General features: G+C 44.2%; 2 protein-coding genes, 1 long non-coding RNA gene and 2 pseudogenes across 5 annotated transcripts; 1 reads left to right on the top strand and 4 right to left on the bottom strand.

Moving 5' to 3' along the window:
• Window positions 1-3385: 3385 nt before the first annotated feature.
• Window positions 3386-4171, bottom strand: LOC143335041 (uncharacterized). Its single transcript, XR_013078393.1, has 3 exons — window positions 3950-4171; window positions 3593-3768; window positions 3386-3483 (listed from the first exon to the last, which is right to left on the bottom strand). It is a non-coding gene; the product is annotated as an uncharacterized LOC143335041 (long non-coding RNA).
• A 7289-nt stretch (window positions 4172-11460) lies between these two features.
• On the bottom strand, window positions 11461-32179 carry LOC143334995 (cell adhesion molecule CEACAM5). Of its 2 annotated transcripts, none has more exons than XM_076754083.1 (10): window positions 32090-32179; window positions 31409-31738; window positions 28192-28355; window positions 27655-27781; window positions 26325-26603; window positions 24857-25135; window positions 23882-24136; window positions 22390-22507; window positions 15050-15093; window positions 11461-14221 (listed from the first exon to the last, which is right to left on the bottom strand). In XM_076754083.1, exons 1-9 carry the CDS (start codon window positions 32127-32129, stop codon window positions 15075-15077), a joined length of 1611 nt encoding a protein of 536 aa, XP_076610198.1. In that variant the 5' UTR covers window positions 32130-32179; the 3' UTR covers window positions 11461-14221; window positions 15050-15074. The 2 variants fall into 2 exon arrangements, with proteins under 2 accessions (XP_076610198.1, XP_076610199.1); XM_076754084.1 differs by having other exon boundaries at window positions 22390-22504.
• A 3699-nt stretch (window positions 32180-35878) lies between these two features.
• LOC143335009 (uncharacterized) lies at window positions 35879-39371 on the bottom strand. Its single transcript, XM_076754103.1, has 2 exons — window positions 38893-39371; window positions 35879-38022 (listed from the first exon to the last, which is right to left on the bottom strand). Exons 1-2 carry the CDS (start codon window positions 39062-39064, stop codon window positions 37019-37021), a joined length of 1176 nt encoding a protein of 391 aa, XP_076610218.1. The 5' UTR covers window positions 39065-39371; the 3' UTR covers window positions 35879-37018.
• A 985-nt stretch (window positions 39372-40356) lies between these two features.
• LOC143335300 (uncharacterized) lies at window positions 40357-48984 on the top strand (annotated as a pseudogene).
• A 1116-nt stretch (window positions 48985-50100) lies between these two features.
• On the bottom strand, window positions 50101-52258 carry LOC143335013 (uncharacterized; annotated as a pseudogene). The gene is made up of 2 exons (XR_013078382.1): window positions 51778-52258; window positions 50101-51109 (listed from the first exon to the last, which is right to left on the bottom strand). The product of XR_013078382.1 is annotated as an uncharacterized LOC143335013 (transcript).
• Window positions 52259-71800: the final 19542 nt, after the last annotated feature.

The following is a 71800-nucleotide window of genomic DNA, read 5'->3' as shown; positions in this document are numbered from 1 at the left end:
ATTTATTTATTGAATCTGTTTGTTTGTGTTTGTTGTTTTGACCTGGTGAACTTGAAATCATGTGAGAGCATCAGTGATGAAGACATGAGGAGGCTCATCTTCCTCGGGGGTCAGAGGATGTAACGGCGGCGTTCATCCAGCAGAGGGCGCTGCAGGCCCGCAGAGCAGAGCCGGTCCGGTTCACCTGAGGAGCTGCTTCTATTTCCAGCTGACACGTCGGTAATAAACACATCAACATCAGTGTTTGTGGCTCAGATTTAAAATCACTTCAGCTCCTTTTATGATTTCTTCTTCTTCAATCGGCGTTTGAACATCACCTTTTATATGTCGACAAAGACGCAGAATAAAACTCATTAAAACAAATTTATCTCCTCAAGGACGGCGAGAAAACGAACCGTCGGCAGAGAAAATGATGTTTTCACGTCAATGTGTCGTTCAGCTGAAAAGTCTGAAAATGGGTAAACTTAAAAAAGAATGAGTTGACAGCTGATTTCTGTCTTTGAGATAAAATAATCATAAACACATAAATGATAATCAGGTGATTCAGATCAACTCATGAAGTGACGTGTGGAACGAAATGTTCAGAAGAAGAAGAGGAGGAGGAGATAAATGTGACGCAGACACTGGTTTATCTCATCCTGACTGAAGGCTGAACCACAGAGACACGAGGAGTTCAGGACAAGTGACGTTAAACTGTCCAAACAGGTGCTCACAGTTCAGGTAAACCGGCTCATCAAAACGAGCAGAATGACGAGTTTTACCATGAGAGAAAACAGCAGAAGAAGAAAAATAAAACTGAATTCACATGAATTCAACAATGACATGAAGGAGTGTGTGTGCGGGAACACGCCAACATGTCATCACACACACACACACACACACACACACACACACACTCCCTGTGATGAGCTCACATCTTTAAACCCTGATTCCAGTTTCACAGATAAATATGACGCAACGATCGTAAATGTGAACTTCCTGTTTAAAGGGAGCGTCGATGTGACTCATGTGTATGGAAGCCTTTTCCTGCCAAAAAACAACGTTGATCATGAAAACAATAAAATGCTCAATGTGACTCATAGTTTGATCCTACTCAGTCAAATTTATTTATAAGTCAAACTTTTGACTGAAGTAAAAATTATAAGTAGAAAATTTTTTTTTTATTTTTATCACTTTTTAAATTCTGGTTCATCAAAGTGTTCAATGACATGAACTTTAGTAACTTTAAGGTTCTCTGAAGGTTTCTGTCCAGCCGAGTTTCCATTGAGGTGATTTTATGCACATTTTGAAATACTCGAAAAGTTTGATGGAAATTCAAAGAAACTTTTGCAAAAACGTTTTATTCTCACTTGAGTTGGTTTTTGAGTGTTAATGCGTTAAATGGGAGAAAAACTGAACTCACATGACTGATCAGCTGTTTCTGCTACAAAACCCAAAGAAGAAGCTGTTTCCGCTGTTGTCGTCTTCCTGGAACGCTCTTCATCTTCATCATCTTCCTCTCCAGACAGCAGGAAACATGGCTGATACGAGCTGACACGAAGGAACAATCACAGCTTTCCCAAACAGACACGTTCCTGCAGACTAAGTTTTCTCTCTGGGGTTCAAGACAACTCATGTTTTCAGTTTTCAGCGTTCTTCTTCTTCTACTCTGTTTATTATAGTCATGCATAACGTAGCTTAAACCACCACCCTCAGAGTAGAAGAAGAAATGCAGCTGAAGTTACTTTAGTTAACTCTTTGTTTTTTATCAAAGCTGGTTCTGATACTAAAAACAAAGCTTTTCGATCATCTTCAAACAATGTCAACACGATTTTTGACTCTAATCCTGAAACTGTATGAAGGTTTCTAACGGTCGTCCTCAGTGTTTGTCTTCTGGAGCCGGCAGATCCGGACAGTCCTGTCCTTCAGCCTGAGACTCTTCATTTGGATATAAATAACAGACTGATGCAAATTCTGCTCCGGCTGCTTCCCGACTGAAGCTACAATAAAGACACACAAACCGCCTGAACGACCAGGCGATAAACCGTTCACAGGTGGCGAGGAGCGACCGCGGAGGCGTCGGTATCCCAGAGTTCCTGGTAACACTGAGCCTGAGAGGGAAATATCAAGATACTGTCTGAGTACCAGCTGGCTCATACACTCTTAGAACAGATGTGTTAAAAACAGCACATAATGTGTTAAAATTTAACACATGTGCTGCATCAGCTCAGGGACAACACATGTTGTGTCAAATTTGACAAAACTAATGTGTCCATTCTTTTAACACATCTATTGTGTTAAATGGGTCTACACAAATTGTGTTATTTTGACACAAAAAATGTGTTTAAATGGATTAATGATGTGTAAAAAAAAATTTAAAAAATCTACTTTGGTCACCAGCTAGTCACATTTCTCATCTGTTGCTTGTTATTGGACAGGCAATGGTTAATCAGATTTTTGATGAAAACAGAGTTCTTGATTTTTATCTTCTTGTCAGTCTTATTTTATTTATTACATAGACATTTGTGACAGACATTAAATTCATTTACTTTCAAAAAACAACAATGAAATAAAGGAGCCAAAACAGTGCCGGCATCAACATTCAGCAAATTGTGTGGTTGCATCCACAAACATATTTACAGACATCCCAGCTATACAAATCTGTACCTTGGGTTCAAATATAGCTCTCTGTTGCCATAGCTTGTCATAATATCTAATGGCCGAAAATCAGAGGTTTCAGCCAATGTAATCAGTTCATACTCTTTTGTTTTCTCTACTGCATAGGCATAAAAATGGTCATCAAAGTACTTGACTTTAAGGATCTTCACAAACATGAAAATTGACTCATTTACTGCCTGTGGCAAGATATGGATGACTTCACCAAACAAAGGCTCTTCTCTATGGTCTGCTTTCAGTGGCAGTATTGAACCAGTTCTATAAGTCTGGCCATACACATCAACACTGTGAGACACAAATACAGTTGTAGTCAAAGAAAGGTCAGTTTCAAGGGTTAACCTCAAGTTGGCCAACAAGACATCTGCTTTCTTAAGGGACCCAATAGTAACGAGACAGGCATTGGACACATCAGTTTTCTTAGACATACTGTCAATATGCTTATAGTGATACATTTGTTGAACCTGATGCTTAAAAGCTAATGTCTTTGACACATTTTTGAAGTTACAAACTGCATGTGCTAGTCTTTTAAGTGGATTGTGCTTAGCTTCAAATCGCATGCACCAGAGCTTTGACAGAGGACCAAACAAAACCATCATCCTCGGATAATGTATATATATATCTGTGTTTTACTTGTCCGAGTCATGACATGATTTTACAAGTAATGCCATAGTCAATATTTTTCACATGTCAGAGTGTCTGTCAATGAGCTGTCAATTGGTGAGTTCACTTACAAATCCTTCCCCTGTTCCTGCGACTTTGACACTCAAGGATGGGAAGGTGGTGATTATGTGTTTTGCCAAAGCAAGCTTCTCTGCACCAATAGGGTAACTGAAAAAATAACAAAAACGCAGCCACTTTCTCATTGCTTCAGTGCACTTAAAAAAATAGGTTATATATTTAATATATTTCAATTTTAAAGTGTGATAAGGTTACTTACAAACCACACCTCTCCACCAGATCTCCGACACAGGTCTTCACTAGGAGCTTCCTTGAAGGCACAGATAGGACACCCGTCTTTTCGTACTCACTAAGAATTTGTGGGGCCTTCTTCTGAAGCAGTGACAGTAGTTTGTCAGTGTTGGTTGGATCATGCTCTTCCGTGAAAGTGTTAGGCTGTGCAGAGGACAAATAGACACTTCATCTCACCAGTTCATCCAGACAGGGACAAGTCCAATTCAAGGACTCTCAAGTACTATTCAAACACTCATTTCTATTTTCATGGATGGAATTATTTTCTATATAACTATCTGCTGAAAGAGAATCGTGCTGGAAACTAAAGCAATACACACTATACCTGAATTTGATTTGTCTCCTCATGACCCTGGGACCCTCTGGCTGATTCCAGGAAGACCTGGAATCTATCAAAGTCCTTTATGTTCACACTGGTGTCGACATCAATATATTCCATGAAATCTGTGTTATATGTCAAAAATCGATCAAGCACACAGCCAGTTTGCTGCGCTAGGCTTTGATCTATTAGATCTCTGGCACTCTTAACATTGAGAATTTTTTTGCAAATCTCTTTGTTATCTTTAAAAGTAACCACAAAGACTTTGGTTGTCAGGTCTTCCTGTGTGTGCTGAAAAGAAAAAGAGGAATACATAGGTTAATAAGACGGTTAATAATGTCTGGTAAAAAACGGTCTTTGACTTGAAAATCTACCTAAGTCCTATATTTTGAAACCTCACTGGTCAAAAGGTCCGGTGGAAATAATTCCCTTTAACCCTTTGCAATGTTTCCCATACATAGACCGATGGGTGGCGCAGCGCCACAGAATCAACTCCTAGCACCACAAATTAATTCCGCTTTTTTTTCCCGACGTGATTTTGAATTACGTTGCGTTCAAATATTTACATGGCATTTTTTCCCGTCATTCACGCATCAAGCGTGAGACACAAGCATTTGACTGTCGTCACACGCCACACCGCCGATTTCTCACGTTGAAAACAGTTTATCCGCTGCTGCTGTGAGGCTCTCTAAAAGCGCCTTGATTATGGCAGGAATAAAAAACAGCAGTTGAACTATATGAAGGCTTGTCGACCGACAAACGCCCCCGCACCCGCACCCCCACTCCCCCTCCCAACTCCGCAGTGAAACCGGCGGTGTTGGGCGGCATTGACTTCAAACTTAGTTCGCTGTTTAAGTAAACTAGATGTGGGTTTCCACGGACTTTATGGAAACGGGTGAATGTTTTGCTTTACTGTCCTAAACTGCGTGGAACATGGTCTAATTTTGGTAACAAGCACGGTAGAACTTGAGCTAATGTTGGCAGCTAAGCTAGCTTACTGCTCGGCAGCCCTGCTCAACAAAACAGGAGGCCTATCTGGATATGGTTTAGCTGGTGGTTTATACACATGCCGAATTTAACAGAATAATAAACTGTTCGCTGAGACATATTAAAATAAACTGGTAATGGATAACTTACCGAACACTCCGACAGCAGCCCAGGCGAAGCAGCCTCCATCTTCCTCTCCTTTCTCTGTCCCAGAGGCGGGAGCGACCCCTTGCCGCCTCTTAAGGTAACACACCCATTGTGTTAAATTGATTGCCGCCACTCAAAGTAACACACACATGTGTCAAACTGTCCAACACATTAAATGTGTTAAGCTTTCTGTGCATTTTTATACACATCTTGTTTTGAAATCCACACAAAATGTGTTACACATGTAACAACACATTTTTTGTGTCATTTTTTAACACATCTCTTCTAAGAGTGTATACACCTGCAGACACACACAGGTGTTTTCAGGTCTTTTTTCATTAGACTAGTAGAGCTGTGACATCACAGGATTCATGAACCAATTAAAATGGTGGAGATGTTAAGACCTTAACAGGTGCCATATATCTGATGGAAGGTTGAGAGAGACGTCAGTCACATTTAGGTTTAAAAAAATTCTGCCCAATTTTCAAACAGCATGCCAGACCAGGAGGTGGCGACGCCAACGTCAGATACCAAAGAAGAAGAGAAGAGCGTGTGCGGCGGTCTCATTCTTCTTTGGTGGTCTTAAAGTTGAACGTTTGCACCTTGCTGTGCAGAATGATGTTTCACATCCATCTCCATCGCAGAAATCCTCGACCGTCGGAGACATGTTTAAGAGACGAGTCGATTCACGTTTACTTCCTGAGAGGTGTTTCTATTATTTTGTCCAACACATGTCTCAACAGCAGCACAAAGCTTGAATTCCACATTCATTCACGTCCATTCGTCTTGTGCACAAGGGCTGAATGAAAACTTGATTTGATGAAGAGATTAAGGACACTTTAAATGGATAAAGTGTGTTTTTACTGTCCCGCTGCATTAAACTCACCCTCCTCTCAATATTCTGCTCTCATCTGTGTGCCGGCGTGCCCTTCGACACAGAAACTGACATTTGAATCACTGAATGAATCATCACGCAAACATCTCCAGCAATTAGACTGATCCTGGCAGAGGTGCCTTCCTTCCGATCCCGCTATCAGCTCCTCGAGGAGGAGCCCGGCTCCTCGTCAGTCTGGGTTTGCGGACGTGCCGCTGGTTGGATCCCCACTTCCGTGAAATGGAGGTGAACCGTTCCCTCGTGCAGATCAGCCTCCAGTGATTAGCCTGTTGTCGTTGCTGTTCGGCTCCCGTCAGCTGCGGGTCGTCGTGTCAGGACACATCGCTCGCTCTCACTGTCACAGCTCAGATTTTCACACCCTGCAGATTAAATACATTCCTGGAATTTTTGATTTCTGAACTTTATTTTCTTATTTGCATGTTGAGCAGCGGCGTTCTGTTGAAACCTGCTCAGGTTTGGTTTGAGCTCTTCTGGACTTCCCAGACATTCCAGGAGTGTCATGGCTGACCTTTGGACAAACGTGATGATGATCCAGTCCTGGAACGTGGCCTTTTCTCAGCAGCATGTCATGTGCTTCGCTTCATGTGTCCAGGTGAGGACGGTAGTTTTTGGGAAGTGCAGTCAACAACACTTCAGGGGATTGTTGAACATTTTGAGAAACACACTTCTTCTCTTTCCTGCTGGAAGTTAGTATTCACTGTGTCCACTGAAGATGAAGCTGATGAAGATGAAGCTACAGCTACTCTGAAGTCACCTCTCATCATTTTCAGGCTTCATTTTTCATCTGAACCAAACGACCAGGATTTGTTGTGTTGATCGTTGAGCTTTAGAGCTGCTGGTCGGTGGATTTTGTCGCCTTTGGACAGAGCCAGGCTAACCGTTTATGCTAAGTGTTACGGTGGAAGGTGGGCAGTAAGCTCCACCCCTTCAATGATGTGCACCTATTGAGGGCACCTGCACTCATTAGCGCAGCTGGAACCAATCAGCCGGCTGCCCTATTAAAGGAGGCTTGTGGCTCTGCTTTGTTGGCTGTGTGACACCGGAGGGTCAACACCTTCAGTTGGCTCTCCTGGTGTGTGTGTGGCTGAGTGTGTGAATGTTCTTAAACTGTAGGGTTTTTTCTTTTCCAGAACTTCACTCCCTCCTTTTTACTGACTCCCATTTTTTTGTTTTTGGGCTCATTTCTTTTGCTCTTCTATCATTTTGAGAGTGGGTGGGTGTTTGTGTGTGAGTGTTTCCCATCACCTTTTAGACCCCAAGAGACCCATTTTGTGTTGAGTGCAGTTTGTTTTTTGTTAGTTTCCCCTACCAGCGACCGCCATTAAGTTTTGTTTTTGAGGGGAAACGTAACACTAAGCTAGGCTAACTGGCAGCCAGGTGTAGCTTTATATTTACCATCCAGACATGAGTCTTCAGGTTCATGCTGCTCTGCCTCGCTGTGCTGCAGCAGGTGTGCTTCGTGTGTTTGTCCTCAGCGGGCTTCCATACCTGTGAAACAGGGAGAAAAGACTCTCCGTGTTTGAGCTGTGAGTTATTCTTCCATCCCACCCAACAAGGCCGTCATTACACTACCCTGTAATCACACACACACACACACACACACACACACACACACACACACACACACACAGGTAGAGTATAACCTGCTGCTACAGGCCCACAGGCTGCAGTCACACACACACCTCATGCAGTGTAAAAGGATCACATACTCATTAGTTTACACTGACTGTGTGTTTACATCAAGTCTGCAGCAAACACAGCGGCTTCACCACAAGGGGGCGTCACAGACGACTGACGATCACAGCACAGGTTCCTGCATTATGTCATCAAAACAGTCCAAAGTTCCAGACGGTGAAATGAGTCTTTAAAGTGTGTCGTCAGTGAAAGTGGCTTTAATGTGAACGTGAAAATCCAAATGTCTTCACCTGCTGAGAGACTCAAAACAGCTTTTAGTCAAATTACTGCTTGTTGTTAAATATCAGAGTCTGCAGCAGCTTCAAGCTAAATGCTAACATTAGCTTGCTAACATGCTAATGCTTAGCAGGTACAGTGTTCACCATCACAGTTTAGCATGTTAGCACACTCATAAAAGTTGGTTAAAAGTCAGAGTGCAGCTGAGGCTGATGGGAGTTGGCTCTGCAGGTATTTGCTCATAAAGTATTCAACAGGTGAAATGTTGCCCAGATGATGGCGCTGCACGAAAAGGAGTTACTGCAGTTCATCCTGAGGGGAACATGAATGTCTGAACCATCTCATCCACACATCCCTCACTCACAGCCACAGGTGTGAGCGTGGTCGTCGGGAGGAACTGAAAATGGCGGGTGGTGTTGAGGGGGGAGCGTTTTCTGGTTACGTTTCCCGTTTAGACCCGCCCCCTCCCTTCCTGCATGATTCAGTGTTGACTCAAAGAGAGTCAACACACATTCCTGCCTAAATGCTGCAGGCGTGTTCAGTCCTGTTGGCGCTACCTGATTCAACACATGCACCTACACACTCCGACACAGCGTGTGTGTGAGCAGCTCGTCCATTTCTCTGCTCATTTCCAGGTTTATCTGAGGTTTCACGGGGAGGTCTGGAACCAAAGTGGCCTCTGTGAGTCCAGGACGGTCTCACCCTAAGTTTCTTCGACAGGTGTTCGTCCGGTCGATGAATGTGACGTTAAAGTCAACTGAAACACAGACTCAGGAGCTCGTTGAATGATAAGTTTCCATAAGTTTGGGCAACAGATTTTGTCTCGCAGTAAAATTTCACTGTTTATTTTCTCCTGAATCGTCGGGTTACGAGCAGTCAAGGCCGGACGCAGAGCTGAGGACACACCTTAAAGCCTCCGGGCCAAAGAGCTGCTTAAAGAAGCCGAAATTCACCTTGATGGGAAACAAAAACATCCAATATAGAAACACGCCCGCTACTTTCATTACGTAATCAACTTTTCAGAGTCACACAAGGGCATTTCTGAGCCTCTGCGTGTGTGTGCAGGTGTACACAAACCATCCCGCTAAGTCTGCAGCTCTCATTTTTCAAAGAAATGACAGATGTCAGGAGAATGGAGCTGACAGACTCACTTAATCCACAGATTAACGGCTATCAGGTGGGTTTACCTGGCGGAAAGACTCCAAATCATGCTGAAGTCACTGACACCTGGCTGCAGGTCAGAGGTCACGCTTGCATGTGTGGACGTTTGGGTTCAGTCCACTGATAGGATGTGTGTCATCTGAGCAAAAAGAAGGGCTTGATGGATTCAACTACGCAGCCATAAAATGTGTAAAAACATGAATGAGGTTTGGTTCAAAGTGGAGTGATAATGAAAGAAGTCTGAAATTCCAAAGAGATGCTTTTCTGTGTGTGTGTGTGTGTGTGTGTGTGTGTGTGTGTGTGTGTGTGTGTGCATTAACCAGTATTTACCCTCTGCTGGTGTAAACAGTGGCTGTCTTTGTTTGTGTGTGTGTTCATTCACTCACATACAAACTTTCACAGGACGATTGTTCCGCTGAGGCAAACCTCAAACATGAAACTGACATTTCACACTGATCCAGTCACGACACGCCGCTGCATGTCCCTCACACACACACACACACACACACACACAATATACACACACACACACACACAATATACACAACGCACACACACACAATATACACAACGCACACACGCAACACTTCAGCTGCTCCAATGAGTGAACAACGTTTATTTAATTTACATTCTCGTCAAGTTTTTCATATTACTTGAAATGTAAATTTAGCCTTTTGCTAATTCCTGTCACGTCTGTGCTTGTTGTCCTCAGGAAACGTCTGTTTTGTGCAAACATTCGTTCAAAGTTACATTTCTGATTTGTTGGTTTCACGAGTTTCTCCTGAAGCTTTGAATCAGAGCTCGTCAGGTTTGATGAGTTTCTTCTTCTTCTTTCTTTGAGGGGATTTATTTGCAAGTTTGCTTCTGAATATCTCTGATTACAGAAATGTGAAGGAACGTTTCCTTGACGTGTGTGTGTGTGTGTGTGTGTGTGTGTGTGTGTGTGTGCGTCTGTGTGTGTGTGTGTGCTCTTGCCTTATCTCTTGTGTGTTTTGAAGGAAAAGGATTAGCAGCAGGTTGACCTGACCTGCAGGAATAGAACGTTCCAACCAGATAACAGCTGATTCTGAGGACAGTTTGTCTGATCGTCGCCTTCGTTTTACAGATTCATGGTTTGCTTTTATTTTTCTTAATTAGCTTCTTAAATAAAGAGAAAATACTCAAAGCTCTCACGATCGAGGCGACTTGCTTCCACGTGTTTCCTGTCAGAGCAGGCAGCCATGGAGGTCACAGGTATCGTTGCTACAGTAGCCAATAGCGTTGAACATCCGTTAGCCTCCCACCCGCCGAGCAGCTAGCGGTCCTACTGGCTGACCCTGATTGGACTGGAAGCTCCCAGTCAGCACAGCCAGACCAGGACCAAACACGGCCTCAGAGACCAGGACAGGACAGGAAATACGGTACCGAGGCGGTTTTCTGAGTCAACTCGGACCACTAGCTGCACAGTTAACGGAGCTAACTAGCTAACAGCAGCTACAGCAGCAGCAGCTAGTGGCTACGATAAGTCAAGCCACCTGTCAATCAGGAAGATCTCGGAGAGCTGAGGCAGAGCCGCCAGAAAATCAGAATAAAATGTGAAGTGAATTAGAGCGAAGTCAGACAGAGACGCTGAAGACGTCATCGATAACACTGAAACACTGAAACACTGATTCTGACTGCAGGCGGATTTTACAGTGGCGACAATTCATTTATTCATGAAATTATTCTGTAAAGTGCTCCACTGCAAATATTTGAACTCCTAAGTACTTCATGACAAATGAATAACTGAAATGCTTCAGTTTGCTTAAAAAAAAACTGAGTTTTTCATCCTTTTTGGCCTCTCCAAGCACCACTACTGTTCCCTCCTCCCAGAGGACGCAGCACTCATTTCTCAACACAATAATAAACTTACTCAAACTTGTTTTCTTGTCATATTTATAAACAATTTGTGAAGAAAACATGTTTTGACACCATCAAAAAAACTAGATAATATCCTGAATTTAATTATTCTTCTAAAAAAAAAGATTTGTAAATATTTGAGTCTGAAACTGAGAAGAAATGACTTGTTGAGACGGATGTGTGTGTGTGTGTGTGTGTGTGTGTGTGTGTGTGAGTGATCTACAGCCAAAGGATTTTTCTGTCTTTCATCACCTGCCACGCCCTCGTCTCCTTGACTGTGCAGAAAACGCAGAAAACACACACACGCACACACACACACACACACACACACACACACACACACGCACACACACACACACACACACACAGGTAGGCGTACACACACTCGGCCAACAATTTCAAACTTCACTTCCTTCTGTGATTGGATGGTTTGAAGATACACAGACTCTGATTGGTGGATTTAAACACTGAAGCAGGAAATAAATAAATAAATAAAAACACAACAACGGGACAAAATTAGGAAAATATTTCCACGACTTTTATGGCTTTACACGGATGTTAAATTGTACATGAATTTCAGTGAGGGGACATTTATTTCACTTTTCAGATCTTTACAGGAATTTCGTAGAAGTGAGACAGTTTCTGTAAACATCAACAAAACAAACACACCTTTCTTAACAAATGACTCATGATAAGAAACAAAAACCCCACAGACCCTCACAGAAAGCTGTTTACAGTGTTTCTACCTCTACTATTTACAACGAGGGCAGTTTGTCGTGAAGGCTGCTGGCGTCGCCGTCAACATGTACGAGTGTCTCGATCAGGACAGCAGCAGCATCCACGCGTCCAGCTGTTCCTACATCTGTGCTGCGTTTCCCGAAGCGGAGCCACAAATATATGTTGAAGATGACGCGTGTTTAAATTCAGCCGGAGCATCTCGAGCAGAGTTCAGGGTGAAAATGCACAGATGGAGAAAACACACAAAAAGCGGATGAGATTTTGAAGGTGTGTTCTGCAGACCAGCGATGATCTTCAGCTCCAGTTATCAAGGCTTTTTTTTATCTAAACAAAATAAATACTTTTCTCACTGGAGATCAGTGCACGTGGACGTCTGAGATGACACACAAACAAAAAGAACCAACCAGCTCAAAGCGCAGGATAAATTATCTGAGGTTTGATGACGAAATACCAAAGAAAAGGCGTGTGATCGGCCCGAAGCTCCAAACTTCAAACAATACAAAAAGCGTTTGTTTTCTGAAAGCTGTCAGATGAACGGCAGGTGTATCACTAACCTGCAAGAAGTCCAATCAGCTCAACGACTTCTACCTGATTGTGGTTAAAAAAAAAAAAAAAAAAGGTTTTAAAGCTCTAAAAACCGCCCTGAAGCTTTCCCTCCAAAACCCGGAGAACGCCGCCGCCCGCGAGCACCTTCCCGCACTTTTTTCTTTCGTTTTCTTTCTTCTTCACCTTCACCTCGCCGTCGGCTGCGTGTTCAATCATGTCCGTGCCGCCTTAAACTTTTACCTCCTCCTCCTCCTCCTCTCTTCCACAGAAGACGAATTAAAGAAGAGTCGAAGAAGACAGAAAGAAAGACAGCAGGAAGGAGTCCAGAATCTCTGGTCTCTGGTTCTGGTTCTGGTCTCTGGTTCTGGTTCTGGTCTCTGGGGGACAAACTGCTGAAAACACTCCTCTGAGTCTCTGGAGGGGCGTCGACCTCTGTGATTGACAGCTGTGCACTTTTCCCTGAATGTTTGTTTGGTGGCTCGTCGGACAAGCTGCGACACGACGTGTGTTCACGCCTGTTAGAATAAGATGTGTCGCTGCTGCTGATTGGCTCAGCGCGACGTCTGCTCTGCCTATCACAGAAGGCCGACGTCACTGCTTTACGTACGATTTGATTGGCTGTATTGAAATAAGGTCTATCAGTAACCCACGAATCTATCTTCTATAAATAATAACTGTTCGGCTGTTCCTGATTCATTTAATTATCACTCATCTCACTACTTTCAAGAAATCTCTTAAAATCACCTTTTGTTTGATTTTATGTGCTTGTCTATTAATTCCTATTTTTTAATCTAATTTATCACAGAAAACGTCTTTGAATATGTAGAAAAATATAAATAAAACGCTTTATTTCTTATTTTTAATACTAATTGTTTTCATTTATTTTATACTTTTAGTTAAGTTCTCTTCATGAAGCGCTTTGTAACTTTTGGCCTGTTTAAATAAAGTTTTTACAGTTGATGCTGTTACATTGGAACATCCTCTGGCGCTGTGTCGAAGTAACGGATCAGAAATGACCTTTCATTAGTCGTTGAGATGTTTGAAGCTGGGCGGAGTCGATCGTTTGAATATTGTTAAATGACAACAGAAACATGGAGGAAAGCAGCAGGACAGGACGGCAGAGAAACCAGAGAGGAACGCTCGTAAAGTAAAAGAAAAATCTCATCTGACGACATGTTTCTGCGACAGGCGAGAAGAGCGCCGCAGAAACTGAGGTAACTGGATCAAACCGTCTCCCATCACACTGTCGAGCGCAGAGAAGCATCGAAAAGTTCCCTTTCAGACCTTCCTGCACTTAAAGCGTCCTCCAGCAGATAAACTCCACCCGCCTGGCACAGACAGAGAGATAAATCAAACCACAGAAACTTTATCAGATTTTGTTTTTACGCAGAGTCCTGAACGTCGACGTGTGTGGCCTCCAGTGTGTGTGTGTGTGTGTGTGTGTGTGTGTGTGTGTGTGCGTGCGTGTGCGTGTGTGCGTGTGCGTGTGTGTGTGTGTGTGTGTGTGTGTGTGTGCGTGCGTGTGCGTGTGCGTGTGCGTGTGCGCGTGTGCGTGTGTGTGTGTGTGTGTGCGCCTCCTCCTCAGGTTTCCTGCAGGATAAAGTCAGTCACTCATCGTATCCGTCAGTCCGTCAGTTCAGTCCAGGAAACGTCTCTGATCGCAGTTTCTTGGTGTTTTTGGAGGCAGCGAAGCAGACAAGAGGTGAAGGAGGACGTCCGTCAACAGCAGGTGGAGGAAAAGAGGAGAGAGGAGGCGACGTCAGCGATGGCCGACGGGTTTACGGTGAAGGTGACGATGAAAAAAGCTAAAAAATAAAGTAAAAAATCTGAAGAACGTTGAAGATTCCAGCTACTGATCATCCAAACTGATAGAATCCATCAATCAAAAAAAAAAAGGGGGGGGGGGGTTGGACGAGGGCTTCACAGGAAACCAGCTGGATCCAACAGGACACTCCTCCCAGCTGCACAGATGCATCATGGGAAACAAAATGGTCGGATGTTTGGGCCGGCGTCTCCTAAAGAGAGAATCATTGGTTAACAGGATGCCTCCTCAGTGCTCCTCCCTGCTCCTTCTTCTCCACACACACACACACACACACACACACACGTTCCACTGAGAAACTGACTTTGCTCTATTTGTTCTTACCTTACCTTACCTTATCTTATCTTATCTCATGTCTCCTCTCCAAACACACACACCACACGGTGACTTCCTGCACTGCTCTGATACGTCACCTGTCAGGTTTTTATTTTTCAGGTGTAATATGTCTTCTTATCTTAGCATGTTCTCCGCTCAGGTTCATGTTACGTTCAACACGTTAGTGGCTTCTGTTGTCTCGCCGGTCGTCTGTCATCATGTGACAGGAGATCAAAGAAAAACACACGTTTCCCTGAAAACACCTGAAGAGCTGCAGGTAGAAGCGTAACGAGGCCGCAGGGCTCAGACACACGGACACACTGAGAGTCCGACAGCCTCACACACACACATGCACGCACACACACGCACACACACACACACACACACACAAATAAGCCATAAAGATGCTTAAACACACACACACACACACACACACACACACCTGCAAGGCTTGGTTTACTGGGCCAAGTGGAGGCAGCCTTGTTAATTACTGTTTCAACACACACTCCCAAAACACACACAAACAAACACACACACACACACACACACAGGTTTTTTCGCCTGTTGCTGATCAGACATTAATTCATCCTCATTCATGTCATCACAGAAACAGGTGTGAGGTCGTCGGATCACTGACACTAATAGATGTGTATTTTACAGCAGTGTGTCTTTGATTGTGTGTGTGTGTCGTGTGTCTCAGACTTACTCAGCAGCAGCGTGAAGGACCTTCGTTAGTACGGCGACTCGACCCTGAAAACACAGAACAGACGTGTTGTAGTTAAAGGACGAAGGACAGAGCTTCGACTTCATCAGCAGAACTGATTCTGATCAACTTCACGTTTTCTTCTTCACGTTTATGACTTTGTTTGTTAATTCACTGACTCGTCAGAATGATGTAATCTCACCACACACACACACACACACACACACGCAGACTTGCACGGACTTGTGTCCATGCAGAGGCAGAAGGTGAAGGCGGAGCTAAAAGCTGAACCTTTAAAACGTCCAAAGAAGAAGCAGCTGCTGCGTCTTTGACTCTTGAACTGAGACGTCGCCCATCAGACTCGTTTTGTTTCCATTGTCTCATCTGTTCAGACTGTGTGAGGGCACGTCAGGCCGTGACCAGATCAATGATATTGATTTGAAATAATAAAACGATGGCTGTCGTTAGAACTGAGAGAAGGTCCAGATCAGTTCCTCGCTGATACTTAACGAACTGAATCGTGACTGATTGAGCGAATGTTTGACCTGCTCGGCCATGTTTGTGTTTCCTTCGTGAAACCTTCGCCGAGCTTTCAGCGAGCGACCGCAAAGTAAACGTCAGCCAGCGACTGTAAAAATACCTTTTTGTTGAGTCACTGAATCTTATCGCAGAGACTGGGAGACATTTCTGGGCTGCTAAGAGGCAGACAAACAGTCAGGGTTCAAACACTCGCAGCGACAGCGGAGGCTGCAGCAGGATGAACTTTGACCTCGCAAACCGCCCTTCAGCTGCCCATCGACTTCAGGACGGGAGAGTTTGCACAGCGGCCGAGAAACAAACACCTCAGAGGTGACCGAGTCTCCGCCGCCGCCGCTCGAGGAGGACTCAGCTGGAGCTGCCATGTTTGGACTCTTCACTGTCATTAAGATCAAGAGAAAAGCAGAAAATTCCCAGAGAACCAGCGAACGGCGACATCTTTTCTTACCATGAATCAACAACAATCTTGAGAGTCATTTCAAATGAGCAAAACTGGCAAAAACAGAGTATTTTAAAGTAGCGTGTCGGCGGGATGAAGATCATTAGGGTTGAACAAACAACACGAACAGTAACACACAAGTTTGTCTTCATCAGCCTCCATAAACTACAAGTGCAGATGCAAAACTGCTGAGTGTGTGAAACTGAACGAAGGTGTGTTTTATTACTGATGACATCAACTCTTCATCCGTGAAGAGCGAATGAATTCATAGTCTTCCTCTTCTCATTGGCGGACGAGATTTTTTTAGCCTTTGGCCTTTTATCACAGCATGAAGAGTGAAGATGAGTGACAGGAAGAGCTGAGCTAACGGAGGACAGAGGAAGTCCTGTGGCTTGATTTTGTGGAAAACAAGAGAGAAATGAAGAGCGGAGCAGCGACACCAACGCAGGCCGAGGAAGACGAGTGCAGACATGACAGTGACATTCCTGCCATTCTCGGTATCACAGGCCTCGCCTACGTTACGCAAACAAAGACCTCCGCGAGGAAACAAAGGTCGGTTCATTCTCGGGAACGCGGCCGAGGCCAAAGGTCACCGCAGACACATTCAGCAGAAAGAAAAATATCCGGACTGTTTTTTCTTCTGTCTGAAACTGAGCAGGTGAATCCAGGTGAAAGGCTTCACCTGTAAGGGAACACTAAACTGTACAGTCACTTCATCGTCTGCTGCGTCTGCTGAAGCCGCTCCAAGCTAACGTGAAGCTAACGGGTCAAACGGCTGGGCTGCCATCACGCTTTTCTACATCACAAAGCCTCAAAATTAATGATGCAAAGAGTAACAATGAACCTTTTATGTTTCAGGTGTCAACAGTTTTACAGCGGTCTGTTATAATGGAGGTCTATGGGGAAACGGCTTTGGTTGCTGTTCCTGCATGTTTAAACGTCTAAAATATTTTCATTTCTGAAACTCAAAGATGTAATAAGCAGATGAGCCTGCGCTGCTGTGGAGGAACGCGCCTGCTGATGCGTCTCTGGAGCAGAAGCTGCTGGTGGATGTGGAGCCTGCTGAAAAATTCCTAAATCTCCAACATGTAATTATGAGCGAGGGGTGTGACGTGAACGGGTTTTCCCAGTCGGCAGCCTGTTTTTCTAAGCAGCATCAAGAGGAGGAGACAGAGGGAGGACTGTGAATCACAGCAGTTTGAACTGACTGGTCGGAGCACCCAAAGCCTTTCCCAGTTCATTTAACTGGTTTTAAAAGACTGAAACAATATGAGAAACAGGAAACTCCAGGTTCAGGTGGTTACACCAACAATAGAGACGTATCCAGCAGCCATGACACATTCAGCAGCTTCCTGTGGGATGCACCAGTGTCAGGTGTCAGGTCTGATACCGTGCCCATGAGCTCGTGATCGTACTCATAAAACGTCTCAGATTCAACCACTTCATGGCAGCACTGTGTTCACCTCTGGTCAGCTGAGCAGGGAGGAGGAGGAGGAGGGGGAGGAGGAGGATGAGGAGGAGGAGTAGGAGGAGGAGGATCAGTGTCAGCAGCTCGGAGATATTTTAGGATCAGTGATGCAGAACTAAAAGCTAATGCTAAACAAACCGAAGCAGTTCCTGGAGACCAGCCGCGGTCAGCTGTTCATAACACGGGATTTCGTCATTTGCTGTGAGCTTCAGAGAACCAAAGACACAGACGACGACCGTCAAAGCATCGAAACTACGAGGGAACCTGCAGCCGCCAAGAGAAGCTTCACTGCTCGCCTGCACCACACCTGCACTCAGTCCCAAGTGTGTGTGTGTGTGTGTGTGTGTGTGTGTGTGTGTGTGTGTGTGTGTGTGTTGGCAAGTACTCGTATCACTACTTGGTATCTGCAAGTACCCAAATGTAAGTACTTGTACTTGGTCTGAAAAAAGTGCATCCCGAGTCCTCTGTAACTATTCAAAATAAAGCTTTTATCTCCAGTGGCTTTATCAGATTACAAAGAAAGCACAGCAGGAATACATGGAGCGAACTACAGGGTGAAGTCAGGACCGTTTGTCCTCTGGGTAACATGATCCACGAGAGGAGCAGCCTGATTCCCCTCCAGCTACAAACAAGCAAATGTCTCTAACAGTCAAAGTGTCTGCTGGGCCACAGGCTGCCTTACACCTTTCACATAAACAAAGGCTGAGAAACCATTGGCTTAGCAAGTTATGCTAATGATCGGACACAGCAAATGGAAAGAAATGTGTTTTTTAATGTGGTAACACTACACGAAGTCGGGCTTCGTCTCCTGGACTTCATGTTTGCCGTTTCACTGAAGGAGCACTTTTCCTTTTTCTGCCTTACAATCAAAGTGTTCCTGACGCTGAACACCATCCAATCATCAGGCAGGACAGCCTGACAGGTGAAACCCAGGGCAAAGCCAGTCCACCAGTCAAAACGAACAACTGGAGCAGGCTCACATTAACACTTCTATCAGCTTTGAGTTCACTCAGAGGACGCAGCTTTCAACGCAGAGTCAGAGGATGACCAGAGGAAGGCCAGAGACCACCACAGAGACAATCACCGTCTCCACCTGTACACCCACCTGTTACCTGGCAGGTAACACCTGAGCTGCATTACTGAATGAAGACTGAGAAAAGTAAACAGGCAAATACGAAACGCGGATAGCTACACACACTTCCTGCTCTGGAAACACCCTCCGTCCAATCACTGAGCAGGAGGCGGGGCCTGCCAGTGACTGACAGCAGGTGTGATGGAATGCGGTCTGACTGTGTTCTCAAAATACCGAAACTCACACAGGCAGACTTAATCCTGAGCGACAAGGCCAGGTTCAATGGGGGGTTGGGGGGTTGGGGGGTTGGGGGGGGGGGCTGAAGACGTGAGGATGTCGCCTGCCTCCTCTTCGAGCTTCTCCCACACAGAAACGCGCTGCTTGATCAATCTGTGTGTTTCTTCACTGCTCGCCGTCATTTTGCCGTCTTCTTGAAACCAGTTAAGTCCTGGGAGGGATTGCACAAGGCGGGCGTGTTTGGAGCAGGTGGTTTTAAGGTGGTTTTACAACACCAGGCTTTCTGTCTGCACCTGCAGCAGCTGCTGAATCTGCTAATTCCTGTTTTTCACTGAAAGTTCATACGGGATCCTGCCTGATTATCAGACGACGGGATCTTTCTGAGTCCGTCGGTGCCCCCCTCTCATGCCCCCATACAGCAGGTGTGTGTTATTGTATCCTGCAGAGAACCGGTTCCAGTCTGAGACCTTCAGGACAAGGACATTGTTTCGCAGTGAGGTCATTTTTCTTTAAAAGACGTGTTTTTTAAGAAAAGGCTTTCAGACGAGCTTCTCCTTCATGTTACACCTTTAATGTCTGATGAGCGCAGCGCAGACGCATTCACACACACACCCTAAACATTGAACAGACAAGATAAATTAAGGTGGCTACAATGTAAAGAGCATAATCTGCTTTGATCTACACAGTTACGAAAAATAATCCACTCAGCCATTCTTTGATGGCTGGCGGTTCAAATCCCGGCTCCTCCTGTCCACGTGTTGCAGCGTCCTTGAGCAAGACGCTAAACCCCAAATCGCTGCTGGCGGGTGTGTAGCTCGGTTCAGACAGAGGAATCAACAGGACGTGGTGCAACGTAAACCACCTCAGAGCACAGTGTTATCTCTCAAGACCTGCACGGCTCACGGCGGCTAATGGACGCTGAGCCTTTCAGAAACTCGCCCTGTGTCTTTAACGCCGCTGTCAGCGCCTTCACTGGCTCTCCTTCACACTTCTCCACCGTGCTGTGTTACTGTTAAGGTGGATGTTACTGTTAAGGTGGACTCCATGATCATCTCTGCATCCAATTTGCTGTAAATATCTAAAATGAATCCCAAACTGTCGCCTAGACCTCCACCAACACCAACATGGATGCCCGCTGTCATCAGTGCCAGCACCTTCTAAAGTTAAAACGACTGAGGGACGGACGCGTCAATCATCCTGAGGCCCCGGGGCCCCGGAAAGGTGCTCTACAGCCGAACAGCGCTTCCACCTGACACCTGATCACCCCGTGGCATCAGGTGATCATCCGGCGCTTTGCCTGACTGACGGCAGAGTTTGTTAGAGAAGGAGTGGTGGGGGTGGGGGTGGGGGTGGGGGTGGTTAAAGACTCAAAGCTCAGAGACAAACCGAGTTCATCTGCTTTTAAAAAGCAGGAATGTTTTGAACGAGGCAGTGAAAAAGTCTCAGTCATTCAGTTCAGTTCACAAACTGAGTGTGTCAGAGCTGCAAACTCTTGGTTTCAAATTCGGGGTCGTCTCGGCCCATCGGAAGCGCGTCTGTCACCGACTCATCTGCTTGTTCTTTGTTTCAGGATGGAAGCTTCCTGTCGCTCCACGGGCTGCTGAAATCTGACAGGATGTGACACAGGATTGCATCACTGCCGTCGCTCAGGTGTGAAAGACGTTTCGTGCTGCAGCTCGTCGCCGGTTCACGTAACTGCGGCTGCTGCGTGTGGGGTGTATGATCGTTAAAGATGAACACAGACAGAGAAGTGCATAAAAATATCAGAAAACTCGTCTCTGAGGAAATAATCTGCTCAGAGTTCATCTAAACTCCACTTCCTGCCGCTCGTGTTCGCTGCACAATGAACGTGCTGCTCTGTTCTGTTACTGTCACACATTGAATATAATCTATAATATCCACACGATACGAGAAGGGACTCAAAGCTCACGAGCATCTGCTGATGAAGATCACAGACGACGACTGAATGGAGCACGTGAGACACGTCTGTCCGTCCTGCCGACGAGGTCTTTGTCTTATTTTGAAGGCGCACCTTAAAGTGAAAAGCTCTGCCGTGCAGGGATGAAACGTGAGCTCAGCCTGTTCCCAAAGCGAAGCCGAGTCAAGGGTTTGTCTTAGATATTGTATCTGAGGCAGAATAACGAACTTCAGCCGCCTCTGAAGTCAAAGCGTTTCTGCACGTGAGACTCTGTTTGGAGACGCTTCAACACAACGAGAAGCACTTCTGAAGGTGGACGTGCTGAAAACGCTGGTGCCAAGAGAGGAGTTACTGTTGCAGCAGAGCTGAAGGGTGTGGCCGCCCTACACACTGTGTATTTGTATGTGTGTGTGTGTGTGTATAACCGTGTGTGTGTGTGTGTGTGTGTGTGTGTGTGTGTGTGTGTGTGTGCATACATTAGTCCAACATGTTGCAAGACGTCAAGGCGTGAGAGGAATGAAAAGAATTTCCTACAAGGTCATGAAGTGGCAGACATGGCTGAGATACATACAGACACACAACATGGCAGATATGCTACAGACACACACACACGCGCGCACACACACTCACACACACACTGAACAAAGAGGGTCAGATAACACACACATATCCGTATCTGCACAGATAGACATTTGAACGCTGAAGCATGAAGTCATGAGAAAACAGCAGTGAAGAAACGCAGAAATGTTTTGTTTCAGGGACAAAATGCAAAGTGAGACAGACACAAAGAAAGAAAAGACTTGGACAAAAGTATGTGGACACTCCAGGGTCCTTTTTTCTGGTCTGGGCTAAGTTTCATGGTTCTGATGGAGGGAAACCTGACACTGAGCGTCCACATGCTTTTGGCCATGTAGTGTACTCAGTTTGAGGAAGAATGAAAACAGGAAAACAACTTAAATCAATAGCAAAAAAATAAATAAATTAAAAAAAATATATATATATATATATATTATTTTTATTTTATTTTTTTTAAAACGTCCTGAGAGACAACGCAGCAGCTTCTTGAACCAACATTTCCAATGAGAGAATCGACTAATTCTCACAAATTGTTTACTTTCTGAAAGAATCTGACAAACATTTCACAAAGGAAATCACCTCACTTCCTCTTGCATTGACTCCTGCTGTCATTATTTACCTTAAATATGCACCAATTACGCGTCTACAACCTGGAGCAATGTTGACTTTTGCTTTCAGCAATGAGTGCTGCTCCTGTACATCAGCTAATCATGACATAGATACATCAACACGACGCAAAACCGGTGAAATCGCATGACAAATCTTTCATGAATGTCTTCCAGGAGAGTCTGTTGTTGGTGTGAAACATTCAGAAACAGAGAGAAACTCTTCAGACGTGGTCAGACGAGACTTCCCACGAGCTCTTTTGTTTTGAACACACTGACTCTAATCTACATTTTATTGGGTTTTCTCAGGACCTGCGTCTTTCAGCCAAGACCCCACATGGAAACCAGCCCACAGCCCAAACTGGCTTCCCTGCACGCCAAAACCTGAGTTCTCATTGTTGTGTTCTGCGATCCACCAGATCAACGCCCGTCACCGGTCACAGCCCGGACCGCAAGCCCAGATCAAGACTTTAGAAGAACTGAGTACTTACGGTACTTTCTGTCTGCAGTACACGATTAAGCCGATGGCAGCACCGAGAGCAACCAGGACAGCGATAACGATTCCAGCGATGGCTCCGTCTGAGAGGTCTGGATCCAAAGCCCCTTCTTCTAGAAAACAAAAACAACATTTATGATGCTGATCTCTCTCTGAGAATTCATCTTTAATTTAATGTCATGATCATCTGGGAAACGTTGCGACAAAATATTCAGGCAAATGTCTGTAAATCAACAGTTTCTGAAAGTTACTGCCAACACATTTACTGTTTACACTGTGGGTAGCTGCAGCATGATTAACGGACACGTGGTGCCTCAGCTGAAACCACAGAGAGGAAATTAATATGTGACTCAAACTGATTGCAGGTGGCAGTTTGATGAGTGACTGAAGTGGAAGTGATCACTAATTCTGATCCTGCACATACCCGCGTGACTGACTCGATATCATCTTAAAGACTTTCCAAGCAGGACGCCTACGCTGCCGCTTCGACTCGCCAAAGAACAAAACCAAATCACAGAAACTGAAAATTATCCTCAATTCTTTTGTTCAAAAAGCAGAAATAGCTCATTTATTCATACACTGTAAAATGTCCTACTAGTACATGTTTTACTCATAATTTACTGATCAAATCAGAGATTTCCTTATCAAAAATGCTGGACAAGCGGAAGTCTGCTAGCTAAAAATGCGTCACTGCCTGAACTCAAAACGTTTTATCTTTTCATCTTATTCTCAGCATGTTAGGCTCAGCTCTGCTTTGACCCAATGTTAGCATGACAACATGTTAACATTTAAGTCAACAGCTGTTGGATGTTAACATACATGTAGCAGTCAGCATTTTAGCATGCTAGCATTAGCAATAATCTCAAGTGTAGCTGAGCCAAATTATGCCATTTATATATGGAGGTTTCCTGTCGTGAATTTGTGCCTGTTAGCTCAGTCAAAAGGGTTTATCTTTTGTATTTTAGACTCTACAAGGTCAAAACTTGACTCAAGTTTTCACCTGTCAGGACTTTGTCAGACTCGGCTGGACTTTAAGTTGACTGCTATCATCAGCAGGTTAAAATGCCTGCAGTTATTTTCCTAACACACAACCAACAGCTAGCATGCTAACATTTGGTTTTTAGCATGCTAACATAATCTAAACTAAAACTGAGCCTGACGGGAATTCACGTTTTAAAGTCTCGCTGAGAGGTGAGATTACAGAACAACTCATCTGTGCTTTGTCCTGATTGGTAACATGCTAACAGGCCTTCAGGTATGTTACCGTAAAAATAACTGTAATGTTGTCAGTGTGACTCCAGTCCCCCACTTCCTGTCTTGACCTCACGGTCCAAAGGCAAAAATATGCCCCAAAAATATCGTAAACAGAAAAACATTGAACCTATTCCTGCAGTAACTGGCCAACTGGTGTCTGTTGACACCGGTGGCGGCTGCTTTGTTCCTTCATAAATCAAACTCAGGTTCCGGTCTACAGACGTGGATCTTACCTTTGACGGAGAGGGTGTGGGTTTGCGTGGTGTTTTTTCCAGTAACGGCGTTGTACGCCTCGCACGTGTACATTCCACTGTTTTTGTAAACGGCCTTCGGGATGGTATACGTGGCCGTTTTGACATCGGTCACTGTTTGGTTAAACTTCCAGGTGAAGTTGGCGGGAGGGACGGAGTCAGCGGAGCATGTGAGTTTCACTTCGTCGTTGACCTCTACGGCGTTGGCGCCTGACACCGTCACTGGTTCAGGACCGTCTGAGGACAAAACGGAGAGAAAAGATGGTTTATTATTTGGGTTTGACAAAGTAAAATAAATAAAGTTTTTCAGAGTAAGGCACTCTGAGACTACTGCACTCCTGACTATATACAACACATACTGAATTAGCTATTAGCAGTTCCTGTGCAAAGTACACATGGATATTCATACAGCTGTTACTTGATTACTTTGGTTTGTTTTTTGTTTTTTTTCCCACTGATTTCTAAGCAGATTTATGGACATTTATTCATCGTGGGCAGTTGGAGGTAATGTTCCTCGGTCGCTGTGTAAAACAGAATGTGATAACGTGCTAATCCTTTCTGACAGAAACTCAACTAAATATCTGCTTATTGAGAATCTGATGCAGCAACACGTTTCACAGACTGAAAGATGTGGAACGCTCCAAAAACACCTGTTTGAACATTCCACAGGTAAACAGGCTGATTGGTCACAGGTGAGAGGATCATGATTGGGTATGAAAGGGGCATCCTGGAAAGGCTCAGTCGATCACAGAGGATGGAGCGAGTTCACCACTTTGTGAACACATGAAGGATGAAGGAGATGAACACATGAACTCTTCACTTCAGAAAACTGATGTCAGTAAACACAGTGTGTTTAGAAATGACTGTCAGACTTTTTGGAATCGAGGTTGTAAAACCATAAAACCTGACATCACTGCTGCATCATCACCACATGTTCTTAGCCAAACAAGCACGTACAGTTGACCACCATCTTGTAGGAGGCTTGCTCTTGGTTGACAGGGTTGCTGAGCTGACAGGTGTACTCTCCGTTGTCCTCCTTCTGCACCGGGTTGATACTCAGGGAGCTCTTGTCATTGGCGAACACCAGGCGGGTGTTGGCGGTCAGAGCCTTGCCGTCTTTCAGCCAGGTCACGGTGTTCACGATGCCGGACGTGGCCTGGCAGCTGATGTTGGCTGAGCTGTTGCCGGCGAGGAGGACTGCGGTCGGACCGGTGATTGTAACACCTGAGACGGCGTCTGTAAACATTGATTAAGGGAGAGATTTTATTTAGATTCCATTATATATATACTTCAATACGAAGGTAAAAGCACAAAACTGAGTCCGAGATGTTCTGACTTTCAGTCCCTACTGCAGGTCAGAAACACTGGATCCTACATTTCCCATCATGCAAATGGGTAGTGTTGTTAAGTAGAGCCTCCTTGTCTGTAAACACCAATGTTGTTCCACACCTCCAGTTTATAACACAGACTGTGTTATAATCTTGTAGTCTCCAAGATGAGGTAACCCTGATGACGTCACTATGACATCATCAGGGTTATGATGACAAAGCTTGTCCTCCAGAGCCACAGAAGACATTACACACCACAGGCTGAGGAGGACTAACCAAGACCAGGAAGCTGACCTCCAACAACAAAACGTAGCAGGCTTGAACCTGGCTCAACACAAAGCGATGTGATGTCACCCAGAAAGGTGCGGCTCTGGCCAATCAAATGTGTGGAAACGCACATTCCTGGTAGATCACTTTTCTGTCACCACAATAACTTTCCAGAGTTGTAAAACCCTGTGTCATCGTATGACAAACCTCTGCAGTGTTTCCTGGATGTTATTTCATCTGCCCCCCCCCCCCCCCCCATCTCATACTTTAAGCTTCACTCTGCTGTTTCATTCTGACTCAGTCACCAAAATAAAACGTTCATGTCATTTCATGCAGAGTGAAAACACAGAAACTCTTCAGGGCATAGACCATCCTCCGACCCAGCAGGTTTCACATTCACACACTCTGACACACACACTCACACAGCTTTAAAACAGCCTCCTCCGAAAACAAGGCAAAAATGTCTTGGCAGTAATTACAGACTGTACAGGTTCGTGGGCCGTTCCCTGCGTGTTTCACAACGTTTCAACAGCTCACAGGTAAAAGCCGCCATGCAGCTGCTGCTGTACGTTTAACCACCAAGAGAAGAAAAGGTTTCAGCCTGCCTGATTTCAGCCGTCTGTGGAGGAGTTCCAGCGAACGTCTGCCTCATTCTGAATGCTAGGTGTCACGTTTACCATGTTCACCATCTTAGTTTAGCATGTTAGCATGCCAACATTTGCTTATTAGCAGGAAACACAAAGTACAGCTGAGGGTGGGGGGAACTTGAGTTTTTAACTTCAAATGAGGAGTCGTGCAACTAAAAAACTGGAGTCAGAATTTTAACTCACCCATCACAGAGAAGGAAACAGCAGGAGATGAGACGGTGCGCAGGGTTTTCTCGTTTTTGGCCCTGCATGTGTACTGTTCCTCGGTCTTTCCTAATCCATGCTTTTCAATGATTTCCAGGGTCAGGACGGGACCGGCGATCTCCATCATCTGCTGCCCGTGGTACCAGGTGAAGATGGCGGCCGGGCTGGAGCTGACTGAACAGGACAGGTTGAAGTTGGACTTGGCTCTGACGACCTTGGGAGGGTTCAGAGGAGCGATGGTGACTTCATCTGGTCCATCTGTGGAGCAACACATGGAAAGGGAAGTGAGTGGTGGTGATGATTGTCAGATACCCTCATCAGCTACATCAGTCGTCATAGATGAACGTTTGCTGGTTTCTGCTTTAACTACACTACAGTGTCTCAGAGAATCAGTTTGTGTGAGTCCAATTCACAAACGTATATTTACCTGAACATTGGGTTCCTAATTAATTTCATGTACTTTTGTTCTGATTAACAAATAAACTCTTTTTTTAAAGTCTGTAAAATCCTTCTGAAGGATCAAAATGTTGTAAAAATGCATTTCATTGGGATTTGATATATATCTTCATGTTGCAGCTGCTCACTGTCTTCAAATATGAGTCAAGTTTTCCCAACTTCACATAAAGCCAGACCACACGAGGCCTTCCCCAGCCGCAGCAGAAAGGTTTTGATTAATTAATAACAGGCTTAACCAGCGGTCGGTGCGGTTTCACTGCCTTTCAGGCTAGTCGAGGGGAAGGAGTGGAAGTGTGGGCTGCTGTGTACACAGTGTGGTTTTAGCACCGGCTCAGAGGGAGAGTCCTGCAATCACACAGCACAGTCTGAACTACAGGAGTCGCACAGCTACAAGGCTGCAAACCTGGAATCTGAGCAGGTTCACCGTGTTAACAGCAGCAGCTCAGGCATCGGCGTGAGTTAGAGTCAGATGATCACCAAACCTGTTTCTGACAAATGACCGGCTGTGGTGTGAAGGAGTGACAGTAACTGACTCATGTCCGACCTTTGGTGTCCAACAGGTGTGGAGCTCATTCAATGAAACACAGAGACTCAAACAATGCAAGACTGTAGAGTAAACAAATGAATGGGAGAACGGGTAAGTGTCTAACTGCCGTGGGGGCGGTGAGGGCGTAATGACCGACGGCACTCTGGCACCGCCCAGGGCAAAGAGTTACGAGTCATTAAATGAAGAAATAACTACGTTATTGACTAAATGTTCTGCTGAAGCAGGTTGAGCTACCCCCGCTTAGCTAACCAGCTAGCTCTAGCCCGGACACGTCACTTCCTGCATGGGCGGAGGTGCAGTACTCACAGTAGACAGTGAGGTTGAAGGGGGCGCTCTTCTCCGTCTCCATTTTGTTAGTAGCTGTGCAGTAGATGGGACCAACCAGTTCTGACCTGAGAACACCTGTGATGGTCAGCGTGCTGGACAGTTCCTCCTGTGAAAGGTGCCCGCAGAGGTTCCTTATTAACAAGCAAACATTGAGTTTTTCTCAGCAGAGCACTGGGCTCGTCTCACACCAGGAGCAGCAGAGCTATCGCACATTGGACAGTCGTGAGTCAAACTAAACGACTGAAAGTGTCTTTTTTTTAATGAAAATCTGCATTTCTATTAAATAAGGAAGAAAACGTGGGATTTAAACCTTAATGCAAAATCTAACTGATTATTAATAAATTCATAGACTTGAATGCTTGAGATGTGCAATGAATGAATGAAAATTTGCATTATGAATCAGAAAATTTGACCTTGATTAGATGAATTTCGATGCATAAATTCAGTTTTAAACATGAGCAAAGGAGCGACAGATGAATGAATGTCGCCGTCGTTTAAAAACGAGTGTAAACTGACCTCTTTCACCGTGAGCCGTTTGCCGTCGTCCACGATGGGCGCGGTGCCGTTGAGCCAGGCGAACTTGAGGAAGGAGCCTTTAGCAGAGCAGGTGAGGACCACGGTGCTGTTGTGCTCGATGGCCTCGGGCAGGTCGGACGTGATGACCACGCTGGACACCGGCTCTGCAGGGAGAAACCAGGTCGTTTTGCATGAGGAACAAAGGAAAAACTGTTGTCTGAAGTGATTTGAATGTGATCAGAGGAAAAGGGAGGCTGTGACTCATCCACAGACATGCTGACATCTCATCAGAAAAAAAACACATGAAGACGTTTGAGACGGCCGTGAATTCACGACACTAAACCTTTATTTAGCTGCAGGTTAGCGACGCTTTGGTACCTGTTTTTAAAAGTACATCCCATCATATCTTAGTTATCTGCTCTGCTCCTGTTTGTCAATGAAAACCAGTCACCATTAAGCAGCTGTCAGTGAAACACTTCCTGCACACATGTTTCATAAGAAAAGCAGCGGTGTGAGATATTGGCAGGAAGCTTTGTTGCCAGGAGATTCACACAGATCCAAACAATGGTGACAGTAGAAGAATTACTGTGTCAGTGTTTGTGCTGGTGGACTTTATGCTGAATTTATCACGGGGACCATCAGAGCGCCGCTTCCAGTTTTTAACCAGCTTTTATTAGGAACCAGCCTTTATTGCTTCATGCCAGAAGCAGTCTCTTATTTACTGTAAATGAGTAAATGAGGGGTGACAGTTTATCGTTTATTTCCTCTCAGCCTCTACTATAACAAGAGACTAGGAGAAGCAGCATCACCATCAAATACTTGACATTTTTGTTATAAAAAATTACTTAAAAGATAAATCAGCTTTCAAAGTACTTGCCTATTTATCTTATTTCAATCTGCTAATCGCTTAATTGACTAATCGTTGCAGCTCTAACGATGTGGAAACACATACATATACTACTTATATATATTTGTATATAAGTATGTGTGTATGCAGAGAGCATGAAGTGTGAACACTCTTTGACGCTAACAAACAGCGCTGTCACGCATCTGTACTCTCCCACTTCTTCAGGGCGGATTTTCCATTGAGCTTAAACTGATCAATAGTTTTGTTAATGAAATCCTACAACAAATAAGCTGTTAATGTCAGCGTGACTAAACATGGAGCTGAAGAATTCAACAAGCTGCTGGCCTGAGGCCACTCTCTCCTCACACAATCGTAATTGTGCTCTAAAATCAACATCTGAGTGGAGCGAATGAAGATCTCAAAGAAATGGCAGCGACCAGACCTGCTGGACTCGTTCTCAGTGATCCCGGAGCTCCTTTTCTGAATGTGCCTGCTGTTTATTGATGACTGGGAAACGGTGGGAGTGGTAACCAGTTCTGACAGCAGAGTAACACACGGCGAGTTCATCCTGTAGTTCACACAACGCTCGTTTTCCTCGGCTCTACTTTAGTTTGCAGTCTGTAAACCGAACTGCACTTTACCAAGATTCATTTTTCTCTGCTTTCACTGGTTGACGTGCAGAAATGAGAGTAACTGTATGTGAGCCAAAAGGAATGCTGGGAAAAACGCATGCACGCTCCACGGCCAGACATCCTTTCATAAATAAAGATTCAAACTGACGTCACGTCGCTGACACAAGCCTGACTGGCCACGCTTACATGATGAAAGCTGGACTGGACTGACTGCGGAGAGCCGAGGAGAGCTGCAGCCGCCAGCCGTCGGTCCATCAGTCGAGCTGCAACAAACTAACCAGCAACCAATCTGATAACCGATTGGTCGGTTTCTTCATTTTTCAGGAAACAGCTGCTGGTTCCAGCTGCTCAGATGTCACCTGATGCTTCTGAACTGCTGACTGGACTTAAGGCTGTGGGAAGCTGTGAACTGTTTTATTGATCGGTCAAACAGCTCAACACATTGATCACGCAGCACAACAATGGTTACACAGCATGTCAAAGGGGTTTCTCTTCAAGACAAAATGACACACATGCTCACACTGAAATCAACCTCAGACAACAACAACTGCAGCCCAGAGGGCGTCTGCAGCCCAGAGGGGGTCTGCAGCCCAGAGGGCGTCTGCAGCCCAGAGGGGGTCTGCAGCCCAGAGGGAGTCTGCAGCCCAGAGGGGGTCTGCAGCCCAGAGGGAGTCTGCAGCCCAGAGGGGGTCTGCAGCCCAGAGAGGGTCTGCAGCCCAGAGGGCGTCTGCAGCCCAGAGGGGGTCTGCAGCCCAGAGGGCGTCTGCAGCCGTCTGCCAGCTGCAGCAGGTGAGCAGAGGGTCTGTCAGAACTGTCTGGAAACTACTGCTGAGAACACTGAGACTGCACGAGACATGAAAGCTGAAAACTCTGTTACACACACACACACACACACACACACACACACACACACACACACAGAGTGTCTCTCTCTCTCTCTCTCCACCAGCTGAGCCACACCCATAGGCAGTAGGCTGTGAAGCGGCTGATTTTCTGCCTCTTTCTGTTGTATTTCTGCCAAATCAGGATGTAAAGTCACAACTCCTGGAACAGGAAAAAGCTGTTGATTAAAAGCCAGAGCTGCTGAGTTCATGGACTCAGCTGTTCAGTGATTTCACTCTAACAGCTGAGGGCTGTTACCAGGCACCGCGTCAAAAGAAGCGCTGTGATGTAGAAAAGAGCTCACATGTTCAACAAGAGCTTAAACTGGAGACAAAACTATGGGAAATGTACTACCTCTTTTCCTCCGCCAAGGAATATAGTCCTCACCGGTGGCTACACCGTGTGGTTGCTGAGCGACGCATAGTGCTCATGTAAGACTGTGGCAGCGCAGGGATACCTGCACTCCATGGCTCCACAGGTGTGACTTCCACCTTCGAGCTGCACCAAACCGCGTCAGAAATCAGGAGTGGAAGCAGCTGATTCTGGATCTGATCTGATCTGATCTGATTAACTGGGCACAGATTTGATCCAAGAAGCAGTTCACAATGACAGAGAGTGAAAAACGGCCTGTCCGTGTCTGGAAGGACCGCGGACCGAATAAACGCTTTAAAACCCGGTCATTCAAAGCGCCATTGGTTCTCAGAGACTCTGCAAGCATCAAAATGTTTCATGAAAACTATTTTCTGACTTGTTATGGCACAATGTTCAGTTCGGCTTGGTGTAATCTAAAGCTCTCCTTCAGCTTGGCGGGGAACGTCGTGGCATCACAGGTGTTGTGCAGGTAAAGGTGACTCACCCAGAACCCGGAGCTCGATCATCCCGGTACTGGTACTTCCATCTGATGATATTATGTTGATGCCGTACTCTCCGCTGTCACTCGCCTTCAGGGGTCCCAGGCTCAGGTAGCCGTTGGTCGGATTAATGGACACCCTTCCTTTGTAAGGGTCGTTCACTTTCAGCACTTCTGCGCTCACGGTCGCAATATGGACCTCTTCTTTGCCGTCGTTGAAAACCCAGACTATAAAGGCGTAATCTGGTTTGTCAACCAGGGTCTTAATAGTCACATTTTTCCCCAAAATTTCATCCACCGGACCCTCCGGCAGGATGACATCGCCCGCACAGGATCCTGAAGGCAGAAATAAGAGGCACAAGTCAGGAGATGTACCTGGAGGCAGGTGTGCAGCTCCACAGGGCAGCAAGTAGCACAGGGAAGGAAACGCAGCTGAGGCGATACTGTGGGAATATTACAGATCTGCTGGGATCATAAAGACATGAAGTAAAATTCAACCATCTTTGTTGAGGCAGAACTTTGTGTTCGACCTGCTCTGGAGAATATTTTTATCAATCAGCTTGAATTGATACACGACAGCCGAGCGCGAGCAAAGCAGCAAGAGCAGCAACAATAAAGAGGTGATCTGAAGTAACCGCAGATCAACCTTCCAGCTTCCTCACTCAGACAGGATTTCCTCCATCTTACCGACAAAAGAGAGCAGAAACAGAAGCGACAGCAGATCCATCCCGGACGGTTCAAGTCTTTCCAGCAGAGACGGAGACGAAAATGCGACAGTACCTGCTGCTTTTAGAGGGACACACCCAGACAAGGTGCGCACACACACTCCCCCTGTCTGTGCGCACACACACGCGCTCTCTCTCTCTCTCTCTCTCTCTCACACACACACACACACACGTATGAACCTTTTTTTTATTATCGTTGATTCATTTGCATTCCCGTAGCTCACAGTGAACTTCATGTTTAAGTCAATCTGTCTTTCCAAAGCTTGAACAAATGAAGGCTGCGCATCACAGTAAACACACAAAAACACAACAGCAAAACAAAACCCACCAATGTTACGCAAGAAAAGGCCCCTGAGCTTCATAATGGTTTATTATAGAAGTATAACTCATTATGAGCGGCCATCATTTTAATTGTTGGTTAGTTTAATCTGTAACAATGCATCATATTTTATATACTGAACATTTGTCTTCTGTGTAATATTTCAATTTGCAAAGTAACCTGTAACTAAAGCTGTCGGATAACTGCAGTGTTTTGGATGAGAAGTATAACGTAAGAGTTTCCAATCAAGCAAATAGAATAAAAAAGAAGTTAGTGAGCATCTTAAAGGTTCTGTCAGGGGTCATAAACTCTATGCTGGAGAAACGTAATCGCTCTTTTCACATTAATAACGCAGTAATTACCTATAAACAATTCATAAACAGGATGAAATCACATGTCCACTGACAGCTCGTTCCTTTCAGAACGCGCTTTTTAAGATTTGACATTATTCATGTTCCTGATTAACTGGGCACTTTTAAAGTTTAACTTCTTTCTGACAGAAACTCTTAAACACTTCACAATCAGCTGAAATGTTGATCAGACACGCAGTGGAGACCTCCAGGTGTTTTTCAGTGACGCACTGCTGCCGCCCGGTGGACATCCGGGGAAGTGACGCATGACGCTGCTTTTGAATTCAAGCCTTTGAAGATTACAATTAAAAACGTCCTGAGTTTTTGATTTACAGATAAAACACACACACACACACACACACACACACACACACACACACACACACACACACACACACACACACTCCCTGAAATACACAAAACAAATTATCAGATGGTGTAAGGAGCAGTTTGAGCCTCAAAAACACTGATTCAAAACAGCAAGGACATTCAGTTTAGTCTGATTCCAGGGGCCCGTTTCACAAAGGAGGTTCAACAAACTCCGAGTCTAATCCTGAACCCTGAGTTGATCTAGTCTGAGATAGGAAACTCCGAGTTTCCGGTTTCAGAACAGGTGATTTGAGTTAGTTCAATCAACTCAGAGTAGGTTAACTCAGAGTTAAGCGCGTGCACCACGACTATAAAAAGCCAACATCAATGGAGCCCCGATTCGACGAGTCACCATGGCGACGGGAAGAGGAGGGCTGCGTGTTTTACCCCACTGGAACTCGAACTCTTAATGCGCTCATACGACGAATTTGAGCATGTTTTTAGAAAAAAGTGTAACACCGCTGCAGCTGCAAAAGAGAGGGAGGCGGCGTGGGGTCAGTGCGTAAGTTTAAATGTAGTCCTTTGCAATCACAATAATATTACAGGGGAAAACTGCTTGAATGGGAGCTCATTAATTTATTTCATGCAGGTGCAATCAGGCGGAGGAGAAGCGCACTTGGCAGCAGCTCAAGATGAAACATAAAAACATTGTTCGAACAGGTAAGACACGGCATAATTTAATGGGGGTACCTCATTTTGATCATGTGTCACATTGTAAAGTAAATATTAAGTGGCTGTTTGACTGTGCAGTTGTTATCACAACATAATGCTGCGCAAAGAAACGCAGCGCAACACACAATATCTGCTGGGATGTGAGAGCATGACTCCGGCTGGTAATGTTGCAGATGTAAGGACGGGTTAGGTTGTGTATGTAGATGATGGACTGTGACGTCAAACGGTACCGTTCAAAAAGATAATGGTCTGGAAATGCCAGAACATCTATGCGCGGTCTGATAACCATCTCCCGACGAATGTTTAATTCCCTGCGCAGTAATCCTTCATCCACGGGGTCGTTGTCAAAAGGACACGTTAGAGAAAAAAAGTGCTGACTGACTGATTTTTTTAAATAACAGACGGCAGAACTATGTTATCCCAAAACTCGCCTGCTGACGAATGAATGAGGAAATCAAACACCGTGTGTGGCTGACAGAGGGCGGAGACAGAGAGGAACTCCAGGGGCCCGTTTCACAAAGGAGGTTCAACAAACTCCGAGTCTAATCCTGAACCCTGAGTTGATCTAGCCTGAGATAGGAAACTCCGAGTTTCCGGTTTCAGAACAGGTGATTTGAGTTAGTTCAGTCAACTCAGAGTAGGTTAACTCAGAGTTAAGCGCGTGCACCACGACTATAAAAAGCCAACATCAATGGAGCCCCGATTCGACGAGTCACCATGGCGACGGGGAAGAGGAGGGCTGCGTTTTTTTACCACACTGGAACTCGAAATCTTAATGCGCTCATACGGCGAATTTGAGCATGTTTTTTAGAAAAAAGTGTAACACCGCTGCAGCTGCAAAAGAGAGGGAGGCCGCGTGGGGGAACATTGCTGCTCGGGTCAATGCGTAAGTTTAAATGTAGTCCTTTGCAATCACAATAATATTACAGGGGAAAACTGCTTGAATGGTAGCTCATTAATTTATTTCATGTAGGTGCAATCCAGCGGGGGAGAAGTGCACTTGGTAGCAGCTCAAGATGAAACATAAAAACATTGTTCAAACAGGTAAGACACGGCACAATTTAATGGGGGTACCTCATTTTGATCATGTGTTATATTACTAAGTAAATATTAAGTGGCTGTTTGACTGTGCAGTTGTTTTATAATGCTGCGCGAAGAAACGCAGCGCAACACACAATATCTGCTGGGATGTGAGAGCATGACTCTGGCTGGTAATGTTGCAAATGTAAAGACGGATTAGGTTGTGTATGTAGATGATGGACTGTGACGTGAAACGGTACCGTTCAAAAACATAATTGTCTGGAAATGCCAGAACATCTATGCGCGGTCTGATAACCATCTCCCAACGAATATTTAATTCTCTGCGCAGTAATGCTGCGCCTTCATCCACGGGATCGTTGTCAAAAAGACATGCCATGTTAGTGAAAAAAAGTGCCTACTGACTGATTTTTTTAAATAACAGACGGCAGAACTATGTTATCCCAAAACTCGCCTGCTGACGAATGAATGAGGAAATCAAATACCGTGTGTGGCTGACAGAGGGCGGAGACAGAGAGAAACTCGAGGTTCATTGAGAAAAACCTGGTCCCGACCAGGTTAGGTTCATAGAGTCTGTTACTATGGTAACTGAACGAGAGCTTAAGTTACCTCTCTCTGTGAAACAGGCTAGAGTTACCCCTCTTTCTCTGGTTTGAGTTACCTCCCTTTGTGAAACGGAAAACTCAGAGTTTCCTTCATTTCAGGCTTAACAAACTCGGAGTTTTCACTAAACCTGCTTTGTGAAACGGGCCCCAGGTTCATTGAGAAAAACCTGGTCCCGACCAGGTTAGGTTCATAGAGTCTGTTACTATGGTAACTGACCGCGAGCTTAAGTTACCTCTCTGTGTGAAACAGGTAGAGTTACTCCTCTTTCTCTGGTTTGAGTTACCTCCCTTTGTGAAACGGAAAACTCAGAGTTTCCTTCATTTCAGGCTTAACAAACTCAGAGTTTTCACTAAACCTGCTTTGTGAAACGGGCCCCAGGTCAGCAGGTGTGATAATAACTTAGCCCACTAAATGGGCTCAGGTTTGACAGACAAATATGCAAATTTAAGCAATAAGAAGACTTTAGACTGCTTCTTTATTGAGCCTGATTTAGGAAATTATTCTGTTGCAGTAGCAAACATACAGACAAACACAAACTGTATACAAGAATTGTTTAAAAAGTAACAAAAAAAAAAAAAAAAAGCAGCAAAAAATACAGACAGGAATAACTGAATTTAACTCAACAAGATATATAGTTATATAATGTGTATTATAAAACTACGATAAAGTAACTTTATTTGTATGTTTTTTAAAAGATGGTACAAAAAGCACTTTCCATGAAATTACAGACAAACAGTTGAACAAAGTCTTCTAAGAAGACAGTGAACAGTTCTTTCATTCGTGAGCTGTACACCTGATTGAAACACACAAATTAAGGTCCATGTTTATGTATTATTATTGCTTTAATGCAGTGTTTCCCAACCTTTTTGAGCCATGGCACATATTTTACATTAGAAAAATCACCAGGCACGCCACTAAACAAAAATGTCACAAAAGGTATATTTATTGAAATATAATGAAAATCTAATCTCAATTTACTTACTCAGTGTGAAACCTGGGCCTGTTCAGTTTAACACAAAGCTGATATTCTTACAGGAATTGAAGAAAGACACACAGGAAGATTTCACCTGATTGGTGCTCTAAGCCTTAGAGCACCAATCAGGTGAAATCTTCTACGGCACACCTGAAACACTGTTTTAATGTATACCTCAGTTTAAGTTTGTACGTATACCTTTTTTTTGAAAGTAATTTTATTATTTCTTATTTATTTGTTTTTACATTTTGGAAAGTGGTTTCTTTCAAATCCAGAGTGGTCTATGGCCCTGAAGCCCACTACATGGGTTCAGGTTTGACAGACAAATATGCAAATTTAAACAATAGAAACACTGATTTTTCTAAAAAGGAAACGAATCAGTTGATTATTTTGAGACCTGTCTTATTTCCTTTTTGTATATTCAAAACTGCTCTTTATTAAAGCAGAAGCATATCTTATTCAATTACTCGATTAATCGATGGATTAATCGGTAGAATAATGGGTTACTAAAATAATCCATAGCTACGTTGATCCATTTGTAGCACAAACACAACGTGACAGAAGTCAAAATCCACTTCCTCCTTCTGTTTCCACAGACTGAGTCCTCACTGAGCCTGATGGAGGGATTTGTCTTTGTCTGTCTCGACTAAATCTCCAGTTTCCTTTTCTTCCTCTGCTCTCACCAGCACACTTATGTTTTTTCACAGAAACAAGGTCACAGAAACTTTTACCACACATGCTGCAACTAAATGGTTTCTCCCCTGTGTGGACAGCTGAGTGTCGTTTCAAATGTGTTTTTCGTGCAAATCCTTTACCACAAACTGTACAATTGAACGGTTTCTCCCCTGTGTGGACAGTTGAGTGTCGTTTCCATGTTCCATGCTGTGTGAATCTTTTACCACAAACTGTACAACTAAATGGTTTCTCCCCTGTGTGGACAGTCAAGTGTTGTCTCAGAGTTACATGTTGCGTGAATCTTTTACCACAGTGTGAACAACTGAAACGTTTCTCCCCTGTGTGGATTCTCATGTGTTTGGACAAACTGCTTCTGCAACTGAAATTAGCTTCACAAACTGAGCATTTGAAAGGTTTTTCTCCCGTATGAACTCGAAAATGTGCGGTCAATTTTGAGATTTGTGCAAATCTTTTACCACATTCTGAACAATTAAATGGTTTCTTCCTCTCCTCCCAGTCACAACTGTCGTCCGTCTCAGGTTCAGAGGAGTCTGAAGTCGTGTCATGAGTAGCTGCTTGTAAATGATCTGGATTCAAGTTCCTGTCTGGTCCTGGTCCTCCACAGTCCTCTCCATCAGATCCTGTCTTCATCTGTTCAGTTTGTCTCTGATGAAGCTGTGAGGACTGAGGTTCCTCTTCATCAACCTCTTCTTCACTCTTCACAGGGACACTGAGTGTGAACTTACTGATATCAGCCTCCTGATTGGTCCACAGTTCCTCCTGTTCCTCTTTAATGTGTGGCAGCTCTGGTGGCTCCTCCTGGTCCAGACTGTCCAGACAGTCCTGCTGCTCAGGAGGATCCTCTTCTTGACTCACCAACAGCTGCTGGACGTCTGTGGAGGATCATGAAACACATACACACCTTTTAGAAAACGGTCATTTCCTGTTAACTTTTAAACCACCGCTTTCTTCAATGTGGAGAGATGTTGAACATATTTGGAAGTCTGTCAAACTAAAACAAACTCCAAACATATCGTGCACTTTGCATTTCATCACAGCAGAAATGCCATAAAATAACAGTGTGGTAATGAGGTGGCTCGGTGATACAGTGGCAACACTGTCACCTCACAGATAGAAGGTCCTGGGTTCAATTCCCGCCCGGGGCGCGGTGGGCGTTTCCTTTAGGAAAAAAGGGGCCTTTCTCTGTGGAGTTTGCACATTCTCCCCGTGTTCACCTGGGCTATCCTCCACAAAAGACCCCCACGAAAAACATGACCGAATGGTGACCAAAAAAAAACAAAGGAATTGGGTCCCCGGGCGCCGCGCCTGGTCTGCCGCGGAGGAAGGACTTACTGGGGGGTCAAATGCGGAGGAGAAAATTCGCTGAAGCACGTTGTGCGCTGTGATTAATAAAGCATGTTCTTCTTTTCTTCTTCTGAGGGCTGAGCGACACGGCCAACATCTTCAATCAATCCAGTGGTTTCAGATAACCATACCGCACACACTTCATCACATCTGACTGTTTTCTACTTTCATTTGGAGCTTCAACACAGACAAAACTGTCTCACATCAGACAGACAGAGACGACACTATACAGCAGAAACACTGAAGCCCAACATACCTTATGTTTGTAATCTTTTCAAGGCTTTCATTAATATATTACATGTTGAGAGTCCTGATAGAAGTTGAACTCTGTCTCAAATCAGAGGATGTCAGCAGGTTTGCAGCAGTTTGCAGTGAGAATAAGCAGTAAAGAGTCAAACCTGCTCTGTGTAACCGGACTTCAGGCTGGAAAACAGCGTCCAGTAGTTTTCGTTGTCGACAAAGTTCCTCCTCGTACTCTGCTATCGTTCTTTCAAACAGCTCCATTATCTCTTCAGCAGCCGCAGTCAGTCGCTGCTCCACAAAAGCTCTCAGCGTTTGGACTTTAGACATTTTTACTGATTCACAGCAACTTTTCCTCCAGACACACTCCGTTAAAACTGTTGGCTCACTGTGATGTGCTGCTGCGTTCACGTCCGTGTGTTTCCAGCTAGCAAAGCTAAGTTAGCTTCATTAGCTTCACAGGACAACAGATGAGTCAGATTCCAAACCTTCTCAAATAAAGAAAGCAGCACAGAGTCTATTCTGACAGGTTTAACAGGAGATGCGTCCGTGGTGAAACATTCCGAAAGTTTCCTTAAACTTTGTCCACGTACGAACTCTGGTGGTTCACTCCGACTTTGTTGTCCGATGACGCGTGATAAATAAAGGGAAAAGTGAGCACGTTAGCCACGAGAAGTACAATTACTTCCGGTACCGTTTCGTCTGTTTTGGTGGGATTTGATGGCAGGTCGCAACTCTTACACGGTGCATATCGCCACCTCCTGTATCGGAGGATGTAGTGTGAGACGCAAAGTTCCTCCTCGTGCTCTGATATCGTTCTTTCAAACAGCTCAATTATCTCTTCAGCAGCCGCAGTCAGTCGCTGCTCCACAAAAGCTCTTTTTCTTTTTTTTTTTCTTTTTTTTTAAATTAAATTATGACAGCCTCGGCCCAAAAATGTGCTGCCTGATTGTTGTGCAACCAGCAGAGAGAACACATTCATACTTAGACTTAAATATGACATGAAAACTCACCAGACAGTGGACATAATAATACAACAAAAAAACAGGATACAATAAAAACAACATAAACAATAAATAGAACTAGTTGAAAACACTCATGTGATAGTGTTTAAAAAACTAGTGACAGTGGGTATGAAAGAGTTCTTGTATCTTTTGGTCTACGGCCAGCCTCAAGGGTCAGGGTGCCCCAGAACACTGCAACAGTCTGAAAACAATTGTTCCCCTGTCATTATGAGTTCATCAGATGTTGATAAAATGATTTATTGCTAAACATTTGACAAGTAATACTAGAGTCCATTGTATTGTCATGTTACATACCCACAATACACTAAACAAAAAATACATTTTATTCATATGAATGAATACATGAACGATACCTGAAATGCATTTATTGAGATGAATTGATTTCTTTTTCTTGGCAGTCATTCCCATGGCTGCACTGTTGCAGTGGAGTCTTGAGTGCATTGTAAATTGATAAAATTACAAATACAATTACCTATAATTTATAGGTTCCGCTCCGAAGCGTCGGCACGGTACCACCCATCACCACCTATAAAATATCTGACTGTTTAACAGTCTTTGACAGGCAGGGGGGTTTGTGTGCACACGAAGCCTCGAGAAATGAACCTTTTTGTGAACCATTTGGCCGGAAGGCTTCAAGCAGCTTCATCTCGCCATCACTACCAAACGCTGAGAGCTTTTGTGGAGCAGCGACTGACTGCGGCTGCTGAAGAGATGATTGAGCTGTTTGAATGAAGGACAGCAGAGCGCGAGGAGGAACTTTGCGTCTCACACTACATCCTCCGATACAGGAGGTGGCGATATGCACCGTGTAAGACAGAAAAACAGAAGAAACGGTACCGGAAGTCATTGTAGGCGAGAGAAGGAGGAAGACGGAGAATTGTTTGGCGCGAACGGCGGGTTGGGGATCAAACTGTGCCGTGAGTGTGGCGATGGGTGATAGTTCATATGGGGCTTCTGAGATGGAGTATATCCAAACGAAATATGCAAGAAAACAGTCATGGTGTATTGCTGAGTAATAGAAGAATCCTTATTTCTGCAATAAACAAAACACAACAGGAAAAGTTGAAGATGAGCAGCCTGGATGGCGGAAAGATTAAGGAACATATTCCAGGAATGGCAGCAAAGTTGAGAGGAGTGATTACAAATGTGCCATTGGAAATGTCCATGGAAGCAGTGAAGAGAGAGATCCGAGGTGGAAAGGTTACAGAGGCCAGAAGACCTCAAACTAATAACATTGGTGTTTGTGAAAATACTACCACCTGAGGTGAGAATGGGCTGGATTAACTGTAAGGTGAGAGAGTACGTCCCACAGCCTTTAAGATGCTTTACATGCCAAAGAATGGGACACGGTGCAGCAGTGGAAATGGAGGCAGAGCAGAGTAGGCCTGATGAAAACACGTATGACAGTGAGATGCAGTACTATGCTGAAGGCCTACCCCAGAGAACAAACCAGAAAGGCCAGAACCTCCACAGGAACGTAACCACGAATGCAATGTTGAGAACACCTTAACTGTAGAAAAGAGGAGCTTTGTAGCTTTCATGTGTAAAGTTGTTAATGTAGCTACAAGACAAGAAAGGAAGAGCGACAGAATTAAGAAGGTGGTGGAAGCTGCTGAGGAGTTTCCAGGAATTTAAGACTTGACAGCTGAAGATATACATGGGATGTTGAGCATAAATAACGATGGTGGTCACAGAGTGTTGTTTAACCTTATAATGGTATTCCATCTCTTACAATGGAATGCTAGAAGTCTAATTGCAAATGGTCAGGAATTCAAAAAGTTTATAGCAGAATCCAAAAGTAAACCTGATATTGTTTGTGTTCAAGAAACTTGGCCTCGGCCTCACCTTGATTTTCTTTTACCTGGTTATCAATCAGTGAGGTATGATTGAAGTGGAAATGAGGGTGGAGGGTGTGCAACTTTTATTAGGGATGGGATAGCATTCAGAAGGATAAGAACCACATCAGAAATGGAATGTGTAGTTACAGAAATATGAAAAACAGATGGGAACATAATAATAGTTAACCTATACAATCCTTGTAAACCATTAAGACTAGAATCCTTAGAGAAGAAAATAAATAGACAAAGAAATAGCAGAGAAATATGGTGCAGGGACTTTGATGCACACAGAAGCCTTCAGGGTCTTAAACATACTGACAGTAATGGTGAGGTGGTGGAAGAATTGATAGATGTGAGGCAGTTAGTTTGTCTGAATAATGGAAATGGCACAAGGATTGACATACGCTCTAATACATTGTCAAGTATTGATCTTACTCTAATTTCCAATAATTTGGCAATGTAGCAGAACTGGTCTGTAGCTGACCCTCTTCTCCCCTCTTTGCATTCCTCAGGAGAAAAGAAAGTTATAAAACAATCAGCCTTTTAAGAGTTATTGACCATCTGGAAGGTTCACAGGAAGGTGTGAGCTCAGGCAGAGACAGGATGTCTGGTTGTAGAACAACTTCTCACACTCTTTCAGGGCAACAAGAGTCACTGATAACACCTTCCCTTCAAATTTCCATCTGCTCAGGACGTTCTCATGGAGGTGCTAACTCTTTCTTGATAGCCCATGGGAGTGAAGGACAATAAAACTGCCTGGATGGACGAATGCCATGTCTCCAAGGAATCTTCAAACCAGATAATGCTGATGGGTTGTAAATTAGACATTCCTGAAGCAAACTGTGCTGTATGTCTGTGTGTTCTGTGTGTCTGTTTTTGCTTAACCTACCAAATTAACCAAATCTCAATGTTTGATTTAACTGTAGATGTTATTACATTGCTAAGCTCGTGATCTGTACAATAACAATGCTTTCCTGGTGTTTCTAACTTACAGAATGACGAAACTGTGAATTTAACTATTTCAAAGGAGTTTCTACCATGGAACCATAGCGCCATCTAGAGGTTCAAAGCGGTTAGGTTGAACGTGCTTAGCGGAAGACATTTATTAATAAGTAACTATAATAACGATAATCATTTCGGCAAATATAGTCTGCCTTCTTTATTCCTTCATCAAATTAAAGTAGTTATACTCTTAGTCATCATGTTTATTAGGATTAGTATTAGGAAATGTTACCATGTTCGTTGTTTAATGTTGTCATTATTCATAAGAATTGTGTAACGCATGTAGTGAACGCGCATGTTGTTGTTGAAGTGCCATTGAAAACAGATCATGTTAAAATATATCGGATTGACCATAGTGAGAAGCAGATGAGCCCTCGTGTGAATCATTCATTAATTCCCGCTCCACAGGGTGAAATTCCGTCGCTCGCCTATGAACATGCGTGACGTCCTGCTGGTTCGACGCGCGCGCAGCGGACTTCAGTTAATCTAGTTTTCTGTCTTCCTGTTTGTGTCTAGTTCTGTCTTAGTTTGTGTTAAGTTCTGTTTTGTGTAGTAGTTCGTTCGTTAGTTTCTGTAAGTTCTTTGTCTTTAGTTTTCAAGTATTTTCCGCTCCGTCGTTTTCTCAGTCTTTTTGTTGCTGCTCACACAGAGTGGATCCATTTAATTCTGCAGAAAACGCACTTTTCTAATCTTCTTCGTGAAACTTTAATTTTTGCTCGCCACGCCAAGCCGCATAATTCCTGCTTTTGTTGTTAAAGTCTAGTCACGTAATAATAATTTTGAAGACATTTTCGACCGGCCATCGAAGAGTTTCTCAGTCTTATTATTAGTAATCAAAAGTCTTGCCAAACGGCCAACAACTAACTGACCGCACCGAAGACCTGTAGCCTGCTGCTGACCCGCTGGTCCGGGTTAAAGAGCCATCCGAAGCCGTTCCTCGTCTGTGACCGACACCGAAGACCCTCAGCTCCCGAGACATCCCTGTCCAACACCGGCTCTCAGCCGTGGTTCGCTTGATTCGTCCTGCAGAGCGCAGCACAGATCCGAGTGACGGGCGGTGACTCGGAGCCTCTTCGTGTCAGTTCGGAGCAGACATCTACAGGAGCGTCACTGACAAAGTAGGCAGACTTAAGCGGGTTTGAATAAGAGTTGGTCCGTGAGGTTGAGATCCTGTCAATTTGTTTAAATTCTCTAAATCGTTCATTCAACAAATTAACTTCATATTCTCGTCCCCATTTCTCTTTAAAAACCTACTTCTCACTATCGCCAAGCTCATTTTACCATCCTCTTGCCATAAGTTCCTCTGTGCAGTGTTTGTGTTAATCTATATCATCCATATAATATATCGCCTTATCCATGATTCATACTCACTTCATTATTGTGGTTAATAAATAATCTTTTGCATACAAGTCGCTGTCAGACGGTGTCCTTTGAGCTGGATATAAGCAATCCCTGTACTGAGAGTTCACGCCTTCGATTATCAGACTGATCTGCTGTTGGTTCATTCGTTCACTACATCAGCTTTAACAGATATGATATACAGAATTCTTCTTAGCTGAAGAAAGTTGGTGCCCGGCTCTTATTAACGAATGCAACATTAATTTAGAGGTAATAATTAATTCCCCTACAGCAAGTTCTTGTGAGTGGAGTGTTAAAGACAGTTCAAATGTTGGAAGCGACCATTTTCCAATTATATGCTCTGTCAATGTGGTTCCGTGGTGGAATGTTGAATGTACTCAAGCTATAAAGGAACAAAATTGTGCACTGAGAAGGTTGACAAATAACTTGAATCAAGAAAATATATTCAGCTATCAGAGGAAAAAGGCATTAGCTTGTAGAGTAATTAAAAATTAACGTAATGCATGGAGAAATTATTGCTCTACTAAAGGGAGGGACGTTCAAATCAGAGCTGTTTGGTCAATGTTAGAAAAAAAATGATTGGGAAAAAGGTATTTGTTAAAATACCTGTATTAGAGGAAGATTCTATATTTCTTCCAGATTTCTTACTTGATTGAAGATTCAGAGTTAAGTTGTCTGATGGATTTGAAATTCTTAAGGAATACCACAAGGCGGTGTCATTAGTCCAGTTTTATTTAATGTTATGATTAATGATATTTTTATGAATCTGGACAGAAGGATCGGGTCAGCTCTTTATGCAGACGATGGGGCCATCAGGGCAAGGGGACGAGATCTCTCGAGAGTTACGGGTAAAATTAAGGAAGCAATAAGTAAAACATAACAGTGGTCATATGATTGGATTCAGACTTTCTACAAGCAAATCCTGTTACATGCTTACAAGGAAGAAAGGGATAAATAAACAGAGCCTGAAGCTACATGGACCAGACATGGAGAAAGTAGATTCATTTAAATATGTGGACATCTGGTTAGAACAGAAGGGCCTGTGGAAGACACATGTGGAGACGGAGGGAATGAAATGTCAACAAGTTGTTAATTTAATGAGAGCGATAGTGGGACAAGAGTGTGGAGCAGACAAACAGCCACTGATGTATATTTATAGGGCTTAGATGAGATCAATAATAGATTCTGGTTGTTTTGTTTATGGTGCAGCTGCCAAAACACACTTAGTTAAGATTGACAGAGTAGTAAATAAAGCGCTGAGGATATGCACTGGGACAATGAGGTCAACACCAACCAAGGCACGACAGGTAGAATTAGGAGAAGTTCCATTAGATCTAAGAAGAGGTAAGCTTACATATTGGAGCCGTCTACGTGGGTGTGGTCATGAAAACGCTACCAAGAGTGTAATTCAGGAATGTTGGGAATATAATAAATTTCAAGGTAATGGATTTGGGTGGATAACAAAGGCTAAATCACAGGAATATAGACTGGAAAACATTCGTTTCAATACCCCTCGCCTATTAGTAATGCCCCAGAAGATAACAGAAGATGTGGAACATGTATTGATGCACTGTCGGAAATATAGGGGAGAGAGGACAGAACCAACACGAGAGATAGCGGAGCCTCGAGGGGATTCTGGGAACGACAGGAAAAGGGGTACAGGACACACAGAAAGCTGTAGTGCAGTATTTGAAGGAGACAAGATTATACTGTAGAATTTAAGGTTAGCTGAGGTTTTGTTTGTTTGTTTGTTTGTTTTAAACTTCTATTTATTAATTAAATATCAATTAAGTGATATACAGTAATCCTTGTAGTAACTCGTGCTACATACTCCGGTACAGTAGGTGGCGGTATGCAGCTAATAAGTTATGGTTGCAACCCCCCAAATTCAACCAAAAGAAGAAAAAGAAGCAGTAATTGTACTTCTCGTGGCTAACGTGCTCACTTTTCCCTTTATTTATTACGCGTCGTCGTACAACAAAGTCGGAGTGAACCACCAGAGTTTGTACGTGGATAAAGTTGGAACCACACGGCCGTGAACGCAGCAGCACATCAGAGTGAGCCAACAGTTTTAATCGACAACGAAAACTACTGGACGCTGTTTTCCAGCCTGAAGTCCGGTTACACAGAGCAGGTTTGACTCTTTACTGCTTATTCTCACTGCAAACTGCTGCAAACCTGCTGACATCCTCTGATTTGAGAAAGAGTTCAACTTCTATCAGGACTCTCAACGTTTAATACATTAATGAAAGCCTTGAAAAGATTACAAACATAAGGTATGTTGGGCTTCAGTGTTTCTGCTGTATGTTTGGGGGCAGTGCGACATAGCAGTCCAGCGGCCTCACAAGGTCACGTGATTTGTTCCGGGGGAACTGTTGTCCACGTTGTCATGTGATCTGACAGCGACGGTTAGTGGCGATCATGAATCTGTTCTCATTTAAAGTCTCCATTTTGAAGGAAGGTCAGTTTTACTGTGTTGAGTCAAGTGTCGTCTGATGTGAGACAGTTTTGTCTGTGTTGAAGCTCCAAATGAAAGTAGAAAACACTCAAAGATGATGAAGTATGTGCGGTATGGTTATCTGAAACCACTGAACTGATAGAAGATGTTGGCCGTTACTGTTATTTTATGGCGTTTCTGCTGTGATGAAATGCAAAGTGCACGATATGTTTGGAGTTTGTTTTAGTTTGACAGACTTCCAAATATGTTCAACATCTCTCCACATTGAAGAAAGCGGTGGTTTAAAAGTTAACAGGAAATGACCGTTTTCTAAAAGGTGTGTATGTGTTTCATGATCCTCCACAGACGTCCAGCAGCTGTTGGTGAGTCAAGAAGAGGATCCTCCTGAGCAGCAGGACTGTCTGGACAGTCTGGACCAGGAGGAGCCACCAGAGCTGCCACACATTAAAGAGGAACAGGAGGAACTGCGGACCAATCAGGAGGCTGATATCAGTAAGTTCACACTCAGTGTCCCTGTGAAGAGTGAAGAAGAGGTTGATGAAGAGAAACCTCAGTCCTCACAGCTTCATCAGAGACAAACTGAACAGATGAAGACAGGATCTGATGGAGAGGACTGTGGAGGACCAGGACCAGACAGGAACTTGAATCCAGATCATTTACAAGCAGCTCCTCATGACACGACTTCAGACTCCTCTGAACCTGAGACGGACGACAGTTGTGACTGGGAACCTCCGTCAGGTTTAAAGCCTCTGCAAAACAATGAAGAATCTGGAGCTGATGTGGAATGTAATAGAGGAAAAACCTCATTTAACTCTTGTGCTACAAGCCTTGGCTCAAAGAAACATCTGCAGAAACACAGTGGAATCCAAACAGGAGTGAAACCATTTAGTTGCTCAGTTTGTGGTAAAGGATACTATCATAAGAGCTCCTTAAAGGCACACATGAGACTTCATTTAGAAATAAAGAGTTTGAGTTGCCCAGTCTGTAAAAAAGCTTTTCAATGGAGAACACATATTGTGAGACACATGAGAATCCACACAGGCGAGAAACCCTTTAGTTGCCGCGTCTGTGGTAAAAGATTCACACAAAATTCAAATTTGACCCCACATTTACGAGTTCATATGGGAGAAAAACCTTTCACATGCTCAGTTTGTGAAGCTAATTTTGGTTACAGAAGCCAATGGTCCAGACACATGAGAATGCACACAGGGGAGAAACCATTTAACTATTCAGTCTGTGGTAAAAGATTTGGAGAAAGTGGATATCTGAGACAACACTTGACCGTCCACAAAGGAGAAACCATTTGGTTGCAGCGTTTGTGATAAAAGATTAACTCGACCTGCTTCTATAAAAAAAACACGAGTGTGCTGGTGAGAGCAGTGGAAGTAAATGAAACTGCAGAGATGCTCGTCGAGCCAGCTTTTCCAGCAGGATTACAACATTGAAAGCAAGATGTGGCTCTGATTTTCGTCTGCAGGTGATCAGTTTATGGGTCCATTTCACTCTAACATCACATCTACTGCTAAGAATCTCTGATCAGTTCATGACCTTTGACCCACATGTTGCTGAGCTCGTTCAGTCCTGTTTTCTGAAGCAGTCCGTTCAGAATGCAGCTGTCAGGCTCTTGACGAGAACCAGCCGACGGTCCCACGTTACTCCTGTTCTCGCTTCCCTCCTTTGACTTCCTGTGAAATTCAGAGTAAACTACAAGATCCTGTTGATTAATCCTCTGGAATCATCTTCCTCATCTATCAGATCTGCTGAATTTTCCTTAAAATGCATTTCTACAGGCAACCTTTTCATAGATGTTTGTTCTGGGCTTTGGTTTTTTTTTGTTTTTGTTGTCTGGTCTGTCTCTCATTGTGCTGTGTTTTATATTGTATTTTTACCTTATTTATTCATTTTTATCTTTTAATGTGTGAACAGCACAGTTCATTCATGACCTTCACTGTCTGTGAAGGTCATCTGACGACAGTCAAGTCAGGCAGGAGTGTTTAGCTCTACCTCCTGTATCCTCTCCATTTTCTACAAGTTCTAGTTTCCATGGGAAATGCATTTGCAGGTATATAAAAACGCAATGATTTCCTAAATACATCACTTCTGCATAGTTGGAAAATGACGTGTTCTTGTATTGAACATAAGACAGAGGGCACGAAATATCCTTTAACGACAGGTGAAGTTTTTATTTCAAATTCTCACAGACACATTTACAACTTTCTCTTTTGATACTCACAGTAAAGTCTGCCATAGACAACACGACAAAAATGGGCTCAGTGAAGGCAAAGTAACACCGAAACACATTCTCATGCGAATGACATCCATGTGGTGATGGTCTTGGTGACGCGCAGCAGTCAAAGGCTGGTGACTCAGTTCTTACTCTTTTAACATACTTAAGCATAGATAACTGTTGTGCCATAGCGATGCAGTCATTTAACCGTCGCAGCCCGTGTCTCTAATATTGAATCCACTGCCCTTCTCAGTCACCATTTTTTGCCGAACAACCGCCAGATTGTGACGTGTGTGCGCGACTATAACATGTCTGGGGTGACCAATGAGGGCCCGCTGTGACTGGACTAGACCTCACGTGATAACAGCCGAATAAGTGTTGTATCTTTTTTTTTTTTTTTTTTTTTTCAAATAGAAACGTTTTTGTTTGAAGGGTTTTATTAAAATGCTGATTTTAATCATTAAAAATATATGTTAAGAAAATTTTTCAACTCATTTCAGGTGGGCGAGTTGCGCAAGTGGGTGGGCCCAGGCCCGCCAGGCCCACCCCTAACGCCACACCTGGGACGGACACACTGCTGGATCTGCACTGGGGGGGGGGGGGGTTAACTCTCACAACATTCAGTAAACAATCTGTTCATGGTTGAGAAACATGTCACGGCTGACAAGCACCACAAAGTTTACTTAGTTATCTGTCCAGATTAGCAGCTTGTTTTTCGTACACAGCCCGACATGTAACATCAAAAGGCACATGTAGACACAAACAGAGCAGAGTTAAAATGACCGTGTGGCTTCACCTCAGATGAAACCATGAAGTACAACTTATTAGTGTCCATTTCACAGTTTTGAAATGATCAGCGTTGAGCCAAATCTTGCTTTCAGTGTCACAATCCTGCTGGAAAAGTTGGCTCGACGAGCATCTCTACAGTTTCATTGACTTCCACTGCTCTCACCAACACACTTGTGTTTTTTCATATGAGCAAGCTGAGTGGATGCTGCAACTAAATGGTTTCTCCCGTGTGGACAGCCGAGTGTTCTCTCAAATGTAATTTTCGTGTAAATCCTTTACCACAAACTGTACAACTGAATGGTTTCTCCCCTGTGTGGACAGTTGAGTGCTGTCTCAGCGATGAATGTTGTGTGAATCTTTGACCACAGATTGAACAACTAAATGGTTTCTCCCCTGTGTGGACGACGGTGTGATCTCTCAAATGTGATTTTCGTGTAAATCCTTTACCACAAACTGTACAACTGAATGGTTTCTCCCCTGTGTGGACAGTTGAGTGTTGTCTCAGAGATGAATGTTGTGTGAATCTTTGACCACAGATTGAACAACTAAATGTTTTCTCCCCTGTGTGGACGATCAAGTGTCGCCTCAAATCAAATTTTCGTGCAAATCCTTTACCACAAACTGTACAATTGAATGGTTTCTCCCCTGTGTGGACAGTTGAGTGTTGTCTAAGAGATGAATGTTGTGTGAATCTTTGACCACAGATTGAACAACTAAATGTTTTCTCCCCTGTGTGGACGATCAAGTGTCGTCTCAAATCAGATTTTCGTGTAAATCCTTTACCACAGACTGAACAACTAAATGGTTTCTCCCCTGTGTGGGTTCTCATGTGTTTGGACAAATTGCTTCTGGAACTGAAATTAGCTTCACAAACTGAGCATTTGAAAGGTTTTTCTCCCGTATGAACTCGTAAATGTGAGGTCAAAGTTGAGCTTTGTGTGAATCTTAAACCACACACTGAACAACTGAAGGGTTTCTCTCTTGTGTGGATTCTCATGTGTGACACAAGATTTGTTCTCCTCTCAAAAGCTTTTTTACAGACTGGGCAGTTGAAACTTTTTCCTTCTGAATGAAGTCTCATGTGTGCCTTTAAGGAGCTCTTATGATTGTATCCTTTACCACAAACTGAGCAACTGAAGGGATCCTCCCCTGTTTGGATTCCATTGTGTTTCTGCAGATGTTCCTTTGAGCCAAGGCTTGTAGCACAAGAGCTAAATGAGGTTTTTCCTCTATTACATTCCACATCACTTCCAGATTCTTCATTGTTTTGCAGAGGCTTTAAACCTGACGGAGGTTCCCAGTCACAACTGTCGTCCGTCTCAGGTTCAGAGGAGTCTGAAGTCGTGTCATGAGGAGCTGCTTGTAAATGATCTGGATTCAAGTTCCTGTCTGGTCCTGGTCCTCCACAGTCCTCTCCATCAGATTCTGTCTTCATCTGTTCAGTTGGTCTCTGATGAAGCTGTGAGGACTGAGGTTTCTCTTCATCAACCTCTTCTTCACTCTTCACAGGGACACTGAGTGTGAACTTACTGATATCAGCCTCCTGATTGGTCCACAGTTCCTCCTGTTCCTCTTTAATGTGTGGCAGCTCTGGTGGCTCCTCCTGGTCCAGACTGTCCAGACAGTCCTGCTGCTGAGGAGGATCCTCTTCTTGACTCACCAACAGCTGCTGGACGTCTGTGGAGGATCATGAAACACATACACACCTTTTAGAAAACGGTCATTTCCTGTTAACTTTTGAACCACCGCTTTCTTCAATGTGGAGAGATGTTGAACATATTTGGAAGTCTGTCAAACTAAAACAAACTCCAAACATATCGTGCACTTTGTATTTCATCACAGCAGAAACGCCATAAAATAACAGTAACGGCCAACATCTTCTATCAGTTCAGTGGTTTCAGATAACCATACCGCACATACTTCATCATCTTTGAGTGTTTTCTACTTTCATTTGGAGCTTCAACACAGACAAAACTGTCTCACATCAGACGACACTTGACTCAACACAGTAAAACTGACCTTCCTTCAACATGGAAACTTTAAATGAGAACAGATGCATGATCGCCACTAACCGTCGCTGTCAGATCACATGACAACGTGGACAACAGTTCCCCCGGAACAAATCACGTGACCTTGTGAGGCCGCTGGACTGCTATGTCGCACTGACCCAAACATACAGCAGAAACACTGAAGCCCAACATACCTTATGTTTGTAATCTTTTCAAGGCTTTCATTAATATATTAAACGTTGAGAGTCCTGATAGAAGTTGAACTCTTTCTCAAATCAGAGGATGTCAGCAGGTTTGCAGCAGTTTGCAGTGAGAATAAGCAGTAAAGAGTCAAACCTGCTCTGTGTAACCGGACTTCAGGCTGGAAAACAGCGTCCAGTAGTTTTCGTTGTCGACAAAGTTCCTCCTCGTACTCTGCTATCGTTCTTTCAAACAGCTCCATTATCTCTTCAGCAGCCGCAGTCAGTCGCTGCTCCACAAAAGCTCTCAGCGTTTGGACTTTAGACATTTTTACTGATTCACAGCAACTTTTCCTCCAGACACACTCCGTTAAAGCTGTTGGCTCACTCTGATGTGCTGCTGCGTTCACGTCCGTGTGTTTCCAGCTAGCAAAGCTAAGTTAGCTTCATTAGCTTCACAGGACAACAGATGAGTCAGATTCCAAACCTTCTCAAATAAAGAAAGCAGCACAGAGTCTATTCTGACAGGTTTAACAGGAGATGCGTCCGTCGTGAAACATTCCGAAAGTTTCCTTAAACTTTGTCCACGTACAAACTCTGGTGGTTCACTCCGACTTTGTTGTCCGACGACGCGTGATAAATAAAGGGAAAAGTGAGCACGTTAGCCACGAGAAGTACAATTACTTCCGGTACCGTTTCGTCTTTTTTGGTGGGATTTGATGGCAGGTCGCAACTCTTACACGGTGCATATCGCCACCTCCTGTATCGGAGGATGTAGTGTGAGACGCAAAGTTCCTCCTCGTGCTCTGATATCGTTCTTTCAAACAGCTCAATTATCTCTTCAGCAGCCGCAGTCAGTCGCTGCTCCACAAAAGCTCTCAGCGTTTGGTAGTGATGGCGAGATGAAGCTTCTTGTAGCCTTCCAGCCAAATTGTTCACACACACACAAACCAACAAATCGCCAACAATAACCCACGAAATGTGAGCGGATCCATTGCAAATTGCGCCCATACTCGAACCAATTCCTGAACCAGCGAGGCTTGGGACGTCATAGGTGTCGTCATTCGCCCTAAACGACACGGGCTTCACTAAACACAACTTAAGTGTTGGTCTCCCCATCTGCTCCTGTAATTAGACCAGCCTTTCTCTTGCTACAAGCTTCCTGCCAAACACGACAAGATTGGGAAGATCATCAGTTCCTTTGGCTGTTGTCTGGTCTGCTGGCAGGCTGAGCATGCTCATGCAGGGCTCGATAAGGCCTCAGCATGGAGGATGTATTGTTGCTGTAAGTCAGACACAGCAGACATTTCACCTTTGAGATAAAATAATACAAAATAATGCCGCTTATGTGGCCATATTGTGATGACGTGCAAATAAAATCACTCATCAATAATTCACATACCGTCTTGTGAGCAGCCACGTCAACATACTCCCAGACAGGAGAAGGGCTCCTCTTTCCTGGAGGCTCCATAGAAAGAGGATGAAATACTTCAATTCAGTTTTATTTGTATAGCACCAAATCACAACAGAAGTTGTCTCAGGACACTGTATCATAGTACATCACATCAATTATCACAGTGTACAACACTGTAACCCTCCAGCTAGGTTATATATTATATTATACTAATAATAATACTATGAATAATGATAAATGTTATAATGACACTAGTACTGATCTGCCTATATACTCTAGTTCACTCGCTAATAATCTACTTATCTAATCTGCTGAACTCGCTACTGACCCGCAGAAACAGACACCACACCACCGCGACACGCGGAATGAGACAGTGACGTAACCCACAAAAACCGAGGCCTCGTTTGTCATCGGTCACGTGATTCCCACCGGGCTTCACCTGACACGCCCACTTTTACTGGACAGGCGCTCCCACGCCTCCAGTCATTGGTCCTGTCATTCGGCACGGTAGGACCCATCACTGTGAAATACATGATTTTCTGTTTTTTACAATGGGAGAAACTGAATATTGAGCAGAAATAAGTTCAAGTTTTGGTTGGTTCGGCCCTCCAACACAGCTCAGGCTTCTACCTCCAGACAAAATGGCGCCAATTTCTACTTTTTCCGGAAGTTGTGAGAGGGAAAGCAGAAGACAAAATGGCGCCAATTTCTACTTTTTCCGGAAGTTGTGAGAGGGAAAGCAGAAGACAAGCGGAAGAGGAGCTGGTCACCTGCTAGTTTGACAGGAGAAAACATCTTTCTGTCGACTGTTTTCATGTTTTGGACTCCATGTTTTTACCGCAGTGGATCTTGTGGACGTTTGCGGAGGTTTGCAGACCGTTTTTGTCGGCATGTTATCAATCTGTGGATCCCCGAGAGACGCCAGCGGTGAGTTATCTGTTTTGAAAGCGGTTGTTTTTCTGCTGTTGCCGTTTATTGAGCCCCCTGTTGCGATTGTACATTGAAATGATCTGCATCAATCGACTAACAACAATCTGAGCTTTCTCACGGTGTTTGAGTAGAAACGTGAACGGTGCGTTTGTGTCAATAGACGCAAATCCAAGAAGCAGGAAATACTCCTTTGACCTGGAGGCGGGTTGTTGAGATGGAAAAGAGCTTCTAGCTTTAAAGTTCAGGAAACAGACGACATAAATCTGTGTTCAGTCTTTTGAAACGAGTCAAGTGTCTGCTAGCAAATGAGCTGGAAAAGTGTTGCATGCTACCTGGACGTGCCGATCTAAATATCGATCTATGTCTTTTTGATGCAACGCTATTTCTCAAGTGCAATACAACATAATCAGAATCAGAATTACTTTGTTGATCCCAGAGTAGGATTATGACATTAGTAGTTTTTCTCGTAATAATATTGGCAATAGTACTTTTGTGGTATGTTTTTGCGTTTTGTAATACTTGCTGGCTGTAACGACTAAATTTCCCCAGCGTGGGATCAATAAAGTCTTGTCTTATCTTATTTTATTGTGTCAGCATGCTAACATTGCTATTTAGCACTGAAGGCAGAGTACAGCTTAGGCTGCTGGGAAAGTCAGCTCTGCAGGTATTTGGTCATAAACCAAAGTGCAGAACATAATGAAATATTGACCTGATGGCAGCGCTAGATGAAACGCCAGAGGATCACTGAGTTTTTACAGTTCACCCTGGAGGGAACATGAAGTCTCAACCACATTTCAGCACCAACATTCAAGAGTTGTTGACAGACCGACGCTGCCATTCAAACATGAGACATGTCTGTTGATTCACAAACGGCTTGAAGATACTTCTGAAAGTCCTCTAGTAGACATTTGACCTGCGACAGAGACACATGATGCAGCTGCAGACCACCCGAGGCCTTCAGCTCTCACTTTAACCTCCTAATTGTGGGGCTGTAAGTGTCTAAAGGTTTACAGCCTGGAGCTCAGCAAGGTCAGAGTCCTAACAGCCGTCGTCATGTGCAGGTTAAGAAGTGATGAGATCTGAGGGGGCCGCCACACCTCACCTGCATACAGGTGTCCTCACCTTTACCTGAGGAAAAACACTACGGGATGAGACGCTGTCACGTGGCAGTGGGATGATATTTTTACATGTTTTTGTGTAGTAAAGTTATTGTGCAGAAATACTGTGTTCAAAATTATACTGAAGTACAACAAGAAAAGTATCAAAATATGCTTAAAGTAACAAAAGTAAAAGTACTCAGTATGCAGAAGAAGAATTGTATTACTGGATTACAATTAGTGTGCTGCAGCTGGTAAATGTGGAGCTAATTTCTATATTTGACATATATATGATAATAGAAGTACCCATTTTTAGTCAGGAACTAGATAAATTCTTTTACTTGAAAGACAAAATACAACTAGGAAATAAGCTGAGCTCTAAACGTGTTTTCAAGCTCATTTTCCTGACTGATATATTTAATAAGTGTAAAATATAAACCTCATGCTGCATATTAACCAAAGTGAGGCTTTCTGTTGCTGGTGCTTCGTTCAGCAGCTGGAGGGCGACAAACGCTGCAGAGAGTCTGTCCGTCGTCCTGCTGCTTCTGGTGTCAGACAGACGAGAGACGCGTCAAAACACAGATTTATATTTGTTGTACTGGCAGAGGCTGTAGTTACATGAAGTGGAGTAGAAGTACAAAGTAGCAAAAAGTGGAAATACTCAAGTAAAATACGAGTACCTCAAAATTATAGCTATGTAAGTACAGTACTTGATTACTTAGTTACTCTCCACCACTGGTGGAATGATGTGTGTCGCAAGGAAGAGACGTGAGTGAACGAAGCAAGTGAACGAGGTCAGAGGTCAAAGGTCACTGCTGTGTGTTCGAGCTGAAGGTCAGAGAAAATCACAGCGCTTCACCGTAACCATGAAAACATCCGACGACAAAATGATTAACGTCAGAAATAAACAACAGATGGAAGAAACAGAAACACACACACACACACACACACACACACACACACACAGTAACTGCCAGGGAAACTCATCAATGAGTTGATTACTAATCCTCAGCATGATATCATATCCTAACTGTGTGTGTGTGTGTGTGTGTGTGTGTGTGTGTGTGTGTGTGTGTGTCTGTCTGTGTCTGTCTGTGTGTGTGTAATGGATGAAGTCATGGTGTGTACTTCACAGTCTGCGTTTAAAGCTCTGTATTAATGATTGTTTTCCTCCTCAGCAGCCTTTAAATCTGCAGCTGCTGACAGACGCTGGTGAGAGAGAACTCACTCTCTTAGTCTCTCGCTCTTTCTCTCCTCCTCTAACACGCCTCGATTTTTTATGGAAGGTCATTAAAGACAAAACCATCAGGCAATGTGGATTTTTGTTTTTTGAACATTGTGAGAGCTGACTGAAGAAAGCGTGTGTGTACTCTCAGAATCAATGCAAGTAAAAAACACAGTGACATCAGACAAATGAGTTTGTCTAACCTGGAGGTTTGTTTCAGCCCGTCTGTCCGGGTCACACCTGAACCAGAAGGTGGCACACTGAAGCTACCACGCTAACAGCTAACAAGGTTTGATTGACAGGTGATCTCTGGCCATTGACATGACAAAGAGTCAAAGATGGAGATGAACGTTTAATGAAAGTCAGACAGCTAAGAATTATGAGTTCAACACCCGTCTGTCTGTCCATTTACTACTCTTTCCAGTCATCATTATACTGGTGCTGGTATGCTTTGATACTACACACACACACACACACACACACACACACACACACACAATGTCCACTATAAGTCTGTGAAATGACCTGAAGGACATTTATGTGAAAACGCACAAAGACTCAGACTCACATTTTCCCACACAGATGTATGACAGACACACATCGAAACACACTCTGTGTGTGTGTGTGTGTGTGTGTGTGTGTGTGTGTGTGTGTGCGTGTGCGTGTGCATGTGCATGTGCAGACCGGTTTCCTTTCTGTTCACACCAAATCACTGCTAAGAAAAAAGAATCGTAGCTGATGATTTGTGAAGGAATGAGCAGAACGTCTGATGTGTAATCCACATGAAAACTCGGCTGAAGGTGATTTTGGGAGCACGAAAAAATGTTTCACATTCACGCTTCTTACAAAAAACAGCTGCCTTTCTGTGTTATCATCATTATTAGTCACAGTAGTGCGGATTAGTAATTAATAATAATATTAGTAAGGGATAGAATATGAATTCATGTGTGTGAGTCACACTTTGTTCCTCTGTCTGTCTCGCACATTTTCAATTTGTGCATTAAAAATCTGAGTGGAAACGGCAGAAAAATGTCCCAAATAAAGTTATAACTTGAGGCTGAGGTGAAATAGTTGGTGTTTGGAAACAGACTCAGTGAGTGAATGATGACACACGAAGCTTTGGCTGCAGATTAACATCAACATTTCTGTTCATAACATGAGACGTGAATGTTTGAAAGATGAAGCTTTGTCAGACAGATTATGCTGAAATTTACATAACAGGCAGTATAGAAAGGATTTTTAGCTTCTGATGAAGCTGTAAAAAGTGATGATGATGATGATGATGATGATGATGATGATGATGATGATGATTTTCAGGGCGTCTCTGGTCAGTCTGTGGACTCTTACTGAGTTTGTCCAGATTACAGATGCAGATTAGATTTGACTTGAATTTCTCTTTTTCTTTCTCTCCCTTCGTCCAGTTTTTAATCTTTTGTGTTAGTCACCATCTTTTTCTCTTTCTTTCCCCCTGCTGGAGTTTCCACTGAGCTCGACCAAACTGAATAGAAACAGTCAAATAAAGAGGAAAGTGGAGCTTTGGATGGTTCCTGTCTGTAAACCATCAAGCTGCAGGTGACTAAATTTCTCCTTCAAACCTCTGCAGTGAACAGTTTGGAGGTTTGGTGTTAATGTAGAGTCATTTCATGTGAAGCAGCTACAGAAAAACAGCCATCAGGCAATAAAAAGTGAACAGTTTGGAGAGATTTTGGTGATTCAGGGTTCAGAGCCGAAAAGCCCCTGAAGCCTCAAGCATGAGTTCAGAGACAAACGCAGAGGAAGAACAGTAAGGACGCATTAAAGCTGCACTTGTGAACTCGGCCTGAAGGCAGCTCAGAGATGGCTGCACCACCACCAGCCTGCACGTTAAAAACGAGAGAGGCAGCCAAGTCCTGTCTTCACCCACAGGCAGCAAACTCTCCTTTAATTGCTTTTTATTATTTTAACACACCTGCAATTAGGAGAATTATCTATTTATGAAGAGCCATAAAGGAAACGTCTTAAAAAGTAGCTCTGGCTGTTTGGCTGTTTTCTCTCGATTGCCTCATGTTTCGCTGTCTGACAGAGGCTGTATGTGTGGATATACGTGTGAGAACTACCCAATAGTATTTGTATGTGAAGATATTTTCCATCATAAACACTCGGCGGCGATGAGAGTTTGTCTAAACAAGCTAATAAACCTTCAGGCTTTGACAGCGAGCCAGTGGCTGAGAGGAGAGCTGGAGCTGAACAAGACAGACAGCAAAACACAAGATAAAAATCAACTACATACATGTACATTATATACACAGAGAGTATAAAAATACTATTACCTTGAACATTTGAATTGCACATGGTCAGATATGGATGATAATATACAGTGTTTACTATCACACAGTAGAAACATTTTAAAATTTAAAGGAATAAGGTACAAAGTCAAGAAGAAGAAGGTTTGAAATATCTTGGATCCTACACTTCCCATAATGCAACGCTGCAGTGCAGCTCTGATTTCTCGTTAAATTGTCCCAAACTGGTAACAGAAGCCTGTGTGTCATCTCCAAGTCCTGCAAAGTCCTCTCTTAAATGAATTTCTTCAGAAATAAGTCAGAAAAATGTGATTTTCTTTGATTTTACCGACCAGAAACGTTTCCCTCTGCTGTCTTCTGCCCTGAAGCTGCAGCACTGGACATGTTTTGCTCAAGGGCACTTTAGCTTACCTTAGCTTAGCGGCTCAGTGAGACTCAAACAGCTCATTTATGTCTTTAAAGACAGTTTAACCTCGTGGATTCAGCACAGTGTGATCACTGGTGTGCTGCAGAGAAGCTCACATCAGAGCTGCTTTGAAATGGAAAGTGATGGAGCAGGTTAACAGTTTCTGTTATAAACCAGTGAGAACAGTTTGTCTTTTCCTGAATGAAGGTCTTTTATAGACACTCAGAGGCATGCGCGCTGGCCTGCACGCTCAGGACGGCCATGTTTGTGTTTGAAGTCTTTGTCCGTCTCCCAGGTCTCAGATGAAAAACTCATCAACGTGCTTGAACTCAACGACAATTCCGTGTCCCGAGTTTCCGAGTCACTTCCTCAACGTTTCCAACGAGTCGTTATGTGAAGACCGGAATGAAACGAAGGCCAGAGAGCAATGAAACGATGAGGGAATAAACAGAAGGACGCACGAGTAAGCAACAGAATATGTCAGACTGCTCTTCACGGCCTCCGGTTTCAGCCTCGGTTGTCCCCAAAGTTTGTTCACGTCGGCGACGGAAGGAAAACCGTCTGCACGCTGCAGTCTGTGCACCATGTCTGCTCTTCTGTCACATGTTGAAGCTCGGCTTGATTTGCAGTGATGGCGGTTTGTGCTGCAGATGAACGAACTGTTTCTGTCGCCGAGCTTCAGTCTAAATTTAGGGCACGTGCTCAGCTGTAAACCCGCTGAAGTGATGCTGATGACTGCCCAAAGGTCGCAGCTGATTTCCCATCACACATGGCTTCAGACGCCATGTTTGTTTGCATTCTTGCTCCCCTAGCACCTCCCTCACCTTCACCTTACCTGACAGTGACCATCTTAGCAGACAGTTATGTCCGGGCGGGTTCACTAGAGGGAGGATGAACGTTAACAGCAAACTTCATGGGCACCTGGAGAGCAGGCAGGTATCCAGGTGCCGTCAGCACCCGTCAGCCGTCAGCACCCGTCAGCCTTCACCACGCGTGTGCTCAAAGTTAAATCAGCCAAAGTGAATTCCAGCCCCATTGTGATGACAGCCGGGGGCCTTTCCTGCTGCCAGATCAGCCAGAACGAATGAGAGCCTCCACATGTTGGTCGTATAATTTGTTCTCTCTCTCTTTATGGCTTTTCACAGCTCACATGCAGAGGAGGAAAGATGTCCGACAGAGACGTGTCCACGCTGAGCGAAGGAGACAACAGGCACCGGCCACTAATGTGGAGGTAAGTAGAATCATACAACAGGCGAGTTTATCTTCTGAAAGCAGAGTCACATATTACTCCAGCCCAGAGTGTGACGCTCGTATTCAGGATCAGGGCTCAAAGGCAGTCTGAGATTGAGTATCAGTGAGTCGGTTTTCTGTGACAGCATACACGTCATTTCTCCTCGAACCCCACAATTCTGTTAGGAATCACGGTCAGAGAGGAATGAGTACATAAACCTCCAGACATCAAACCAAAGCAGGAAAGCCTTCGTTTCAGAGGTGTCTGTCCTGAGTTCTTGGAGAAATCGTCTCGTCTTAATCTTTAGTAAAAGTTCTTCTTCATACAAAAACATCACCTGGTTCCACGTTCACACACGTGATGCTTTATTTCAATCCTGTGAATGAACATCACGGCACTTTTTACTTGTAACAGAGTATTTTTTCAGCATGGTATGAGTACTTCTACTTCAGTGAAGGCTCTCTACTTCCTCCATCACTGTTTTGTCATTCAGCGCCTTAAATTATACTCCAGAGCTGGCGGCTGTCATGTGAGGTTCTTCGCAGCGTGACACAGAGTCAGTCCGATCCTGGAGCTGAATCCTCAAAGCTGGAAACAAACACGCGAGGTCTGAACCTGGCAGAGATCACACTGACTCATCGTCTTCACGGAGGTGCAGGTGTCTTATCTGCTGCGTCTCAGAAAGACAAAGACGCCATTCTGTCCTTTGGCTGAGGTGGAATATTGTTGTCACAGCAATAAAAAACTGGATTTAATGAGCGACAACGAGAAAGAGAGAGGGAGAAGGTAGAGAGTGAGTGGAAAAGACGGCGGCGAATGTCTGGCAGCACGAGCGTGTAAATCGGTGCTAATTTGTTCCTGGGGCTTTTAAAAGGGAAATTAGTCGGATTTTTCCTGCCCTGTACAACAAAATCATCACGGTTCATCTGCAGGAGAGCGAACCTGTGTCCCAGTTCCAAACTGCTTATTAATGCCAAGCAGGTTTGTAGTGTTTTCACTGGAGAAGCACAAAAACAGATCCAGGAAGAAAACGTGATAATTAAAAGCTCAATCAATCCACCTTTGAATCATTTAGTGAATTTTATTCACAACTAATAAACAAATCTGTTGATGTTTCAGTGACACTTTAACCAATCAGGAGGAAGATAGGTGCACCTCGGTGGAGTCAGTCTGTGGTGTGGCTGCAGGTCATTCAGCGTGTCTGCAGGTGTGTTCACCTGCGGCTGACTGAGCTGCAGCTAATTAGCCTGCAGACCTCCCCTGAACGTTTGTTTGGTGGAAGAGACGTTAGCATGAAGCTAATGTTTGTCGTTATTCGGAGGCTGCGGGTCCTCTATAGCTGCTGCTGATTGGCTCACAATGTGGCTCTGCCTATCACAGAATGCTGATGTCACAGCTTCATGCTCGATTTGATTGGCTGTATAAAGGTCTCCATCAAGATACCAGATGACAATTTTCCAAACAGCGACGTCTGTGTCCTGTCTGTGTTTATTGAGGCTGTTTTGGCTCGTTGCCCTTAGCTACCGCTTGACTTCTCTGTAATGACCTCATCCAACCCCATATCCTGGGTCAGAGGGAGCCTCCAACTCCCACAATCCAACATTCCACAGGCGCATTTCCAGATCACCGGGCAACTGAACTGAGACGGGTTCAGTTCAGGCGGAGGCCAAGCCGAGCGTCGTTAAGTGAGACGGTCTGGTGTGCGGAGGATTTCGTATTTGCGTCACCAGCTGTTCCCGCCTTTTCCCCAGCATCACAAAACGCCGCTCCTGACGCCTAGGAAGAGAGATAGAGCCAGAATGCCTCGTTCCACCTTTCACCTCATCGTCCAGAGTCACTGAGGAGGTGACGTCCTCTGTAACGTCTGCCTTGAGGCCGGGTACATCGTAGCCGTGGACGATGAGCTAAGAGAGCTTTTTCTAATATAAACAGTAACTAATAATGTAGTTGGCTAACAGTGAGCCAACTTCTGGCTAATGCAATGTGACAGCTGTTGGTAGTTAGCCAGCATGCTAATGTTAGAGTAGACAAACACTTTTCAATCTGTTCCGTCGCTTTAGCTCTTGTGTTTTTGGCAATAAAAGGCAATAAAGTTTACAACTACGATCCCAGAACATCAACCTGCAGTGAGAGTGAAGCAGAAAGATCATAACCAGCCGATTTCAGCACAAGTTCAGTTCATTTCCAGAAGTTTGGTGAGCTGTCACACAGCTTTAATGTGTTCTTTAATGTGCTTTGTGTTTGGCTGCTCATGAGCTCGGTCATGTTGCCAGTTTGATAGCTAGCTGGCAACAATGCAGAGCTACAGTCACACTGACCTGCTGTGAGACCTGACAGACTCAGTTTCATTTGGACCAGGTCACAAAACCGAAGCTCCAGTTTAATTCTTGTGTTTGTTGTGTTTTACTGTTCGATGTTTGTGACCAAGGTCCTATGAGCGTTACAGAACGAAGAAACTTAAAAACGATAATCCTGAAATTGTTCTCGAAGCATTTTCGAGTTCTTGTCTCATTTTACAACCATCAGTCAAAAGATCTAAAAGCTCTTTTAAAGCTCTGATAGTCACTTCATTGTCTTAAGCGCCATCGTCAGCCGTTGTGTCAGTCAGACGCTGCACTGCATGATGGAACAGTCCACTTCATTTCATGGCGCCGCTTCCTCACTGAATTGGATCCATTCCATTACTGACCCATTCAAAGCTCATTCCTGCCTTTCAACTGCTTTTATGATTCACTCTAATCACCAGCAGTGCTCCCTTCAGCTCATGCATCATTACCACAACCAGGAGGACTTTTCCAAACGATGAGCGTGCGGCTCTGCCCATTACTGTCCATCAAATAAAAGTCGCTGCACCGCAGCCGCCTCGCTTCAATCCACGTCCTTTTATTTTCCACTGGCGCTCCAACCACACTGACCGCTTCCCTGTTCCACCGAAAAACCACTTCACCTCATGGAAGAGCCGCTGCGTCAGGCTTCATTATTATCTGAAAACCAAACCACATCTGCCAAAAGTCATTATATGTGAAAATCACCTCAAGCTACCTCGACATCCATTAAACAGGATGACCGCTGAATACTGAAGTGTTTCATATCAGAGGTGCCGTCCTGTCAATGGCTTCATGTTAGAAAATCTATAGGAAGAGAGAAATAAAGTCCTAATCATTCCAGTCCTGAGGTGGTGGTAACCAATGAGCTGTGAGGAGGCACCGGAGGAAGCACAGGTGTGTCACCTGCCTCCAAACAGCTGGAGAGACACATCAGAGCACATGATGGCTGCAGTAGTGACAAAGTATCCTGTTTCATATGTGACCAATACTGTGACTGTCATCAACACAGACGTGGACATTTTTTCGGTCGCTGATATCAAATTTACTCAAAAATGTGAACAAATGCAACAAATGAACGAACGCAGTTATTTCACTCTGAATTCTAACGATGATGATGATGATTGTCGTTTCTTATTAACAGTATGTTTTTATGTCATTGTTATTTAGGCTGATGCAGAAACTGTAATTTTATTTCTTCTATCTTTATTTTCTCTCTTGTTTCCTCTGACTGGGTCTTTTTATGTCCATATTTCTTTATGGGAACAACGTAGACGTACAAGATGATGCGAGAAATGTCATTTTAAAAACCACATCTTTAAATATGAAGCTGTGCCGTGTTAGCGTGTCGTTGCTACTGTGCTTCTTCTTCACCTCTTCATCATAATTATAATCTCTATTCTTCTTTTCAAAGGCGATGCGGTTTTAATGGAAATAACAATGAAATGTCAAAGGTTTGATAGAGAAACAAAGGGAAACGGGGGGGGGGGCTGGAAAGCATTGACCTGACAGCTGTGTTTCCAGGGGGTGGGGGGGGGGCTCTTGGGGAGGCGGGGGTGGGGTGCGATGCAGTCATGTGTCCCCAGTAAATGTGTTTCCCGTCTGAGCCAGATGTTCAGGTTTGCACTGATGGTTTGAACAGCTGTGAGTGAACTATGCGTCACTAATGTAACACAGGAACCTGCAGACTGAGTTTGGTCCTCAGTGCTGTCAATAAAGTTATTTTCTGTCAGTAAATGTCAGTCATGCTCACAAACACTGCTTTGTGCACGTTATCTCTCTGTCCGTATGTAGTTCCTGAAATGGCCACTTGAGGCTCATCCCAAAGGGGAGTCCATCCCCATAGACCCCCACATTAAAATGTCCATCTTTCCAGCAGAAATGAACGTGTTTACAGCCTGATACAAAAACATTTAACTTACATTAAGACTTAAAGTTCATGGCTGCTTTGAGTGACAGCTCGCTGTTAGGTTTCAGCTACCAGGCTTCATGCAGCTCCACCCACGCTCCACCTGCACGGAGTTTGGTGGAGTCAAACACTGCCAAGATGGCGACGGCCGGAGTCACTGTCACCGTCACAATGGCCCTTCAGAAAGAGTAGATAAAGAATCAGGAACGCTGTCTTAGTAATCAGGATTTTCAGAATTACAGCATCCGTGTCAAATAATTCTGAGATGAAAGTCAAAATTATGACATCGCACTCTGTTGAAAACCTGACTGATATTTCTGACCTGTGTTATCGGTGTATGTGTGTGTGCCTTCACTGTCTGCGTGGATGGGAAACACCAGCGCTGTGAGGTCTGATGACGAGGACGTCTTTCTTCAGTGCTCCTGCAGAATGTTTTAAGTCCCCCCCCCGGCTGTGTTTTCACACCATCGCAGGCCGTTTGACTGGAAGAAGTCGAAGAATTTATCGCGTCATAAGTTCATGTTTTGAAATCCTCCAGACGGGACGGAGAGCCAGTTGGCTGACGGTCGACGTGTTTGAAAACAGGAAGCAGATTTCGTTGGAGATGCAGCTGGAGTCAAAGGCTTTGATTCAATCCCACCGGGTCGACTGCTCACAACACGCCAAAGACAACACACCCACTGCAGTAATGTAAGAAAAACGAAGACGCACAAAAAACCAGTCAGCAAAAACGGAATATTTGACCATGATCATGTACAGTACGAGCGGGCGAACGCCATCTGCTGGTGAAGATCATGTCATGCGATCAAAAGCTCCACAGAAGCTTCTTAATGGACCTTGAGAAAAGACTGTTTGGTCAAAAAGAACTTGTATCTACCCTCTGTAGACACAAAGAGCTCATTGTAAGCCCGGCTTTCCACCTGCCCTGACGACGTGTTGCAGATTTGCTCAGATTTTGCTCATTTGCTCATTTATCCTTGATTTTTGTCTTCGACCATGGATAATTAGACTGTAGTTAAATGCCTTCTCGTTTTTGTCTGTTTTAATTGTGTTCATTGATGTGTAAGCGGAGGTCTGCACAGGATGTTTTATTTTGAAAATTTGCCAGATTCTCTACACCGTTCGTGTTTCTGACTTCCTGTCCGGCTCAATCTTTTCTGTGCAGGTTGATGCATCGTCCATCAAAGATAGACTCGGCGTGTATTCTGTGAAGAGCAGAGCAGAGAGACACTTCAGGGACGGACATGGAAGACGGCCGGTGTGCACGTTGTCCTGAATGGCGGTAATCAGCTCTGTCGGACGTGTCGCGGATGGACGTTTGGCGCTCGGTGGAATTTAGGGCGAAGGTAACAAAAACACAACAATCCTTATTTTCAGGTGATTCTATGCTGATTAAAGCATGATTCTGAACATCAGATTCAGTGTCTGCCAGTCGTACACACGGGTCCTTTAAATGGAGGTGATTCATATTGGCCACAGATTTCTGCATGAACTTTAAATGAGCTTCATATTCAGGTGAGTGAAAGGAAACGTGTCAGACCATCGTGATAATCATCAGCAGAGATAATAAAACTGTCACTTCCACACACGACTGAGACGTTTCTGAACCAAATAACTGTTTAGTTTGATTTCTGCTGGACTGAGTCCAGCGTGTGTGTGTGTGTGTGTACACTGTACAACGAGTCAATATTAGTCCTCAGGCTGTTTCCTCTTTCCAGGTTAAACAACAACATTAACATTCGCTCTCATTTCAAGTCGTCTTGAAGTGAGACAGTTCTGGTGTTCAGTGTCGCCTCCGGATCAGCTGCAGGAACACGGAGTCGCTTGTTGTGTTCTCTGGACAAACAGGACAGTTTAGATTTCAGCTTTCAAGGTTTCAGATGTCGCTGCTGATCTCCAGCGTGAGGCACGAAGTGGACGAGGTCTGCTGTGATTCAGCTGCTCTGCCTGAAGGTGAAGGACAGAGCTGTGGACTCAGTGTCCCATTTTCTGCTGGTTCCTCAGCGTCAACACACGTCAAGCAGACTAGAAGTGACTTTATGACACATCTCAGCTCCTGAACCACAACGTCCTCTGAGAGGAACCAGGAGGGACGAACTGCACGAAAAAGAAAATTCAAGTGTACGTATTTGGAATAAAGTGTAAAGGTTGAAGAAACCTGTGAAGTCGTCACGCAGGGGAGGGCGGCGAGGAAGACTCTGAGAACAGCAGCTGAAGACGACCTGATGAGCTCAGGGAAGCAGCGTTTGGACGTCCGGCTGTGATCAAAGTGGAGGCGAACATCTGACACCAGCAACATGATTGGCTCACGGAGGCTGTGTCAAAATCTGATTGGTTGAGGTGAAAAGTCTGAACCCCCTCAGCCAGGTGATTGAGTTTGAAGCGGCACAGGAGAAAAAAGTTTCACTAACCTTCATTAGTAGTTTAACTAAGGCAGCCACATGTGGTGAGTTTAACCAATCACAGCGGAGAAGAGGAGGAGCTTCCTGCTGCACAGATTTCAACATTTTACAGCAACAACCAGATGAGTGACAGACGCTGATGGGGGCTCATACAGTGATCAGACCTAAAAATAAAGAGTGAATCTGCATCACCTTCAGAGCTCGCACACACACGCACACACGCACACACACGCACACACACACACACGCACACACACACACAGGCTGTAATGTCTTGATTCAAACAAGCGCCTGCACTGTGCTTTAATGTTCCTCATGAAACAGGAAATCCCGGTTGGAGACGTGTGCAAGTGGTGAATGACAAATATTTGCAATGTCAGTCAGCTTTCTTACCTGATATAAAGACGCTCTGTGAGCCGAGAGAGCGACTCTAACCTCACACAAACACACCTTCAATGGTGTTTTTTCTGTCGGAAAATGAGTTGGTTTCTCTGTTTACACTTGTGATTTTCATACTAAAAGCCAAATGAAAAAGTAAGGAGTAAGTCATAATATCAGGCGTCATTCGAGGGAAATAAAAACCCTGGAAAGTGTCAAACAGCACATGTAAGAATGGAATAAGAACAGGAGCCGTGAGGAGAAACCCTCCGAACTCGTCTGCAGTGGTAATATTTCAGCTCCGTGAAATGAAACCACGTGGATTGAACTCTGCTGAGAGGGCAGGGAGGGGGCACCTGTGAGCTCGCTGCGTTCACCGTTATTCTGTTTTCTCACTCCGTTCCTGCAGTTTGTTTTGGCACTCTGCGATTCATTAATGTGAGGAGAGGAGGTGCTAGAAAATGAGTCTCTGAGAATTATTGAGGTATGTGATGATAAAAGTCTTCAACAACAACAAGCTGACACGTCCTTCTATACAAAGCCTGTAGTGGGCTAAGCTAAGCTAAGCTAAGCTTTTCGTTTGAGAAACACTTATGTACTTCCTGGTTGAGAGTTAGATTTTAGGATTGATACCTCTCTAATGTCTATAATAAAGCTACAGCAAGGAGTTAGCTTAGCTTAGCACAAAGGCAAGAAGTGGTTCACCACGTCCTCGAATGTCCCATAAAAACAGACGAGCAGCCCTGAAAGATGAGCTCAGATTTAATCATTTCAGTGACATCACGGAGAACTCGACTGCATGTGTTCTGACCAGGACAAAGAATCAGGCGGCACAACTCCAGTCCTCCCAGTCCTCCCAGTCCTTCACTGGTTACCTGTTGTTTCCAGTCCTCCTCTGGCTGCTCAGTTTCTTTCAGACATGCCGTTGGTTTACAATCCCAGCGGATCGCTCCGGTCTCGAGGTGGAAATCTCCTCCAGGTGCTTCACGTCTGGTGAAACGGCGTTGAGCGTTTACGACCTGAAGAGTGGACGAGTCTGCCAGCTGATCTTTGACTCTGACGCTCCGTCCACTAAAGACCAAACTGAGGACGTTTGCAGTCGAGCGTTTCTCAGACAAACACTGCATGTGAGTCTTGTGTAGGTGTGCGTGGATGTTCTTGGCGTTTCATTTTGCTTTTGGAGTGTGAAGCATTTTGAACTGCTTTGGTCTGAGAATAAAATGTTGAAATGTCATTTTTCCACATAAACAAACAAGATGTTAATTAATGAGCATCAGAGGTGCTGGCAGCTGGACTTTGTTACCTTTGAACTGAATGAGGCGAGCTGTATTCAGTCTTTATGCTAAGCTAAGCTAACCAGCTGCTGGTAGCTTCATGTTAAAGTGTACAGACTGAGAGTGGTGTTGGGAAAAAGCCACTTTGAGGAGACACTCAACGATTTTGTTTTTGGGAGCCTGAAGCAGATGTGACCAGTGGAAGCAACCTTGACCTTTGACCTCCAAGTGAACGACGTTTCCCCGCAGGGATCAGCAGAATATCACATAGAGGAGAAAGATCCGAGCCCCAACTGTGAGTGGAGGCGATTTTATCTCCGGAGCAGAGTTTGTCCAACACAAGCCCAACAGCAGCAGCGATGATGATGATGATGATGATGATGATGAGGAGGAGGAGGAGGAGGAGGAGGAGGAGGAGGAGGATGCCTTTGGAAAGCTGCCTGTTCGACCTGCATGACATCACCGTGGCTCCTTCTCTCTGCTGTGTGCTTCCAGCAGCACTTACCTTCAGATATTTAGTTACCAAATCCCTGCTGATAGAATGAACTCACATCACAGATGTGACTGCGAGAGCCGTTGATGTGGAGCTGCTCCCGCTGGCTCGCGCAAACAGAAGCTCTGTTGTGTCTTTAACGAGCGCCGTCTCAGGTGACGCGCTGTGTTTCAGGTTGGGAGCTCAGACTGGAACCGTTCAGTCAGCCCGGATTCTTCATGTTAATGTGATGCTGTGGTTGATGGCGGCTCATCGTGAGCGTCGCAACATCTCTGCATCCACATCTTTAAACCTTCAAACTGTAAACACCTTTTCAGAGTAACACAATGACACCAAATGACAGTTCATCAACATTTAATGGACACTGATTTCGTTCTCTGACAGAGAAAAGTCGACGCAGCTCAAAGGTTTTCTCATGACTCAGGTTTGTGTAGCAAGAAGCAATAAAACACAAGGATTCGACGGTGAACTGTTTGGGATGGAGATTTGCTGAAATAATCCGCTTTTTGTTTGCAGTTTCCTCCACACTTACTGACCCTGTTTAATGGGTAAACTCAGTCATTAATACTCCTCAAAGGGTCAGTTTCAGCAGCCCATAAGGAGAAACCTGGACTCTGTTGTTTCTGTTTCTGTGAGATAAAAACTTTTTTTTTTCAGCGTCTCTGATATTTGTGTAACAGCTCCCACTCCTCTGATTCCCACTCTTTGTGACTCTGCATATTTCTAATTCTTTCTCCATTTTAAGTGAATAGTTTGAATTTTACAGAGGAAAATCCTCTTCCTCCTCTTCCTCCTCTCCACCGTCACAATGGCTCACTTCAGCTTCGTGGGAACAGCCATCAGCCCCTTTTCTTCAAGCACTGAATTTTGATGTGTCATTTTTCTCTCTGTGTGTTTTCACACACTGAAGAAGGCAAATTATTTCTGCATGAAACTGTGCTGTGGGATCAAAAATCAAGCTGCTTCTACTGCCAGTGACTAAAGTACAACTAGAACGCTTTGAGAGGAACTCAATGCAAATATATTCTGTGTTCTGTAAGTTGATGTAATGAACAGTCAGGTGACAGTGCTCCCGTTTGATTCTGCAGACTGAGGTCTGTCTTCACAGTCATTTATTCAGCGTGATCAGATATGAACACCGTGACGTGTTATCTGCTCGGCTGCAGGCCCAATGCAAAGCATGCGACAATGCTAAAAATCACACGGGGGCTGAAAACGTCTTCACGCTGCAGACTCAACAGCAGTCTGTGTTCGGCTGACATATGAGTAACTTCACAAGCATCCCCGTGTCGGCCCACAGGAAGTCTTTTCCCAGAGCCTCACTCAGCCAAACCAAAGGCTGTCCCCCTCGCTGGCGTCCGTCCAGCTCCCCATCGCTGAGACACATTTAACCTTTAACAGTGCAAATTGAATATTTCCCTGACAGGGACGGACAGCTGGGTGAGACGGGGAGTGACGTCCTGACAGACAGCAGCTCATTAAACCCTTAAAACCCGTCTCTGCCAACCCTGCGTCATTCTATTACTGTGCTAATTATGTACTAAGAACATGTATTAAAGTCACGTTGGAAAAATCACAAGCTGAAATCTACGTGTCAATTAAGAATGTGAAAAGGTCCATTCAGCTGCATCAGACTGATGGAAGTACTTCATTTCTTTCAGCTTCAGTGATCTGTAATTCATAGAAAGATGTCCATTCCTGGGCACCGTGTTGGGTTAGCCATGCAGCATTTCACAAGCTAACCTAGCCTAGCATCAAGCCCCCCCCCCCCCCCCAAAAAAAAAAACAAAACAAAACACATTAGCCCAAAAAGACAATTTAAAAATGAAATAAATGCGTAGGTGAATCAAATGCAATAGATTTGTGTGATTTCTCTTGTCTGACCCTCTCACGTGTTGGACGGTCTCAGAATTGTTCTGCATCGTTGGATTTTATTTGCACTGATAGAAATATAAAGATAAAAATGCGATAAAGACTTGAGGTATTCAACGTTCCCCTGATGCTTTGACAGACTCGCTGCACTTCAGGCGTGTAACATTATTACAGATTTCCACTCTGCTGCTGTTTTCACATGAATACATGAGTAAACCTCTTCTTTATTGTTAATATCTTCTTTGTGTGTCTCTCTCTGCTCTTCTTTTTCAGAGGTCATGGCTTCCACCTCTGGCTGCTCCACGTTTCTGTTCTTCAGCCTTTTATGAGGGCTCAGGATCCCCATATGGTGAAGGAATGATGGAGAGGAGGAAGAAAAGAAAAGGTGGGCAGAAGCTTTGGTTTGCCTTGTAAAACCCTCCCTTCACCCCCGGCTCTCTCAGAGGGGTGATAGCTGTTTGTTTCTTGATGTTCTTCCAGTCTGAGTCGGTCTCGCTTTGAGATGGACAAACCAGAATTCGGCAGCTAACGTACGAGGGAACGACCAAAACACAGAAAACACAACAGCAGAGCCGACAGAAGAAATGCTGTCAAATCCAGATTGTCCCCGCGTTCGTCTGTGACGTTTGTTTACAACTGAAAGCCAGAAACAGAGAAGATGCAGATACTCAGACCAGAGTATTTCTGGATTGAAGCTGCCGTAGACTTCTGCTGGTTTCTTAGTCTTTGCAGTAGTTTATGTCTTAATACACTGAGCGAAATGAAAACACTTTCCCTCGTCTCTCTTTGCTTCGTCTGCTAGTTTGGGCTGAACAGTCCATCACCTGCGGCGCTGCGCTGAGGCCTCGTGTCTAATTTCTATTTCCAACATGTTTTTATTTGTAACTGTTCTCATAATTTTTGCACGTTGCTGAACTAATATAAACTCACGTAAACTAAACTA

This window comes from Chaetodon auriga, chromosome 17 (genome assembly GCF_051107435.1).
Source record: "Chaetodon auriga isolate fChaAug3 chromosome 17, fChaAug3.hap1, whole genome shotgun sequence".
NCBI lineage: Eukaryota > Metazoa > Chordata > Actinopteri > Chaetodontiformes > Chaetodontidae > Chaetodon > Chaetodon auriga.
Note: the sequence above shows the minus strand (reverse complement) of the source record. Positions and strands in the feature narration are given on the sequence as shown.

Bases quoted from the DNA above. Each gene is read 5' to 3' on its own strand.
- LOC143334995 (XM_076754083.1), bottom strand. From the start codon at position 32,129: ATGGATCTGCTGTCGCTTCTGTTTCTGCTCTCTTTTGTCG. The intron at 28,356-31,408 runs GTGAGTCACCTT...TTCTCCCTGCAG, and splicing joins GATCGAGCTCCGGGTTCTGG to AGCCGGTGTCCAGCGTGGTC. The intron at 25,136-26,324 runs GTGAGTTAAAAT...CAATGTTTACAG, and splicing joins TGTTTCCTTCTCTGTGATGG to ACGCCGTCTCAGGTGTTACA.
- LOC143335009 (XM_076754103.1), bottom strand. From the start codon at position 39,064: ATGTCTAAAGTCCAAACGCTGAGAGCTTTTGTGGAGCAGCGACTGACT. The intron at 38,023-38,892 runs GTTTGACTCTTT...GATCCTCCACAG, and splicing joins AGTCCGGTTACACAGAGCAG to ACGTCCAGCAGCTGTTGGTG.